Source organism: Peromyscus leucopus, chromosome 9 (assembly GCF_004664715.2).
Source record: "Peromyscus leucopus breed LL Stock chromosome 9, UCI_PerLeu_2.1, whole genome shotgun sequence".
Taxonomy (NCBI): domain Eukaryota; kingdom Metazoa; phylum Chordata; class Mammalia; order Rodentia; family Cricetidae; genus Peromyscus; species Peromyscus leucopus.
In genome coordinates, this window is record NC_051070.1 from 13,321,969 (window position 1) to 13,394,057 (window position 72,089).

Below are 72,089 nucleotides of genomic sequence, written 5' to 3' on the forward strand. Positions count from 1 at the left end.
AAATGATACTGTGAATTTTAACTGCAAAATGTAGCAAACAGAGGTTCGAAATTGTTTTAAATAATATAACATTTTATTAAGAAAAATATGTTATAGAAATTTAAAATTCACCACATTTTCCTATAAAGAAGTAATATTCATCCATGTTTACACATTCATAGCAAAATCAGAAAGTAAAGAAGACAATTAAAGCCATGCTCAAAGAGTATTATTGCATGGCAGAATAAAATGTGACTTTCAGTTTCAGGAGTTACTGCATGTAAGACAGTATAAAGATGAAGGAGTGGTGTGTTATTCTATCGTACATTGAATGATAAGTGTGTGGTGTTTTATCTTCTTCAGGCTATACAAGATAGATTAGTGATCATCTGAGGAGACCCTGAACTGTCAGGGGAAACACAGTGTATGAAGTACTTTCTTCTATTTTTTTAAACATTCAAAGGCACACAAATCTTTCAGTAAGGAGTACTATGTGACAATCAAATACAGAAAGAATCCTCAAGGAAACCAATTTATAAAAGGAATTCATAAAAGTCATCTAAAGTATGGTGAAATTTAAACTCTGACAATAAATTACAGTTACATATTGTTGTGCCATAAGTCAAGTGATATCAGGTAGATATCATATAACACTTAATCATTTGCTTTCCTAGAAGCATTGATGTTTAACTTTAGAGAGAGAAGCGAACATTATTTAACTTCCTGGGATAATCACTGGTCAATCAATTCAGAATATGAGTGTTAGTCTATCATCCATCTTTAGTAAATACATTCACTGGAGAAGAATATATTTTGTATCTAATATCATTTACATAACAGATAAATATTTACAGTATCAGGCTAAACTTTTAATTTTAGAAGACACAATTATAATTATGCTAATGGAATAATAGCCAGTATATTTTCAGAGCAGATGCAATATTAATAAAAATCTTATTTTTAGGCAAAGATACATATTTCATAAATAGTAAATTGATTCTTGATGGGAAAGAGGAAGGCAAAGGGAAATGAGGAATGTATACAGGAAGGGACAGCTAAAATGAAGGGCCATTTGAGGGCTCACAAGAAAACCTTAACCAGTAGAAGCTTCTTAAACATATTCTGTGCTGGATAGTTTCAAGTCCACTTGCCATAAGCTCATGCTGATTGAGAAGAAGAAACATCAATTAAGAAATGCCCCCATATGATCAGGCTGTAAGGAAGCCTGTAGTATGTTTTCTAAGTTAGTGATAAATGCTTCCAAGCCCAGCTCATTGTGGATGGTGTCCTCCCTGGGCTGATGGTCCTGACTTCTATAAGAAAACTGGCAAACTAAGCCCTAGAAGTAAGATGCTAAGCAGCATACTTCCATGGCCTTTGTATCAACTCCTGCCACCGGGTATTTTTAATGTTTGAGTTCCTGTCTTGATTTCATTCAATGATGGACTACAGTGTAGAACTATAAGCTAAATAAACCCTTTCCTCCCTAAGTTAAATTTTGGTCATGGTGTTCAAATGAAGCACTAGAAACCCTAACTAAGTCATATGTTTAGATTGGAGATTGTAAATGTGAAGAAACAAAGTCCCAATTAGACATCTCTCACCACCAAATGAAACCTCCAGTACCAGGAATCTATTTCATATAATCAAGGTGTTGGACAAGGGACCCCATTGAAATTCATAGACCTTCCCAGGTCTCCCACAAATTGATGATGAGGCCCTTCTGCTGAAGACAATGTCTACTCTCTGAACACAGAGAATTTGAGGTTGTGCCTATCTATGCTTTCACTGATAATGACTAGTGTTCATGGTGCTGTAAGGTACTCTGCATGCAATCAAAACAGTGACTGTTTGTAAGGTAAGCTGGTACAATAGTGGTGCACCAGTTGTGGGAGAAACCAACCACTATCTTATTAGAATTATGGCCCATACCATGAGATTGAAACTGTATCTGACATTTTCCAAGTGGCCAAAGTCATGAGACTAAAAAGGTCATAAGCGTAGAGAGAAGAATACTACTGTTCTGTTAAGGGGTACTCAACGTTTGTGTCATGACCCCTTTGTTGTTTGAATGACCCTTTCACAGTGATCATATATCATATAGCCTGCATATCAGATGTTTACATTACAATTCAAAACAGTAGCAAAATTACATTTATGAAGTATACACCAAAATAATGTTATAGTTGGGGGTCACAATAACATGTAGGACCGTATTAAAGCCTGTAGCATTAGGAAGGTTGATGATATTATGCTGTACTCATAGACAAGTGTCTTGCTCAGTCATCACCAGAGAAGCTTCCTCATTTAGTATATGGAAGCAAAAATAGGAACTCACAACTGGAAAATTTGCAGAGAATAAGAGATCTTGGAATACTCAGTTCTAAATTAAATGTCTTTATCAAATCCCACCTACATGTCAGGGTTCAGGTAACTCTGCAGAAGTTGAGGCAGAAAAAATATAAGACTGGGGATGGAAGACAACCAGGAAACAAGGTCTTCTAGACACAACAGGATTCCACACATATGATCTTACAGAGACTGTGGCAGCATGTATGGGACCTGCACCAATCTTAGACAGATAGGATCCCAAGTCTGGGAGGGAAAGGAAGTACAGACTCCAAATCTAACCTAGAAGCTGTCTCCAACTAATAACTACTGACAAAGTAAAAACAAGTTTTCTCCAATGAAGTCTCTCACTGGGTATAGTGATTTGAATGAATACAGTCTTCATAGGTTCCTAGGAAGTGGCATTATTGAAAAGGATTAGGACCTGTGGCCCTGTTGGTGTATGGCCTTGTTGGAGGAAATATGTCACTTGGGGTGGAATTTGAGATTTCAGAAGCTCAAGTCAGGTCCAGTGTCACTTTCTCTTCTTGTTTCCTGTTGATGTAGAACACTCAGCTCCTTCTCCAGCACCACGTGTGCCTGATCACCACCATGTTGCCTGACGTGGCAATAATGGACTAAACCTCTGTATATGCCAGCTCCAGTGAAATGTTTTCATTTACGAGAGTTGCCATCGTCATGGTGTCTCTTCATGGCAATAGATCACTGACTAAGACACTGGGTATATATATCTAGTATGAGCTCACTAACAAAAAGCAAAGTCAATTATATTTTTGGAGGGTTTTCATCTCATAAAACTTTATCTGGCCATTTCCTAAAAAATCATATACACCTTTTGCTTATATATTATGTTTTTCAGTTTTGTTTTTAATTATTTTTTTGTTTTATTTTGTTTACATAAATATGTGTGTCTCAGAATCTTTATGCGTTTCTTTTGTCTTTGTTTGGCTACTTTTTTAATTTTTGTTTTATTCATTTATATTTTAACTTATTTTACTGTTATTATTATTAAATTTTATAGAATAATCTTCTGCATTCTAATAATAGAAAGAAAAGGTATGGCTGGGTGGTGGTGGTGGTGGTGGTGGTACAGTACTTTAATCCCAACACTCTGGAGGGAGAGTGGATCTCTGTGAGTTCCAGGCCAGCCTGTGCTACAGAGTGAGTTCCAGGACAGGCGCAAAGCTACAAAGAGAAATACTGTCTCAAAAAAAAAAAAAAAAAAAAAAAAAAAAAAAAAAAAAAAAAAAAAAAAAAAAAAAAACTAAAAGGAAGAAATAAAAAGTGTGGATTAGGTTGGTTGGGAAGTTGGGAGAAGTTGGGGCAGGGTAAACCATGATAAGAACATGTTTCATGAAACATTTTTTTTTTCAATAAAAATGAAAAAAAAAAATCCTAGGGAATATACAGAATTTTAACATTAAGGATCTTTGCAATATTCTCAAAACTACAAATATTGTGAGATAGAGTATATAAAAGATAGATGTAGTCTGAGAGAATTTTGTTCTTACTGATCATTGTTTCTTATGGTAATTTTTGTTTGTTTGTTTTTTGTTTTTTGGGTTTTGTTTTTGTTGTTGTGCTGTGGGATGGTCTGTATGTCAAATTGCTCTGATTGGTCAATAAATAAAACACTGATTGGCCAATGGCCAGGCAGGAAGTATAGGTGGGACTAACAGAGAAGAGAATTCTGGGAAGCAGAAGGCTGAGGAAGGGAGACACTGCCAGCCGCCGCCATGACAAGAAGCATATGAAGACGCAGGTAAGCCATGAGACACATGGCAAGGTATAGATTTATGGAAATGGATTAATTTAAGATATAAGAACAGTTAGCAAGAAGCCTGCCATGACCATACAGTTTGTAAGCAATATAAGTCTCTGTGTTTACTTGGTCGGTCTGAGTGGCTGTGGGACTGGCGGGTGATAGAGATTTATCCTGACTGTGGACAAGGCAGGAAAATTACATTTAGTAATGTACATCTAGTTACATTTTTGTTTTTGTTTTTTTCGAGACAGGGTTTCTCTGTGTAGCTTTGCGCCTTTCCTGGAACTCACTCTGTAGCCCAAGCTGGCCTACAAACTCACAGAGATGTACCTGCCTCTGCCTCCTGAGTACTGAGACTAAAGGCGTGTGCAGCCACCACCGCCCGGCTCCCATGGTATTTTTGAGGAGGATGACTAGTTTCATTGACACAACCATTGGATAAGGGCTAGACCATCACAGAGTGTACGGGCCTTGTGAGAAGTGCAGGGCAGGGAAGCGACAGGCTGAACGTGTGTTCACAGAACTTGCTTTCCTCTCCTCCTCTTCCCACATGCTCGTCACTGCTTCTCCTCTTCCCTAATTTCAGCCACTTTCTGTAGGAGGAAAAGTGTGGGTTTGCGGAGGTTCTCTGTGGCCAAGGACAACAATGTATTCTATGTCTTATTAATTTATATTTTAAAATATTCTTTGCTGAATATTCATCTATTCCTTTTAGAAATATTAATATATTTCACCCCTCTTTAGGTCTACAATATTCTAATAATAGATTTGATCTAATACATTTGAAATTGTAATCATTTATAGAATTAACACTGCTTCCCACATAGGCAGTGGGAATGAAAACTTTGTTTTCAATATTTCTCTGGTTATTTTTGTTCATTCCTTAAGACATTATATTTTTCATAGCACATTTTAAAACATGCATAAAGGGACATATTGGCAATGCACTGATTGTTGTCAGCATGTAACCAGTGCATAATATCTAATATGCATATTTCAAAATCTATCTGTTGATTCAAAACCCAACAAAATTAATGCAGCTCTTATGTATTCTGTTAAGTAAAATAACTCTACTGTTTTAATCATTCTAAACTTGATTTAGAATATTAAGTTACTATTTTATTTATGTTTTTTATTATTTATTGGAAAATTTAAAAAATTTATTTATTCATTTACCTATTGTGTATTAGTATTTTGTCTGCATGGATGTCTACACCTCATGAGTGCTTACTTAGTGCATTATTGGCCAGAACACAGCACTGAATGCCCTGGATCTGGAGTACAGATGATGCTCAGCTTCCATACGGGTGCAGAGAATGAACCACCATTGCTCTGGAAAAGGATCCAGTACTCTTTCCGTCTCAGTCATGGCTCCATCACCAGTGTGCAATAAGAGACAGCAAAGCAGTATTTATGTAAAACGGCTTCAGTATTACAGGATCAGGGTGTGATACCTGGATAGTTGTTGTACATGATCAGAAAATATTTTAAAAATATGAATATAAACTTTAAGTATAGCATCTAAATCTCAAAATTGTAACTTTTTTCTCTTTATCTCACCGAACTCCACAATAAAGAAAAATTGTAATTCAAGCAATTTTCATTAAGAACAGTCCAGAAAGTATAAATATAATGACTTATATCAATTGGAAAAATATTCAAGGAAATATATAATAGTGACTTAAATTGAAAAAAAATCTAGAAACATGTATTCATGAAATCTTTTTTGCTGTACAATAAGCCATTAGCATTAATTCCTTAATAAATTTAGATTACTTAATGAGGTGAAAAGGAAATACAGTGATAAGTACTTACATAAGTAAACTATTTTTGATAATGTCTAATGACTATGTCATTTTCCTATATTTTCTAAATGGCAAAACAAACAAATTTAATAGATACTATGCTCATAAAATTTTTCTTAAAACAGAATATAAATTATATTTTATATGCTATATTTATTCCATTATGTGTTTCTGGCATCTTGCTTATAGAGATGTAAAGTTTCATTAATAACCATTTTCAAGCTTAAGCTATGCATGCATGAGGTAATGGCAATATTCTTCAAAGTTCTGTCAGATGAGGTGCACAATGATAATGATTATGATGTTCCCTTGACAAGGAAATGTCATACCATAAATGTGTCATTTCAAATTCAACATTGAATCAGGTCATCATGGAGGGAGCAGTTTTGTTTCCATTTTTAGAAAATGACCTCAAAAATGTCTTCAAGTTTCTATGTTCTGACATAAGTGACACTTCTTTTTGAAACGTGAACTTTTAGTAGGTCATGCATGCATAGTCTTACACTCGCAGGACTATAGACAGCACAGCTGTAGAGTACACTGCCATCCCACGAGAAAACAATTGTAACAAGGGAAAAATAACTTTCAAGAAAGGCCAACAGAGTGTCATATATCATAAAACTGACTTTTATTCTAAAACTACTTATAGAGTCCTACTCTGTTCAAAGCAACATTTTTGCAGAAAAGTCATATTTTAAACCAATCCAAAAAAAAAAATAAGAGTATTTGTAAGGAGAAAATGATATGCAAGAAAAGAGATGTGTTTTGTTTCCCCAGAGCTCACTGTCGAAAAAATGTGGTAAAGTTGTCAGGGAAACCATCCACTGGAAATCGTGAATTTAAATTCTGAATAATGAACATAAAATTGTGACACTAGAGCTGAGAATGAAGTAATAACACAGGTAAAAATCATGAAAAACAACAAAAGAGGAAGAGGGAGAAAAAGATTTGTGGGAGCAAGAGGGTCGAAGACACCAGGACAGCTGAGCCTGCATGGGTCTGTGCAAGGTTCTGTTCAAACATGTGATGATTGTTGGCTCAGTGTTTAGGGGGGAATCCTGACAGTGGAAATGAGGGGTGTCTCTGTGCCATTTGTCTGCTCTTAGGACTCTTTCCCTCCTGTTGGGTTACTACCCAACCTCGATGTGAACTTTTATGCCTGGTCTTACTGTATCTTCTTCTGACCTATTCAGCTGATATACCTAGGAGGCCTGCTTTCTTTTGGGGTATGCAGGAATGGAGATGGGCCAGGGGTAATGTAGAGACTGGGAAGAATGAAGGGAAGGGAAACTGTATTTGGGATGTATTATATGAGAGAAAAATAATAAAAAAATTAAAAAGTAATGAAAACAAATTACAGATTACAGAGGTCTTAGACTTTCAAGAAACACTAGATTTAAATTCATATCACAACCTATTAGACATTCCCTACTTTGAGGATTCCCTATGAACCATCTTGAAAATAATTTATCAATACTGTGTAAATTTGACAGAGCAACACTTAAATTCTGCTTGTATGAGTATTACTTATAAAACTACCTAAGATTATTTTAATGCATTTCTTAAGATCACCCATGTTTTGCATTTGTTTTGCTTCATTACATATAAATAATTATCTTGTAAAAAAATAAATTAATATTTGGAGAAGGATGTGGAAATAGGTAATAGAAAATTTTCAAGGTCAGTGTTTAGACAGTGTAGATATGGAATTTCAAAAGCCTTGTCCCTATATTAATAGCTATTGGCAATCAATAATTATCAAGAAAGGAAGAATCCATTTTCTTCAGTTTCAAGTCCCCTAATAAATTATCCAAACCCAAAGCTTAAGCCCTAAACACATATACAAAGGAGCAACACAAAAATGTAGCCAGTAGGCATATATGTATACATATATATATGAACACACATATTTACACATATAGATAGACATATTAAACAAATTATTATTATTATAGAAGAAGTAATAGTGAATTTGATACATTATGGGGACATGGACTCATGTATAAAATCTTTGAAAATACGTTTAAACACAGTTCTGTATTCATTTAAGCAATAAACTTTTTCTTAATTTATTTTATGTCTATTAAGATAATTAGAGGGTGGCTGCTAAAGAGCAGAAAAACATGCTCTCAACAGCAGTGGAAATGGTTATGTTAATTGTACTTAGAACTGAAATTTTTATTGGTTCATTTTGTGGTCAATGTCCAGCCTTCTTTTAGCATATGGTGCTGAGAGATAAATTAAGTAGGAAGAGAAGAAGCTCACAATGTAGTCTCAGAAAAATGTTAAAGGCTATAATTCTAGATGATTGGTTTGTAAAGTATGAAACATGCATAGAAAATTCCCAAATAAGAACTATCTCAGTGTGACTCATCAGCAAGCCTTCTAAAATGAACTCAAAATTTGCAGGTGAAAGGATGGAAATAGGAAAAAAATCCCGACTGGGGTATCTCTGAATCAGAAAAACAATTATAGTATGTATTCACTTATAAGTGAATATTAGCTTTTAAGTCAATAATAATCAACATAATTCAGAGAGAGTTAGTTATAGAGTTAGGGACTAGAGGAATATACATGTCAATGTGTTTGGTAATATTGAAACCAAATATAGCAAAAGCTTCCTAAGGGATATAATTGTATGAAGGCAATCTAAGTGAAACTGCCAAATAATGGGGCAAAGAGTCCTAAGTTGTCAACTCTTATCACCAATTGAAGTTTCTAGTCATGGGACTGGGTTACATCTCATTGATTTGTTAATCAAAAACATCCTGCTGGAATGTTCAGGTAACCCAAAATGTTGTCAAGTCTGTAGGATGCTCTCCACAAGCTGATGGCGGGGACTCATTTCTGGAGGAAACACTTAAACTAGTCAATGAATATTTCAAAGTTGAGCTGATGCCTACATAAATCCTTCACCACTACATTCTATTATCTTTGGTACAGGAAGGTACTCTGAACACTATCAAAAGAGAAACATAGCCAACAACCCAGCCACAACCTCTAACCTACAAAGGTGTCCAGCCTGCAAAATATGCTGGGACAATGGTGGCACAAGTCTTGTGCAAGTAACCAACTAATATCTGATTTAACTTAAGGCACACTCTATGATATGGTTCCCATATGGCTTAGGTGACCAAAAACCTGAAGCTAGAAAGCCCAGAATCCTAGAATACAACCAAATATTGTTGTTAAAATAAATAAATTAATAGATTAACGTAGCTACAATATGTTTCCTAAGGAAATTATGCTATACTCATAGATCAATGCCTTGATGATCCACCATCAGTGCAACTTCCTCCTTTAGCAGATGGAAACAAACACAGATATTCACAGCCAGACTTTGTGTAGAGAGTCTAAGACCTTGAAAGACTCAGCCCTAACAGGGATGTCTCCTTCAAATCCTTCACATCATGGCTTAGAAAAGCCTGTGGAAGAGGAGGTGGAAATACTGAAAGGCTAGAGGTGGTGGAGGACTTAAGAAAACCAGGCAGAGTAAATCAACAAGATCGACACCCATATGATATCACAGAGTCTGAGGCAGTATTCACTGGGACTACGTGGATTCCATATATATATATATATATATATATATATATATATATATATATATATGGAGAGAGAGGAGAGAGAGAGAGAGAGAGAGAGAGAGAGAGACTATTCTCAAAAAAAGGAAAAAGAAAACAATCCCCAAAGGCATACACATTAATATACAACAGAAAATTTATTTGGTTTATCCACATCAAAAGTAAAATCATGTTCACAGTTAGGTTGTTGGTTTATGGGTGCTTATTCAGAAGGTCATGTGACTTCCTGTGGCTGTGGCTGACTTAATACTTATCACTAAAAGAAAAACAAAAAAATGCAGTTTGATCAATGTCCCAGGAAAAGGTTAAATTTCAAAACTTAAAGACTTTTTTCTATTGAATGTCTGTGTATGCATGGTCATGACATTGTGAAGTGTAACTCTCTTAATGAAACTGACATAAAAACATGGCTATTTGTGGAGCTAGGCATTACTAAAGTATATAAATTTGTGTTCAATTTTCTTGCCAATCCTTTTTCTCCTTCCCTAATTTCAGCCACTCTAAGAATGAGCATAACTGTAAATACAGTCTAGATTCCCTGCATCTATGAAAATTGAAGATCATACACATCGGCCATGTACGTGGAGTAAATTCAAAAAGTATCAGACTGTAGCAAAAACCTACATTACATTGTATGTGAACACTCAAATCAGAATCATAAAGAGAAGAGATAGCTAACAAGCTCAAATACTTTGTGAAGACTTCATGACGTGTTTTGAATTTCAAGAACCTTTGAGATACAGACACTGGGTCAATTCTGTGACCCAATTTTAGCTATCAGCTTCTTAATATGTAGTAGTATTTGAAGTGAGAACTTCTCAATGTTGTTTTATAAAATTGAAATGTCTTAATTTGTAAAGATACACGTAGACAAGTGCTAATAAATCACAATTGTACCCCAACTCTCTTCCTGTCCTCATTCTGGTGGTTCCATAAAAGTATCATAGAAATGATGAAGCATAAATAATCCATAGCTATATCTAAGATTTTAGTACAAGGAGCTTCATAGAGAATTCTGTCTGGTTATAAAAGCTACTAGAACCCTGGGTCTCAGAAATTATCTTCTGCTTAAACACTGTGTTTTCTGTTCCTGATCACCAGAGCAAGCATAAGAGGAAAAGAGTTAGACTGGCTGAAGGAACTTCAATTTTTGGTCAAGGAGTTCAAACAGAAGATGAAGAGCATTTTGTATTTACATGACAAAACTTATAACCTTAGCATCTATTAGTATCTGGTTTAGATTTTGCCATAAGTGACTCTCAAAGCAATGTCGAACTGTCTTTAAATCAATGTTAGTCTTCACATTTGAGAAAGGAGAGTAATATGGAGTGTAGAGGAGATTCTCTTAAGTAATTGAATAGATTTTTTCCTCTGGCCCTTCTACTCTGATTGTGTCCTGGAAGTGGTGTTGTTCTTAAATGCACACTTATTCATACTTTGTGACTGGAGATGGATCAAAAAGAAGAAGTCTCGGTATATTATCAAATATTACACCATTATATTATTCTGCCCTATATTTTTCCATTAGCCTCAAAGTGTTGTTTTTGATCTAAGTTATTTATCTTACTTTTCTCACATTTTAGAAGGAAAAAGAAAATTAGATGTCCATAAAAAACTCATTTATCACCCAGAGACAGTGATATTGATAGCTTAATTTTTACATACCTTGAAATTAATTCCATTTGTTAACTTAGAGTTATAAAAAACAAATTTCAACATACTTATCCAACCTAGTTGTCAGTTTCTCTGAAATATTTTTAAACACTAAGATTATAAAAGCAATAAAATTTATTTTCAAAGCATTTTTTTCACCTCATATCTTCTTTTATCTGAGGATCTAAGATCCTTTCACAAATTGTCATGACTTCCCAGAGGTAGATGAGTTCAAAGCTGTACTCACATCTATGACACAAGCTGCCCTTACTCTAATGAATATATACAGCTTTAATACTATGGAACAAAACTCTTGACCTGTTATTCTAAACATAAATAATTAACTTGGAGGAGTTACTGTATAACATATTTTTCCATCCCAGCTGGTTAGGAACATATCAAAAGGTGAAAAAAAGTAATAACATATAAACCACAACTTCCTAATCCTTCCAACAATCACACACAGTTAAATATAATCCTGTGATTTGATGAAGCTATTTTAATAGAATACTTCTATTATATTCTATTGACCCTTTCTCATTATATATATACATACATATATATCATATGCTCATCAAATGACTTTAGTCATTTGGTTGCATTTTTTTCCCTGAGATTTAAGAAGATTTTTTCATAGTTTCTTCATAAAAATGGTATGCACCTTGAAAGAAAAAGTAATTTCTTATAAGTCTTTCTTTGAAATTCTCTGACACTGACTAAGTCCTTGGCAGCCATTATGTGTGATTGTAGATGATATGATAAAGGAATGGCATACTGTAGAATACACATACATGAAGACTCACTTTATATTCAAACTTTTGATAGTATGAGGTAGAAAGGAAGTGTTTGCAATCTCCATAGACATATACAATTATTATATCCAAGAAAAGGTTTAGCATTTTAGAAGAATAACAAAAATAATATCTGCCATGGTGGTAAATACATAACAATAGCCATAAACATTTTTTTTTTGTTTCAGGAAGCAGACCAATACTTATCATTTATTTGCTTACTCATTCTGTCTATGATTAACTAATTCAAATAGAATTTAGAACACTATATTCCTTTCAGTTAATTACTTGAAAACTTGCAAAACAGAAATGTCCTAGTTGAAAACTGCTAATTATGTAAGATCAGATTTGATATTTCCTACTTTAACAAAGTTGTATGGTGTTTCTTAGAAATGGAGTATATATATAATATATACCAAATGATTCACTAATAAGCTATGAATCATTATTTTAGAAATATGAAGAAAGATGTAACCCAAGCATAGATTACATATGAACATGTTAAAAACCTGGGAAATACAATAAAAAGTTTAGGAAAATTGAAGTCTAATACATGCTTGTGCTAAATTCTACATAGAAAAACTTTTCTGTCTTACTATGGTCACATGATGAAATAGACAAGAGAAAGACCTGAGCGGAAAAGAGTCTTTCTTGAGAACTATGAGTAGAAACAACAGCCTCAACTAAGATAGCTAAAAATGTGTGATATACATAGGTTCACACACACAGCTGAGAGCCCAGGTTCTCTAAGAAAGCTGTCCAGAAGCAAAATGAGTACTTGGGAGAGTAGCAAGTATTGGGCAGAGATCAACTGTGACCTACCAATTGTCATGAAAAACTATTAATTAGGGTATATGTTGGAAAATAGGAAAATGATAGTTAAGATTAAAATGCTTAGGTTCCCTTTTGAAATAATGTATAAGCAATATGTGTGTATGTCTGTACAAAGGCTCATCTCTTCTATTTCTTTTTTTAATTTTTTTATTGTTAAGAAATTTTCTATTCATTTTACATACCAACCACAGATGCCGCTCTCCTCCCGCCTCCTGCTCCCATCCTTTTTCCCAATACCCCCATTCCCAACTCCTCCAAGTCAAGGCCTCCCATGGAGGTCAGAATAGCCTGGTACATTCAGTTGAGGCAGGTCCAAACCCCTCCCCCCTGCACCAAGGCTGTGTAAGGTGTCCCATCACAGTCACTGGACCCAAAAAGCCTGATAATGCACCAGGGATGGATCCTGATCCCATTGCCAGGAAGTTCCTTAAACAGTTCAAGCTAAACAACTGTCTTGGCTATGCAGAGGGCCTAGTCCAGTACCTTTGGGATTCCACAGGTATTGGTCTACAGTTCATGAGTTCCCACTAGTTTGATTTGGTTGTCTCTGTATGTTTCCCCATCATAATCTTGATGTCCCTTGCTCACAGGATCCCTATTTTCTCTCATAGAATGGACTCCTGGAGCTTGACCTGGTGCATGGCTGTGGATCTCTGCATCTGCTTCCATCAGTTACTAGATGAAAGCTTCTGAGTTTGCTCACGGAGATCTCATATATTTTTCCTTCTCATGATAATCCATTTGTCCCACAAAGAATCCTCATTGTTAGCTAGCTTATCTGGAGTTGTGGGTTGTAGTCTGGTTATCCTTTGCTTTATATCAAATTTCCACTTGCTAGTGGCGACATACCGTGCTTGTCCTTCTGAGTCTGGGTTACCTCACTCAGGATGATTTTTAGTTCTATCCCTTTGGATGAAAAATCTCATGATGTCAGTGTTTTTTACTGCTGAGCAATACTCAATTGTGTATATGGGCCACATTTTCTTTATCTATTCTTTGGTTGAGGGGCATTTAGGTTGTTTCCAGGTTCTGGCTACTACAAATAATGTTGCTATGAACATAGTTGAGCATGTGTCCTTGTGGTATGATTGAGTATTCCTTGGGTATATGCCCAAGAGTGGTATAACTGGGTCTTGAGGTAGATTGATTCTCAATTTTCTGAGAAACCACCATTCTGATTTCCAAAAGGGTTGTACAACTTTGCACTCCCACCAGCAGTGGAAGAGTTTTCCACTTGCTCCACATCCTCTCCAACATAAGTTGTAATCAGTGTTTAGATCTAAGCCATTCTGACAGGTGTCAGATGGTATCTCAGAGTTGTTTTGATTTGGGTTTCCCTGATGACTAAGGATGTTGAGCAATTCCTTAAATGTCTTTCAGCCATTTCTGTTTCTTCCATTGAGATATCTTTTTAGCACTACAACCCAATTTTTAATTGAATTGTTCATTATTTTGATGTCTAGTTTCTTGAGTTCTTTATATATTTTGGAGACCAACCCTCGGTCAGATGTGGGGTTGGTGAAGATCCTTTCCTATTTTGTAGGCTGACCTTTTCTCTTCTTTCCCATGTCCTTTGGTTTACAGAACCTTCTCAGTTTCAGGAGGTCCCATTTGTTAATTGTTGCTCTCTGTGTCTTTGCTACTGGTGTAATATTTAGGAAGTGATCTCCTATGCCAATGTGTTCAAGACTACTTCTTATTTTCTCCTCTCTCAAGTTCAGTGTTGCTGGATTTATGTTGGGGTCTTTGATCCACTTGGACATGAGTTTTGTGCATGGCAACAGATATGGATCTATTTGCAATCTTCTGAATGTTGACATCCAGTTTTGCCAGCATCATTTGTTGAAGATGCTTTCTTTTTTTCCATGGTACAGTTTTGGCTTTTTTGTTGAAAATCATATGTTCATAGGTGTGTGGATTAATGTCAGGGTCTTCAATTCGATTCCATTGGTCCACATGTCGGTTTTTATGTCAGTACCAAGCTGTTTTTATTACTGTAGCTCTATATTAGAGCTTGAGGTCAGGGATCATGATGCCTCCAGAGGCTGATTTACTATACAGAATTCTTTTAGCTATCCTGGGTTTTTTGTTTTTCCATATAAAGTTAAGTTTGTTCTTTCCAAGTCTGTGAAGAATTGTGTTGGGATTTTGATGGTGATTGCAATGAATCTTTAAATTGCTTTTGGTAACATTGCCATTTTTAATATGTTAATCCTACCTATCCATGAGCATGTGAGGTCTTTCCATTTTCTGATATCTTCTTCAATTTCTTTCTTCAGAGACTTAAAGTTCTTGTCACACAGGTCCTTCACTTGCTTAGTTAGAGTTACTCCAAGGTATTTTATAATATTTGTGGCTGTTATAAAGGGTGGTGTTTCTCTGATTTGTCAGCCCATTTATCATTTGTATATAGGAGGGCTACTGATTTTTTTTTTGAGTTAATCTCATATTGTGTGACAATTTAAGGAGTTTGCCAGCTGTAGGAGTTCCCTGGTAGAATTTTTGGGATCACTTATGTATATTACCATATCATCTACAAATAGTGAAAGTTTGACTTCTTCCTTTCTAATCTGAATCCACTTGATCTCCTTTTGTTGTCTTATTGTTCTAGCTATAATTTCAAGTACTATATTGAATAAATATGGGGAGAGTGGAAAGCCTTGTTTTGTTCCTGATTTTTTTTAGTGGAATCACATTGAGTTTCTCTCCATTTAATTTGATGTTGGCTGTCAGCTTGCTGTAAATTGCCTTTATTATGTTTATGTATGTTCCTTGTACCTGATCTCTCCAGGACCTTTACCATGAAAGAGTGTTGGATTTTGTCAAAGGCTTTTTCAGCATCTAATGAGATCATCATGTGTGTTTTTTTTTCTTTCAGCTTGTTTATATGGTATATTACATTGACAGATTTTCATATGTCGAACAATCCTTGCATCCCTTGGATGAAGCCTACTTGGTCATGATTGGTAATTTTTTTTATGTGTTCTTAGTTTCAGTTTGCCAATATTTTATTGAGTATTTTTGAATCAATGTTCATGAGGCAGATTGCTCCATAAGTCTCTTTCTTTGTTTCATCTTTGTGTGGTTTAGGTATCAAGGTAACTGTAGCCTCAGAAAAAGAGTTTAGTAATGTTCCTTCTATTTCTATTGTGTGGAACAATTTGAAGAATATTAGTATTAGCTCCTCTTTGAAAATATGGTAGAATTCTGGAATTCTGCACTGAATCTATCTGGTCCTGGGCTTTTTTTGTTGTTGTTTGGGGTTGGGAGTCTTTTAATGACTGTTTTTATTTCCTTAGGGGTTATATGTCTATTTAAGTTGTTTACCTGGTCTTGATTTGACTTTGGTATGTGGTACCATCCAGAAAATTATCCAATTCTTTTAGATTTTCCAATTTTGTGGAGTACATGTTTTTGAAGCATGGCCTAGTAATTCTCTGGATTTCCTTGTTGTCTGTTGTTATGTCTCCTTTTTCAATTCTGATTTTGTTAATTTTGATGTTCTGCCTTCTGGTTAGTTTGGATAAGGGCTTGTCTATCTTGTTGATTTTCTCAAAGAATCAATTCATTGTTTCATTGATTCTTTGTATTATTCTCTTCATCAGTCCTCAATATGATTATTTCCTAGTGTCTAATCCTCCTGGGTGAGTTTGCTTCTTTTCATTCTAGAGTTTTCAGACGTGCTGTTAAGTCACTAATGTGATATTTCTCCATCTTCTTTCCATGGGCATTTAGTGCTATGAATTTTTCTCTTAGCACTGCTTGCATAGTGTCCCATAAGTTTGGTTATGCTGTGCATTCATTTTCATTGAATTATAGGAAATCTTTATTTCTTTATTTCTTCCTTGACCCATTAATGATTCAGTTGGGCCTTGTTCAGTTTCCATGAAATTGTAGGCTTTCTGTAATTTGGGTTGTTGTTGAAATATGACTTTAAGCCATCGTGGTCTGATAAAATAAAAGAGGTTATTCCAATTTTTTTTGTATCTGTTGAGATTTGCTTTGTGACCGAGCATGTGGTCAATTTTAGAGAAGGTTCCATGGAGCACTGGGAAGAAGGCATATTATTTTGTGTTAGGGTGGAATGTTCTATAGATATCTATTAAGTCCATTTGAGTCATAGTATCTGTTACTTCCCTTATTTCTCTGTTATGTTTCTGTCTGACAGACTTGTTCATTGTTGAGAGTGGGGTATTGAAATCTCCCACTACTAGAGTGTGGGGTTTGATGTGCAATTTAAGCTTTAGTAATGTTTCTTTTACAAATATATTTACCCTTGTATTTGAGGCATAAATGTTCAGAATTGAGACTTCATCTTGGTGGACTTTCCCTGTGATAAATATGTAATGTCATTCCTGATCTCTTTCAATTGATTTTAGTTTTAAGTCTATTTTATTAGAAATTAGGATAGCCATGCCAGGTTGCTTCTTAAGTCCATTTGATTGGACAGTCTTTCCCCAGCCTTTTACTCTGAGGTAGTATCTGTCTTTGAAGTTGAAGTTTGTTTCTTGTATGTAGCAGAAAGATGGATCCTGTTTTTTATCCATTCTGTTAGCCCGTGTCATTTATAGGTGAATTGTGTCCATTGATATTAAGGGATATTAATGATCAGTGATTGTTAATTCCTGTTATTTTTGGGTGGTAGTGTTGAATGTTTCCTTTCTTTGGTATTTGTTGCTGTTGGATTGTATTTTCTTTCCTTTTTTTTTTTTTTTTTTTTGAAACAGGTTTTCACTGTGTAGTTTTGATGCCTGTCCTGGATCTTTCTCTGTAGACTTACAGAGATCCTCCTGGCTCTCTCCTGATTGCTGGGATTAAAAGTGTGCACCACCACTGTCTGACTATTGCCTGTGTTTTTATGAGTGTATCTAACTTCCTTAGGTTTGATTTTTTTTCTTCTAGTGCTTTATGTAGGGCTGGATTTGTGGATATGTATTGTTTAAATTTGTGTTTATCATGGAATATTTTGTTTACTCCGTCTATGGTGACTGAGAGTTTTGGTGGATATAATAGCATGACCACAACTCTTATAAAATAAAATATTTAATTAGGGCTAGATTACAGTTCAGAGGTTTAGTCCATATCATCATGGTGGACAACATGCAGTTAGACATGGTGTTGGGGAAAGAGCTGAGAGTTCTACATCTTGACCTCAGGCGACAATAGGTGAACTGTCTTCCACACTGGGCATAGCTTTTGGGCTGATGATCAGAAAGAAGGAAACAAACAAAATATAAGAACTTATGAAAACATGAAAGAAAATATAGTACAGGAAAACAAATTAAACATTGAATGGAGTACAAACAAATAAATACACTGTCCAATTAATATATCACACCTAATTAGACTTTAGAATATTGTTTTGATAAAATGGAATACTGTGTTGGCAATCTGAGCTCATAATCAAGTAAATGCTACATCTTTGCGTTAACTAATTATTCTCATTTAAAATTAAATATTATAAAAATAGATATGATAGTCTATTTTTAATGTAGCATATAGCCCAAATAAAGTATCCAAGCAAATTCTAAAGCAGAAAACTGTGAAGTGATACATTTTGATTAATAACATTGCAAATGATGAAATTTTCTTGTCACTTCTACTATGAGAAGATATCACACACACACTTGCCCTTTTTGTAGCAAACTTTAATGTATCTGTGTAACCTAACAGGGTTAATTTAATCTCATAGAGTATTTTCTACCAAAAGGATTCATGTATGTTAAGATAACACAATCAAACTTGTTTTATGGCTCCCTTGTATATGGCTTTGCTGCCTCCTTGAACCATCATTTCTCTGTCTAATGTTTGGCCTTGCTGTTCTACATCTTATTGTGAAACCTAACATAGCTCGTTCCTTCCTCTCTCTTCATGCCACTGATTGCTTTTTTTTTCCCTAAAAACAACCATATCCATCCAAACAATCTTTAAGTATGAATTTCAGTAACTTGAAAGTAGAATTTTCACAAAGTTAGTGTTTAAACAACTTTAAACTTTGAATATTCCCATAGAATTTCTATCAGGATAATAACAATAATAAATAGAAATAGAGAAAGACAGGATTAAAAGAATAAAAACCCAGAGGAATACAAATACTTGTTTTTTCTTGCTTTGCCATTTTTCTTTGAGCAAAAGAGGATCTAGGAAAGATATACAGTAAATGTGGCATGGCAACATGAGGTTTCAAATCTCTATGGTATCTTATTTCAAGTTATTCTGAAAATGAGATGTTTAAAATGAAAAAAAAAGAATAACTTATAACACGATTCTCCAATTACATTCTTTTCATTAGTTCTTTGATAATATCATATAATATTTTAAACTTATTCACTGCCTGCCCCCACACCATTTTAGATCAAATGCTACTTTCAGAAACATTCAAGTTTTGTGTCTTTTATGTTTTTTTTAAAAAATACATGAAGCAGGCTGGAGAGATGGCTCAGCGGTTAAGAGCACTGGCTATTCTTCCAGAGGTCATGAGTTCAATTCCCAGCAACCACATGGTGACTCCCAACCATCTGTAATGAGATCTGGCACCCTCTTCTGGCCACGTAGACACAGCACTGTATATATAATAAATAAATCCTTAAAAAAATACATGAAGCAAAATTGGTGCTACCCATGTATGCTTGGATATATGGGCTTCCTCTGGAACATGATTATCTTAACCTGAGCTATATTCTTAGAGGTATCTGCCTTTCTGTCTCCCTGAAGGTAGCAATTACCATCAGCCACTTTGTTAGGGAAGGAACTGCTGGCCACCCTCTACCTTCCATGCTGTGATTTTGTCTAGATTGGTCTTGTCTATATGTTTTGTGTAAGCTGTCACAATTCCTGTGATAATTGTTTCTGTGTTACTTGCCATCTACTGCAAAAAGATGCTTCTCCGATGAGGCTTGAGATATACACTAAGCTCTTGGTGCCGGGATTAAAGGCATGCGCCACCATCGCCTGGCTAGCTCAGTTGGCAGAGCATGAGACTCTTAATCTCAGGGTCGTGGGTTCGTGCCCCACGTTGGGCGCCAGATATTGGGGAAATTATTTTGGCCATTCCACGTAGTTAAAAGGATATTTATTTAATGGCGTAACTCACAAATTAAGTAATGGGTAGGTCGCAGGGTCTGGGGAAGGTGTAACGCAGTCCAGCAGTGTTCTCCGGAGCTCTGCACAGTCAATCTCCACCGGTCAGCGTCCCGGCACCAAGAGAGCGCCCAGAGAGAGCGCTGGCCCATCCAGCTCTCGGGTCCCCAGGCGCCTCCCCTCACCCCGCCTCGTAGGTGTGACAGTTGCCAGAGTCTCAATGGGGGTTGGAACTTCCAGAACCAAGCTGGAATGGCTACCCACTACACTATGGTGTATGAACAACTCAATAATATCCACATTTAGCCAATAAATAGTATTGATTCCTCCCTGTACCCTATGACCTGTGTAGTCATGCGTTCTTGGCCCGGAAAATGGTGGGAGTATATAATACTGCAGATATTACAGAAATTCATGTGAGTATTATTCAGAAGGATACACCTTTATCCAGCTATACTATTCTCAAATATATATATATATTCCAATGACTCAGTATCCTACCATAGAAATATCTGTTCATCCATGTTTATTTGTGATCCCTCATCAAACTCCAAGAAATGGATACAACCTAGGTTATCATTAGAAAATGAATTGATAATGAAAATCATGTTCATTAATGCAATGGAGAGTCATTTGTATGCTAAGAACAATAAAATTTTGAATATTACATGGGAATGGTCAATCTTTCTAAGCTAGATAACCCAGACCCATTAAGACAAGCATTGAGTGTTTTTTTTTTTTTTTTTTTGTAATTTCTCAGTGTAAATCCTCAGACATACGTTTCCTTTAACATATAGAGAGAGTATAGTAAGTTAGTAAGGAGCTATCAGAAAGTTTTCAAGAGAGGGGAGATAGAGCACAGTGGTATAATGAATTATGTATAAATGATGAAATGTGAAATTTTAAATGGGGTAGATGAGAAGTAGAGTGTAGGGCAGAATATAAATAGAAATAAGTAATACTAAAACAAACTTTAAGAAAGTCACATGTAGACTTAATATTGTAGAAGATTCCTAAGACCAGTACATATATACATATTAAAAGAGTGAAAATTCATTTAGTGCTGTTTCACAGGAAGATAGCATAGAATGTTTTTTGTTCTTACACAAAATTTGACAAGACTTTATTCCTGAAGACACCACATATTTGAGTCATAGAACATAGAGAGAACAAGCTGGTGCTGACTTTGCAGCTTCACTTATTCCATCAAGTTTCATACTGAAATAAAGTACTATTTCAGCTACCAGAGGAGCAAGGAAATCATCAGTCTTACTCAGTTGTGAATGCATACATTATAACAACGACTAGGTTGATAAGATATGCCCTCCGGTGTGATAGTAGCATGAACAATATCGACGTAACTAATCACTCTCTGATTGGATATAAGACCTAATTCAAATTGTTAAAGTCATCCCTGTAAAACTGGATTTTGCCAGATAGTCATAGTTTGTTTAGTCTCACTGGGAAGTAGATCTATAAACAGTCAGTCTCTTTCATTGACGCAAAAAGAAATATAAAGCAACAACAACAATAAGAAAAATAAAGCTCTATTTGCAATGTCTTTAAGATGGCCTTGTATTTTAATTGGTATATTAGAAAAATATTCGTATTATGCTATAAAATGAAACAAAATACCATCTTAATAGAACCAATAATATTTATATAAGATTATATATAATAAATTTACTACTATGTCAATTATACTTAATAATCACAATCACTTAATATCTAAGAAAACAATGTGAGGGTTATTTTTTCCTGAGTTATCATAGGCTTCAGTCTATCATAATGAGGGTTTGAGAGTGAATTGTCATTATATGTGTGTTCACACATTAGTTGACATCAATATTCTAGTGCCCTATCACCTGAGAGTCTAAAAAACAACAAGATATAAGAGGTCAACAAAAAATGAAAGTAGGTAGTAACAAAATCTTCTCTCTTTATAGTATTCATCAATTATTAGAAAAATTAAGAGAAAAATAACTACATTAGGTCTTGTGATTTAATATCACTCTTCATTAAATTAAATGCATGAATTTCCAAAAGTCAAACATGGAAGAATTCTTCATCAAACTCCTACCCTCAAGGTTCAGTGATCTATGGGGAAGAGGTGATAAAATCCATAGACGATTGATTGATGACTCTAAGGAGGCAGTGTCTTCCAGACACAATAGGATTGGTGAACATATCAACTCACAGAGAATATGGTAGCAAATACAAGGCCAGCATTCATTCAAGCCAGACAGACTTGTCCCAGAACTAAGAGAAAGAAGAAGACAGGTCCCACCTCTAACCATGGAACTACTTTACATTAACACTTGCTGGAAAGGGGAAAATCAGTTTTCCCAGTAGCGTATCATTGGGCATATCTACCACATTCCAGAGTAGGGCAAATGCCTGAAATAATTTAGCAATATAAGATGAGCTTAAATGTGGAGAGCATAGTGAGAAGGTCATTGTTCCCACAGATCTCCAGACACACCAGGAATGTTAAGTATACAGGATTGTCTTTCCACTGGGAAAGTTGAAAAATCTGTCCTTCCATCCAGAAAGCTGAAAATTGGAAGAGATTAACAGTCTGGCTATCTTCATTATCCATTGGGCCAGAACATATCAAGCTCCTACAACCAGGAAAGGAGGTGGCTAGTAATTTAAAAAAACCTAATAAAGACTCCCCTAAGCTCCCACAACCAGTACCAGAGGTGACTAATAGCCTAACTGACCTCTACACTGTCTGTTTGACTGAGACCAGGCCAGACCCTTAGATCCTTAAACTGGTACAGGCAACCGTCTCTAGAGTCCATCTTCTTGGAAGGAATGGCTTGCACCTTGAGTTGAGTTACAATGTCACTATACTTCCTTGTGCAATTGGGATTGTATTACACCAGGAAACTTTTTTTTTTTTTTTTTTTTTTTTTTTTTTTTTTTTTTTTGGTATTTTGAGACAGGGTTTCTCTGTAGCTTTGGAGCCTGTCCTGGCCTAGCTCTATAGACCAGGCTGGCCTCGAACTCACAGAGATCCACCTCCCTCTGCCTCCTGAGTGCTGGGATTATAGGCGTGCACCACCACCGCCCAGCAATTTATTCTTCTTTATTTAGATGTATACAGTGTTCTGCCTGCACGCATGCCTGCACGCCAGAAGAGGGCACCAGATCTCATTACAGATGGTTGTGAGCCACCATGTGGTTGCTGGGAATTGAACTCAGGACCTCTGGAAGAGCAGTCAGTGCTCTTAACCGCTGAGCCAACTCTCCAGCTCCGAAACTTTTTTTTTAAATTGAACTCGACTTAAATACATTGGGGAAAAAAATCACCTGTTATTGGAATCCCTGCAGTCTGATTCAGGTTGATTAAGTCAATCTGCACCTGGTTTTCATTCTTATCTCTCGGCAAAGGCTCACTTCCCTGTATCACATTTTCAGGGACACCCTCACTTAATGATATTTTTGTGCACTTTTTGTTACATTTTGTTTTATTTTGGTATATTTTATATTATTCGTCTTATACCTATTTGTTTTGATTTTGATTTTTGTGTTTTTTATTGCTTTTTTGTCTGTATTTCTCCTTTGCTTTGTTGTTTCTTTGTTTCTTCCTCTTTTTCTCTCTCTTTTAAAGGTAGGGAAAGAGAGAAAAAATAAGATGTTGGGTGGGGTGGTGAGGAGGATTTTGGAGGAGCTGTGGTAGCAGAAACCACAGTCAAATTACATTGTATAAAAATTAGTAAAGCAAAATCAAAATACTAAAGTACTGGAATATATCCCAAAGTATGCAATAATAGCAATCATATCATGGATACTAAATTTCACATTGTGCTATATTTAAATAGTTACATTTTTCTTTATTTCAGGTAATTGTGTTTTGGGTTAAACAAACAAAATTTTATATCATTAAAATCAACACTGACTGCATATGTGAATAAGACTATCAAGAATGGAAAAGAAAAAGAGCTTGCCAAAACAGACTCACATTTTCTGAGTAATGCAGAAGATATCTTTAAAATGTTCTCAATAAGTTTATGAAGTAAAATTTATTCTAGCCATTTCCTTCATATTATGTAGAGTGCACCTGTTGGAGTACAGGCCTCAAAAACCTCATGTTATATTTATTGTTAAGAAAATATGGTCCTGTTGTCATAAGCAGAGTGATATATGTGAAATAGAATTATTACAACAGAATTTTTGCTGCACAACTAGACATAGAGGGTATAATACAGGCAAATTTCTACTTCAACACAATTCTTTACTTTAAAATGTCTTTAATCTTCAATATAACATCTATTTAAATGCAGTTTTGTCTCAAAAATGGAATGCTTATGCAGAAGAATTAAAACGTTGAAGAGGGAAGGCAGTCACAATATATTATTTTTGAAGAATAGGGAAAATTGGTTTTTAGCCAAGCTCTTTATTGCTCTATTTCTATTCAAGAACAACAAATATATCATACAAAAATTGTAAGAAATTTTGAAAATATATAACATTTGAGGTTCAGACAACAGAATGTGACAAGGAGAATAAATTGTTTTCATGTCTGGGATTCAATGTCTCATGTAGTGTCAAAGATTTACACAGAATAAAAAAACACTATGCAACCAAAATGATATCTATAAATATTTCAGAGGATAGAAACTCTTTTAACACAGACTATATCTCAATTCTCAATTCCAACAGAGTAAAAGTCTTATTTCTCTTGGAATATGTAGTAAGTTAGATAGTGTTCAATTTTGAACTTACATTTATCTTTTCCAAGTTCAAATATAACAATAAAAGCAACTGAGTATGGTGAAATCAGACTAGAGAAAGAGAAACCATTCCAGGTTCAGTTTATACATTTTTTTTTTACTTTCACAAAAATATATTTTTAACATCTCATTAAAGTTGGTGCAAACTTACATTTCAAAACAAAGTAAATATGCAATAATATTTGAAGTTTTTTTGATGTTGGGTTTAAAAATTTGGTTCATTGTGGTTTTATTAATAGATTGCCATGTATTTTATTTCAGTTGTAGGTAAATAATAATATATTCAAACTTATAAAGCAGTCTTCAACTCAATAATGTAAGGCTCATTATAAAATTATCAGAAAAATTTAAATAAATTTGCTTTACTTCCCTGCTTTTATACTTTAATAGCCTATTATTTTAAACATATGCATATCCTTGTTATGTTAAATAAAAAAAACAAGATCAATTTATATAACATGCAAAACACAAAGTATCCTAGTTTACTCTTTTTTTTTTTTTTTTTTTTTCTGTGATAAAACACTGACCAAAACCAGCCTGTGCTTGAAAGAGTTTATTTAATTTCCAGGTTACAGCCCATCATGAACTGAAGTCATCCCAAGGTAAGTAAACCAAGGTAAGCCATGAGAGAAGGAGCTGAAGAAGAGAGAAGGAGGAATTCTCCTGAATGTACTGCTTCCCCATGCTTCCTCAGCTTCTGTCATTCAGTGAGGTGTGACATGGACCATGGTGTTTGTGTGGCTTCCAATATTAATCACTATTCAACAGATGCTTCACAGACATGACCACAGGCTACATTGATGAAGACAGTCTTCATTTGAAATTTCCTCTTCCTAGATGATTGCACATAGTGTAGAGTTAAAACCACCAATACATCTGTGCAGACAAATAGGAGGACTTTTTAACATGTGTATTTATATTGTAGGGAATTTTCAAGGTATTGTGGGAGAAAAGCAATAAGAAAGAATGTTTAGCATCTCTCTGTGAGTCTCTCTCTCCCTCTTCCCCCTCTGCCCTTCTCTCTCATTTTATATCCTCTCTGTAGAAGTATATACAAAGAAGAGAAATATTTGCATTAATTGTTTGGATGTTCAGATATGGTTCCTGTGTGAGCTCACTTTGCTATTAGATAATACAGGAAAGTTAAGAAATCATAGAATATTAAATAAAACTAGTATTAAGGAATTACATAATTCATTAAAACCAGTATTTTCCCAAACAAACAGAGGTGTATCAAGGGTAATATATTTCTTTAATGGAAACTATGAAGAAATGAATGCTAAAAGACAGTAAAACTCTATTAGACACATTCTGATTCATACATTTTATTTTAAAAGAAAAACAAAAATGCCTTGATATTTTATCTATAACAACAAAATTTGCTGAGTTTTTTTTTTTGAAATTCAAATCCTTAGTTGATAATTTCCCCTAAATTATTTTTTGAAAAATATGTCATATTGTGTTTTTGTTAATGCAATGAACTTACAGGAATAAATATTTGTGAAAGATAGGAAGGTTCATGTACACTTTATTTGAAATTACAAAGGAAAATTAATGCCATGACTCTATTGAGATTACTTGTATTAGCTGCAAAGGTTACATCAACATAAGGTTAAGGGTAAAAAATAATTCAGTAGTAAGTTAAGGAAATAATAAGGGTGATAATGCCAAAGAATAGTAAAACTAGGTAACTGGAAAGTGTATACTTCCATAAACTCTTTTATTAGCATGCATTGATTATACAAAATACTGAGTATTGCATTATCATATATATCTATATATGTTAATATATTTTCATAATAAGTCCTCACTTTTGATACTTTTCTGTAGCTGTGACAGCACAGCATGACCTCAGAAACTTACATCATTGAGTCATGGTGTTAGAGGCTGAGAAGCCATGGAGGCAGAGAAAACCATGGCCACAGTAACATCTGACAGCTCACATCTTGATCCACTTGCAGGAGGCAGGGAAAACACTGGAAATGCCCTGAGTCTTGAATGACCAAAGCCTACCCTCAGTAACAAACCTACAATAAGGTCAGATCTCTTAAGCCTTTCCAAAGAGTTACACAAATTGTGCACAATTGCATGCCTAAGAGTCTATGAGGCCATTCTCATTCTATTGAGTTCTACATTAATCTGTCCTGTCCCCTACCCCCTTATGCTGATTTCTTTCTATTCTAATCTCTTCCACATGTTATTCATTTATTTTTTCACTCACTCATTTTGATGAACAAATGAATTTCATTATAAATGCTTACTGCAACATGCATATGAGTATTTTCAGAAGCAAAGATTCATTACCTACCCTGATGAAGAAATACTTCTTTTCTCCCTAGGCAGCTATTGAGTGCCTATGTGTATCCAGGAAGGTATGAGATTATGTGTTCCCCTCCCCCAGCTATGATCTTTGCACATGTCCTCCTGTGAGGTACGGCTCAAAGATTCTTTCACATTGGCCTATGATAGGATATTGACAGTTCCTATACTTCCTTTAACATCTCATTAAAGTTGGTGCAAACTTACATTTCAAAACAAAGTAAATATGCAATAATATTTGATATTGTGTGCCTGTAATCTCTATTGGTGACCCTGAAATCCAGAAGGAAATAAAAATCTCTATTATTGATCATGTTTGTTCAACTAGTTTTTCAAACTTAGGAGAGTAATAGCAACATACTGTTCTGCAAACAAACAAATCTATTTTTAGATAAGCTATAACCTCAAAGATGAAAAATAAAACACTTGCATGACTGTGTTATGGCTGGAGAAATGATCCACAGCTGAGAACACTTTCTGTTCTTGAGTAGGACCTGAGTTTGCATCTCAGAATCAATACCAGGTGTTTCAACATCATCTGTAACTACTGAAATCTGACAACCTCTCCTGACCATTTTAAGGAGCTTAACTCCTATTACACAAACACAGGAAAATCAAATAAGATTTTAAAAAAAATTATATCACCATTATTTCAGCACTTCTATTTCCTAAATAGATAATTTTACAAAGCAATGATTTTAAACTATTAACAAGCTTCCTGCTCATAGACAGAAAGGAACATATAATGTGTAATGTGGTTAAAGATATTTCCAATATATGTAGATGGATGCTTAGAATAAAGGGAGAAAAAAAGTTACTGTAAACCAAAGTCTGAGGGGCCCCCAACTGGATCAGGCCCTCTGAATAGGTGAGAGAGTCGATTGGCTTGATCTGTTTGGGAGGCATCTAGGCAGTGGTACTGGGTCCTGTGCTCATTGCATGAGCTGGCTGTTTGAAGTCTGGAGCTTATGCAGGGACGCTTGGCTCAGTCTGGGAGGAGGGGACTGGACCTGCCTGGACTGAGTCTACCAGGTTGATCTCAGTCCTTGGGGGAGGCTTTTCCCTGGAGGAGGTGAGAATGGGGGGTGAGCTGGGGGGAAAAGGAAGAGGGCAGGAGGGGGGAGAACAAGGGAATCCATAGCCGATATGTAGAACTGAATGGTATTGTAAAATAAAATAAAAGGAAAAAAATAGAACCCCTAATAAATTTTTTTCTTTTTTCAAAAAAAAAATTATCAAGCAGAAAGGAATGAAGCACCAAAAAAATATTCACAATTTATGTCTTTAATGATATAAAATTAGGTATGTCCCTGATCTCTCCACGATTTCTTCTTGAAGAGGTATTGTATTTTTTCAAGGCTTCTTCAGCATCTAATGAGATGATCATGTGTTTTGTTTTTTTTTGTTTGTTTGTTTTTTTGTTTTTCTTTCAGTTTGTTTTAATCATGCTAGAGAGAATGTGGAGCAAGGGGAGCACTCCTTCATTCCTGATGGAGTGCAAATTTGTCCAGCCACTTTGGAAGTCAGTGTGGTGGTTTCTCAAAAAACTGAAATATCTTTAAAGACTCTTCCCAATGACCATATTCTTACACTTTCATAGGGTTTGTTTTATCCTTATATGGAAAGTTGTGTTGCTTTGAGGATGACAAAAATCCACTTTAAATGATAATATTAAATGTAAATATGTAATAATTGTGTATAAATATGCACTCACAGTTGTGCTATGATGTACATACATTAGTCTCCCAGAATTGACCATTAAGAGCTAATTTAGTAGTTTGTTATGAATTTTTCTTAACAATTCTCTTCTGAAATTAATAATTTTAACATAATTTTTGTTTCTTAGTTTTCTTTGCACACAATTTTTTTTTTATTTTTTTTATTGAGTTAGGTATGTGCTGAGGAGGAGGGAGGAGGGAAATAAGGGAGGAGGAAGGAAAGAAGGTGGGAGGAGGGAGGAGGAGGGGAAGAGAGAGGAGGGAGAGGAAGGAGAGGAGGAAGGGGAAGAGGGAGAGGAGGTAGAGGATGAAGAGGAGGGAGGAGGAGGCGGAAGAGAGAGAGGAGAGAGAGTGGTGAGAGGACCACTCTTTTTATTATAGACTTTATTGAAACTTAGAATATGTAATTTCTAAATAAACTATTACAAGTATTTTTGGTTGTCTCTGTACATTTCCCCATCATGATCATTATCCTCCTGGCTCATGGAATTCCTCTTCCCGCTCTTAGATTGGACTCCTGGAGCTCAGCCTGGTGCTTGGCTGTGGATCTCTGCATCTGCTTCTATCAGTTACTGGATGAAGGCAGGGGAGGAGTTTGGTATGGTTCAACTGAATGTACCAGGCTCTGCTGACTCCACATGGGAGGCCTTACCTTTTTGGAGGAGGGAATGGGGGTTGGACTGGGGGCAAAAGCTGGGGGGAGCAAGAGGAAGGATGAGAGGATTCTCTGTGGTTGGTATGTAAAATGAATAAAACATTTCTTAATAAAGAAAAAAAGAATTAAGAAAAAGTACTAGCATCATAACATTGAGTACTGAGTCATTGTGTCTCCATGCTGGCTGTATCCTTGAACACATAGAGATCTGCCCGTTATGTGATCGGGATTAAGGGCATGTGCTACCATTGCCAGAATTCTGCTAAATGGCTTGCTATTAGCTTTGACTCCGAGGCAACTTTATTTATTAACATACAAATAAAATCATATTTCAGCACAAATAAAGTATCACCATAGTATGTGATCCTGCAAAAATTTCTCCATCCATGTTAATTGTAGACAAATTTCTAAATAGTCTTATTAAATAAAAAATATGGAGCCAAATATAGGGGTGAAAGCCTTAAAGAAAAATCAGGGAACTTGGGAAAGCTACAGCTAACCTTACTTCAGGCAGCTTCTAAATGTGAGTTGCTTCTTGTCTATCCATGCCTTTATTGCCTGCCTGTTCTGCCCTCTCATTGGCTCCCTTAGCCCAGCTACCTCACTTCCTCTTCCTACACAACTCTGTCACTTTCTGTCTGACTGTACAGACTTCCAAGCCTCTATGGTTGGTACTGGGATTAAAGGCATGTGTCACCATGCTTGGCTCTGTTTCCTAATGTGGCCTTGAACACACAGAGATCCGGCCTGTTAAGTTATAGGATTAAGGGTGTGTGCAGCCTTACTTAAAATGGCTTGTTATTTCCTCTGATCTTCAGGTAAACTTTATTTATTAAAGCACTAATAAAATATCACCACAGGGGGGAAAAAGTATTTTGGGGGCAACATACTTTGTTAAAGACAAAATTATGATTTGAATATGATGAATATCCTTAAAATTTATAACTAAGAAAGAGGATGTCTGCTTCCAACATAGGTCTTTTATATGTGACAGGGAAACAGCACATACAAATGTGTAACAGTATGGTTGTCTGTATAATACCTGAAAGATGGCCTTACTAGAGGACCTGGCAACATGGGTGGGACAATCTCACAAGTCCCCATCACTAGGTGAGGAGCTACAGGCCATTAGTGATTGCCAAGAGGTTGAGAGTCAGACTTCCCTAGAATGAGACCTCTGACTGATCATCTAATAACAACTTTTCAGCCCTGAAATATATATATAATTTGAAAGAAAATGCAAACACACACACATATGCAAACAACTTTAGACAGAAATTTATCTATAGCTACATAATAATAACAAAAAAGAGGCTATTACAATGAGGGAGAGTATGGGTGGCCAACAGTGGTTAGAGTGAGAAAAGTAAAGGGTAAATGATGTAAACACAGTATATCTACAGGAAGTTAAAAAATATTTAAAAATTTAAAAAGAAAAAACTTTCAGATATTAAACAAACTAATATAAATGTATTTATGAAAAGAAAATTGCAAGGAAGAGAATTCAAAACATAAGACTTCTATCAAGAACATGTGGTGGCTTTAATAAACTGGTTATAAATTCTGCCTGTGTATTATCAGTCCCCACACAAATGCAAATCCGAACCACAGGGAAACACTGAGCCGTTCCAGTAACTACTACTGAGAAAGCAAAAGTAACAAATGCTGGGGATGATGACTTGAAAGCAGAACTCTTTTTTTTTTTTTTCATTTTTTTTTATTAAAAAATTTCTACTCATTCCACATGCTATCCACAGACCCCCCCTTCCCTCCTTCCACCCCCAGTCCTCTTTCCCAAGCCACCCCACATCCCCACATCCCCACATCCCCACATCCCCCAAATCGAGGTCTCCCATGGGGAGTCAGCAAAGCCCAGCACACTGAGCCTAGGCAGGTCCAAGCCCCTTCCCACTGCACCAAGGCTGTGTAAATCATCACAACACAGGCACTGGATTCCAGAAGCCTGCCCATAGACCAGGGACAGATTCCGATCTCCCTGCCTGGGTGCCCCCCCAAAAAACAGTTTGAGCCAAACAATCATCTTCCGTATCAAGACGGCCTAGTCCAGTCCCATAGGGGCTCCACAGCCATCAGTCCACAGTTCATGGGCTTCCACTAGTGTGACCGGTCATCTCTGCACGTCCTCCCATCATGATTTCGAGGTCCCTCTCCTGCAGTATCTCTCTCTCATCAGTTGGATTCCCGGAGCTCAGTCTAGTGCCTGGCTGTGGATCTCTGTATCTGCCTCCGTTTGTCATTGGACAAAGGCTCTATGATGACAGCTAGGTTATTTGCTAGGCCGGTCACCAGAGCACCAGAGTAGACCGGTCCAGGCACCCTCTGGACCATGGAAGCAGAACTCTTATATAACACTGACAGGAATACACATTTAAATCAATAAATCCATTTTAGAGAAGAAGATGAGATTACTTAAGTTAAAATATAATACTGTATGCCTCAGTGTGGTGATCTGAATATGAATATCTGCCATAGGCTCATATATTTAAATGCTTAGAAAGTAGCAACGTTTGAAAGAATTAGGAAGGTGTGGCCTTGTTGAGGGATGTGTGCCACCAGGAGTGGGCTTTGTGGTTACGAATGCTCAAGACAGGCACGGTGGCTGTCCTTCTTTCTGCTGCCTCTGATCCAGATGTAGAACTCTCAGCTCCTTCTCCTGTACTGTAGGCTTTTGTACCACCATGCTTCCCAGTGAGCTAATAAGATACTAACATCTAACACTGCCAGCAAGCCCCAATCAAATGCTTTTTATTTTTAAGAGTTTCCATGGTCCTGGTGTCTCTTTGCATCAATACAAAACTGACTAAGACACTCAGCTATCCAAATTCTGGGTATATGTGTATGTCAAAGGAAAGAAATCAGCATGTCAAAAAGATGCCTCTACTCTCTTCTTTATTGTGTTACTAATCACAATAGCCAAGCCAGAGGGTAATCTAGGTGTTCATTTTCAGATGCACACCTGAAGAAATATGACAGAAATATAGAGAGGAATTTTTTTTTCAGCCATATAAAGGCAAAAGATCTCGACATGTTCAGTGAAATAAGGTAAACATTTCATCTTCTCTTTTGTAAGTGGACACTGAAAGCACAGTTCTCAGAACAGAAAACAAAATAATGACTATTTTTTGCTAGAAAAAATTGAAAGTAAAAAAAAAGAGGCTAAATGAAGGACAAAAGAACAACTAGGGTCAATTTGCAGTGTTCTGCAGAATTCAAGGTGACGGTGGATCATGGTGAACTATTATTTATTTTATGAATGACTATAAATGAACAACAGAAGCTTAAACATAAATAATAAAGAGATTGAAAGTTGTGTTTGGAGACCCTACGAATGTAATTACTAAATGTTTTCACTTTTACTAGAACAAAACAGAAAATTGGAAAACAAAGGATGTATTCATATGTTAGATGTTGAGATGAACAACCTAAAATGTGAGCTCCTGTCTCATTGTGTCTGGTTTTTACACTGATGTTTTGATTGGGCACTTTTACTGGTAAATCTTTGTTGTTGTTTGTTTTTTTGAGACAGGGTTTCTCCGTGTAGTTTTGGTGCCTGTCCTGAATCTCGCTCTGTAGACCTGGCTGGCCTTGAACTCATAGAGATCTGCCTGGTTCTGCCTCCCAAGTGCTGGAATTAAATGCGTGTGCCACCACCCACCCAGCTTACTAGTAAATCTTATAGATACTCATTAAAGAGAGGAAAGGACAACATTTGGGAAGTTATACAGAGGAAAACTCCCCTAGATGTGTCCGAATCCTGAAAATCAGAATTGAATACGATAAACTGGGCTGCGTGGAGAGAAGGGCAAAATTGAGCCTAACTGGTTGGGGTCTATGTCATTTACCATATTTTGTACTTCATTTCAGGATACCTCATTTCTGCCTTGAAAAATATGTACTAGTAAAAATTCTGTGAGATGGAGAGCCTCCTCAGTCAGATATTTCTCAACTACAGTGAAAAATACTTTATGTTTGCATCTTGTGGACACCTTATGAAAGAGGGATAGAGTCATGGGACCTTCAGAACAGCATTTCTCTAGGGTAACAGTCACATATACAGAACAGTAGCCTGAACTTTACGGATATCACATGATAAGCGTAGTAATGCCAGTGAGGAGCACTGGCTCCACTTTGTGGTGGTAATCTAATTGTACTGAAATATTATTTTGATTGTATGTTAATAAATAAAGTTGTCCGGGGGTCAGAGCTATTAGAGCCATAGCAAGAGTGTGGCGGTGGTGGCACACGCCTTTAATCCCATAAGATCTCTGTGTGTTCAGAGTCAGAGCTATTAGAGCCATAGCAAGAGTGTGGCGGTGGTGGCACACGCCTTTAATCCCATAAGATCTCTGTGTGTTCAGGGTCAGAGCTATTAGAGCCATAGCAAGAGTGTGGCGGTGGTGGCACACGCCTTTAATCCCATAAGATCTCTGTGTGTTCAGGGTCAGAGCTATTAGAGCCATAGCAAGAGTGTGGCGGTGGTGGCACACGCCTTTAATCCCATAAGATCTCTGTGTGTTCAGGGATACAGTCAGCATTGGAGACATATACCTTTAAGACCTAGGGGGCTGTACATTCAGACAGTGACGAGGCAGTCATGTGTTTGGGTTTACAACCAATGAGAAGGCAGAACGACATACTATAAAAAAACAAACCGACAGGAAGTAGGTCTCTTTTCGCGAAGCTGGGACAGCAGAAGGAAGGGTGAGATTTAGCTCTGAGCTCTGACCTCTCGACTTTCTCTTTTACATTGTTTCTGTGTTTCTTATTTAATAAGACGGTTGGTTACATCTACATCTGGCGCCCAACGTGACAAGAATCCATTAAAAACTGCTTGGCTTGGCGGCAGGTCCACTTTCCCGCAAGGGCGGCAGGCGGCCCGCGGCGGCGGCGGTGGCCCGTGGCGGCCAGCGGCGATCGGCTTCTTAGCAGGCTGGACTATTGGTGAGCTGCTTGCTTAAATCCTGCTTGCTTAAAGCCGGTGCTACAAACAACTCAGACCTGCCCTGCCGAACAGGGCCCTGCCTGTAAAGCCAACGCACGTGGTCGGAGCTTAAGGAAGCCAGACCCAAGCTTTGACTCGGCACAAGAGGGAACACGTGGCTGCATTTAAACTTTAGCCAGCTACGCTTTCTTGCTCTCTCTTTCTCTCTCTCTCTCTCTTTCTCTTTGGATTTACACCTGGGACACTAGGTGGCTGTTTTGAAAATCCCCTCGGATTTCTACTGTTCTACGCAGATTTGGTAAGTCATAATATATCAGATATTTTAAAGGAAACTATCTAAAAGAGAATTTTTTTCCACGTTTAAAAAAAAAATGGGTTTTATGTGTACATTGGAAGAAAATTGGTTTTTGTTCGAAATTTTAGGCAGTCTGGCAATGGAACAACTATATAATATTAGTATTGGTGGAATTATGCACCTTATCACTATAATAATCCACATTTTAATATTTAAAAAGATAGTCAATTTAAGTGCCAGGATAACAGCTTTAGAAGAACTTGCTAAACCTGTAAAAACTCAGACAGAAGAAATTAACGGTGAAGTTGTTTCAAGTCGGGATCATAAGGTTGCAGAAAGAAAGCCTGTTTTCACACAGTCACCCTTAATTTATCCTGTAACCGTACAGCAGATGCCTGATCAAATGGCTACACAAAATAATTGGGCTCCAATTGAAATGTTGGATTTAAAAAGGTTTAAGGAGGCAATAGTATCTTATGGCATGCATTCCCCATATGTAAAGCAAATGTTAAACTCTTGGTCAACATATAATAGGATAGTACCACAGGACTGGCGGGACCTCGCACAAGGTGTTCTGGAACCCAGCCAGAGACTTCAATTTCTGACTTGGTTTAAGGAGGAGGCTAAAAACATAGAAAAACAATGGAGGGATAAAGGAATACAAGTTTGCCAGGATCAGCTTATGGGCGAAGGCCAATATGCTTCAGCACAAACACAATGTTTATATGATGTCCAAACCCTAATTTTATGTCGAACGGCAGCCTTGAATGCATGGGACAAAGTTGAGGAACCAGGAAAAAAATCTGAGTCATTTACAAAGGTGAAGCAAGGCCCAAAAGAGTCTTTTACAGATTTTTTACAAAGACTGGCTTCAGCAGTAAAGAGAATGGTCTCGGATTCAGAAGCTAGTAAGGCAATAATTGAATCTTTGGCCTTTGAGAATGCGAATGCAGCATGCAAAACAATAATCAGGCCATTAAGGGCAAGATCTGCACCTATGGAAGATTGGATTAGAGAAACAATTAATGTTGAAGCTGATGAGCATGATGATACATGGGTAGGAGAAGTAATTTCAAAAGGTTTGAGGAGTGTTAGATGTTTTGGATGTGGAAAGCAAGGACATTTGAAAAGGGACTGTAGACAGGTCATTCCCAGAAACAATGTTTCTTCAAGGAACAATGGCAACAGAAGGCCCCTTCCTTCTGGAGTATGCAGAAGGTGTGGTAAGGGAAAACACTGGACCAACGAATGTAGATCAACAAAGGACAGACAGGGTAATCCTTTGCCTCAGTCTTCGGGAAACTCCCAGAGGGGCCTCGCGCAGGCCCCCAGTGCAAATCCAGTTCAAACCTTTCCTGCAGCCATAGAGGAAATGCCTGCTCTGGAGAGCGATTAAATAACCAAATGCCTATTGGAATAAATCATGCTGGTCAGGATGATGAAACAGAGAGAATAAAAAATTCAGGAGAAAACATAAAGAAAATTTTTTGGCAAACTTCTATTAATGAACAAAGACCAAAATTAACAATAAAAATAAATGGTGTTTTGTTGTCTGGTCTGGTAGACACAGGTGCGGACGTTACCATAATTGCACCAGAATTTTGGCATCCAACTTGGCCTCTTCAGGAGGTAAACGTTCAACTGTTAGGAATTGGGACATTATCTCAGGTGAAACAGAGTGCAAGATGGCTCGAATGTATAGGTCCAGAAGGACAGAGAGGAAAATTAAAACCATATGTGGCTAACATAACTATGAACCTGTGGGGTCGAGACTTGTTGCAACAATGGAATACTCAGATTAACATCCCTCCAATCTCAGAAACAAATCATAAATTAGCACATGTTACTGAGAGAAATATTAGAAGATATTGTTCTAATGAGTGGTCACCAGCCATCCATATTATACAAGAACAGGGCACAATAACTGATGATCTTCCAAAGACACCAACAGCTCTACCTTTAAAATGGTTAACAGACAAGCCTGTATGGGTCCAGCAATGGCCTTTAACAACAGAGAAACTCCAGGCTTTAGAAGAGCTGGTAGAAGAACAGTTAAATGCTCAGCATATTGAAGAATCAACCAGCCCTTGGAATTCTCCTGTATTTGTTATTAAAAAGAAATCTGGTAAATGGAGAATGGTAACAGACCTTAGAGCAATTAACAAAGTAATTCAGCCAATGGGCTCTCTACAATCTGGGATGCCTTTGCCTACTCTGTTACCAAAAGGATGGCCTCTCATAGTTATTGATTTAAAAGGCTGTTTCTTTTCAATACCCTTACAAGAAAAAGACAAAGAAAGATTTGCTTTTACAGTGCCTACTTATAATAATTCTCAACCGGTTAAAAGATTTCAATGGAGGGTCCTCCCACAGGGAATGTTGAATAGCCCAACTCTGTGCCAATATTTTGTACAACAGCCATTGGAAGTGATACGTAAAAATTTTCCTAAATCTATAATTTATCATTATATGGACGATATTTTACTAGCTGACTCAAATGCAGATACTTTAGAAATAATATTTGAAGAAGTAAAGAAAATTTTGCCTTGCTGGGGATTACAAATTGCTCCTGAAAAGATACAAAGAGGAGATTCTATTAATTATTTAGGATATAAAATAGAGCTACAAAAAATTAGACCCCAAAAGGTGCAAATTAGGAGAGATAGACTACAGACTCTTAATGACTTTCAAAGATTATTTGGAGATATTTCTCATCTACGAACTATTGTTGGGGTAAAAAATGATGAACTGACTAATTTGTTCAGAACCTTAGAAGGTGACAAGGACTTAAATAGTCCAAGAGAATTATCACCTGAAGCTGAGAAAGAATTGGCCTTGGTAGAAAAGAAAGTGCATGAAGGACACGTGGATCGTATTGATCCAAAGCTGGATTGCATTTTGGTTATTTTACCTTCTAGGCGTTCTCCTACTGGAATATTAATGCAGAGGGAAGATATTATATTGGAATGGATATTTTTACCAAATAAACCAAATAAAAAATTAAAAACTTATGTGGAAAAAATCTCTGACTTGATTTACAAAGGAAAACTGAGACTTCGTCAATTAGCAGGCATAGACCCAGCAGAAATTGTCGTACCATTAACTAAGGAGGACATTGAAAAATTATGGACAGAAAGTGAACCTTGGCAAAGAGCTTGCAGTAATTTTTTGGGAGAAATTAACAGCAAATATCCCAAAAGCAATAGAATTGATCTTATAAAGAGAGCTGAATGGATCTTGCCTCGAATTGTACGGCAAAAACCCATATCTGGAGTTCGTACATTTTATACAGATGCCAACAAAGAAGGAAAGGCAGGTTACAAATCAGAAAATGTAAGTAAAGTGGTTCAAAGTCCGTATAATTCAGTTCAAAAATCAGAATTGTATGCTATTCTGTTGGTATTAATGGATTTTTCAGAACCTCTCAACATAGTAACTGACTCTCAGTATGCTGAAAGAGTGGTGTTACATATTGAGACTGCAGAATTTATCCCTGATGCTTCAGAATTAACTTCACTATTTATTCAATTACAAGATACAATCAGGAAAAGGAATCATCCTTTATATATAACTCACATTCGATCCCATACTGGTCTGCCAGGCCCTCTAGCACAAGGCAATGATGAGATTGATAAATTATTGATAGGAAATGTGCTGGAGGCCTCAGAATTTCATAAAAAACATCACGTCAATAGTAAAGGTTTAAAAAAGGATTTTTCCATAACCTGGCAACAAGCCAAAGAAATAGTAAAGAAATGTCCTACTTGTTCCTTCTACAATCAGATGCCATTACCAGCAGGATGTAACCCAAAGGGTACTCAGAGAAATGAGATCTGGCAGATGGACGTGTTTCACTTTGCAGAATTTGGAAAATTGAAATATGTACACCACACTATCGATACTTATTCAGGATTTCAATGGGCAACTGCTTTGAGTTCTGAAAAAGCTGATTCTGTAATCACTCATTTGCTAGAAGTTATGGCCATCATGGGTATACCTGCACAAATCAAAACTGACAATGCTCCATCATATGTCTCTGTTAAAATGAAACAGTTTTTTGCTTATTACAATATAAAGCATATTACAGGCATACCACATAATCCTACAGGTCAAGCAGTTATAGAAAGATCAAACAGAACTCTAAAGGATATGCTAAATAAACAGAAATGGGTAACAAAAACCCCAGAAATAGACTGCATAATGCTCTTCTAACTTTGAATTTTCTGAATGCCAATGAGAAAGGAACAACAGCTGCAGAGAGACATTGGATAATAGAAAAAACTACAGAATTAAATCAGCCTATATACTTTAAGGATGTGCTGACCTCAGAATGGAAACCAGGGTATGTATTACATTGGGGACGTGGTTTTGCTTTTGTTTCTACAGGAGAAGATAAGCTCTGGGTACCATCAAAATTGATAAAGGTTCGATTTGAACAAGAGAGACCTCTTAATTGAGGAGGTGATAGTTCATCAACCAGCATGAACATCCAATTTAAACTAACTTGTATCAATAAAACATGCCTTTTCATTTAATCAGATAATAACTTGCCAAAAAGGAACATCCCCAAAATTAGTCTTGGGAAAGGTTTTTGTTTTTGTCTTTTAGGAAAATGAAGGTTAAGGAATCTGAAGAACACTGGACAAATGAGACAACTGAAGAAAAGGGACAAATCATCTATCCCAAGAAACAGAATGAAACGGTGTATGGGTATATATTATCTAAAAAATTTTATGTCTTCCTAAATGTTTGTTTCTGCTTTTCTCTAAAGATTTAACACTATTGGTTTTCTAATAGTCCCAGTTCAATTAAAATTTAAAGCTGACTTTGGAGTTGGAGAATGGCTCTCTCCTTCTTTAAACTCAAGCATGTTGTTAAAAGGAAAATGCAAACTCCCTGTATCATGCCAGAATAAGAGCCATCTTCTGCTATGGTACAGGACAAAAGCAAAATTAATTAAGGGACTATTCTATTACTAATCTCAACTCTTTTGATTCTATTCTGATTCTTTAAACTTTTCTTAAAGTATAAATTTTATATCAAAATTTACAAGATTAATATATATATATATACATTTTAAACTTTGTTAAGATATGAATGGTCACATAGAGTACTAACTAATTCTAGAAAAAAGGCTAGACGCATATATATGTTTTTGTGTTCGAGTCTCTTATCAGTTTTCTGCAGGAAATCACGGCCAGGCCTAACATCAACTGAAGTCTCCAGAAAGAAGATGGGGCCCCACAACAACAACAATTCCACGTGGACAATAATAATATCATTAAGCTGACAAACATCATCCACAGATCAGCTTTGAACTACAAGGTGCTCAGAGCAATTTTGAGATGACTAGCTGAGATGATCCATTCTCAAAGACTACTTGAATAAAGACTTGAGATAAACCCTGAACTTTGGCATTATACACAGACTGGATAATGAAGGATATAGTTACCTCTCCTAGAATTTGACAATTAACCTAAAATTTTTCTTTCAGGATAAAGAAAACTTCGCCCATACCCAGCAGGAAGCAATTTTAAGAATACGACGCCCACATTCCCAAAGAGGTGGTGTGGGGCGGGTGGTTTTTTGGTCTTTTTAATGGGTTTTTGGGTCTGGGATAATTTTCAGTATTTAGGGGGGTTGGTTACAAGTTATTGTCAAGGGTTAGGAAAAAGGCTAAGCAAAGGAGATTAGATTTAAGGTTCTTGTTTTAAAAAAAAAAAAAAAGAAAGAAAGAAAAGAAAAAGACAATTACTAATTTTAAATACTTTACATTGGATTGGATTGTTTTATATTGTATACAAATTTGAAACTGATATTGTTAGAAAATGCTATATGTATATTTCTAATTGTATTTATTCCATCCATTTAACAATGTAATGCAAATTTCTGATCCTTGAATGTTATTATTATCAACTATTAGGATATAAAGAAATGAAAGCTAGTAGTTAGACATTATCATAGAACTTGTAGTCAGATTAGATATGTTTTAAAAAATTAAGCAGAGATGTTTTAGACAGGTCATCTTCAAACCCTTCAGAGATCTACAGAATATGGCATTTAAAATGTTTTAATAACTTAGAAAATTTTTCTTTTTTGAGACATGTCAGCTCCTGGCAGTACTAATCTACTTCAGAGAAAATATGGGCATTGAAGAAACTGCATAAGGAGTCAACTTTCCTTGTGGCAAAAGTTAGCCACTGGACAACAAAGTATCCTCAAATCAACAGGACAAAATGGACAGACAGAACACGAAACAAGGGACTACTGATTCTTGCCAAAACAAGTGTGGTTATGGCTTTATCAAAAGGCATCTTCTGAGGCCAGGACAATATGGCCCCATCCCTGAAGTGGCCTTCGCATCTGGAAAAGGTACGGTGCCCTTTTCTTCGAAGGCAGCTTAACAGGCAGAGGGCCGATGGATTCTGTTGTACAATGGAACAGCAGCTGAAAGCTCATGCCTCTCAAAAGTAGACTGGCATTCGATAGAGGGATGTGGAGAAGAAGGGGATGCTGAGATGAAGCCATATATACACAGCCAAGAAGAATGGACAGCTGAATTAAAAAACTGTCAACAATTTCTAGAATTTAAAATCCTGAATTATGACAGGACACTAGTGGAATTCAGGTGTTTCTGGTACGTGGACTGCTCTCACCCAATGTGAGGTTGAACTGTTGACCTTGTATACATCCTACATCACAAATGAGTCTGTCAGATACACTAAGCCTATAGGCTGAAGATGATGCCCCAACACTGCGGAGAAACCTCAGGTGACTGCCCAGGCAGCTGGCTGTTTCTGTCAACTCACAAATTTTTTGGAAGTTGCTTGCATGCACTTCCTGTTTTTATTTATTTATTTTTTTTGTTAGCTAATATTATTCCCTTCTTGGGTCTCTGAGGGAGTTGAAGATTAGTTAGTTATGGTTGAAGATTAGTTAGGATAGAAAGTGCATTAGATACATCTTGGATTTACCAAAATAGGATAGATAATGGAATTATTTTCTCTGATTTGTCAAATACCTGTTTAGGTATTTATTACTTGTATATATTGTATATAGTTATTGTACTTTTGTATATAGTTTTTCTTTTGTTAGTTATAACCTTTTGCTTTCTTTTTCTTTTTATTAAAATAGAAAAGGGGAAATGTGGTGGTAATCTAATTGTACTGAAATATTATTTTGATTGTATGTTAATAAATAAAGTTGTCCGGGGGTCAGAGCTATTAGAGCCATAGCAAGAGTGTGGCGGTGGTGGCACACGCCTTTAATCCCATAAGATCTCTGTGTGTTCAGAGTCAGAGCTATTAGAGCCATAGCAAGAGTGTGGCGGTGGTGGCACACGCCTTTAATCCCATAAGATCTCTGTGTGTTCAGGGTCAGAGCTATTAGAGCCATAGCAAGAGTGTGGCGGTGGTGGCACACGCCTTTAATCCCATAAGATCTCTGTGTGTTCAGGGATACAGTCGGCATTGGAGACATATACCTTTAAGACCTAGGGGGCTGTACATTCAGACAGTGACGAGGCAGTCATGTGTTTGGGTTTACAACCAATTAGAAGGCAGAACGACATACTATAAAAAAACAAACCGACAGGAAGTAGGTCTCTTTTCGCGAAGCTGGGACAGCAGAAGGAAGGGTGAGATTTAGCTCTGAGCTCTGACCTCTCGACTTTCTCTTTTACATTGTTTCTGTGTTTCTTATTTAATAAGACGGTTGGTTACATCTACACCACTTAGTATTGTCCAAGTGTTCTCCATCTTTAAGTTGGCTTATAATTTATGTTGAGTATTTTAAACAATTTTGATCCAGAAAATTGTGTGCTCTTATTTCCTACATTTACTCCCATTGTGGCCCTACCTTACATCACCTTATTGGGTGTCGTTCCCTATTTTATCGAAAGCAATTCAAGGCATCTCTGAAGATTGCTACACACAAAGTACAGATTTCAGTAGAAATAGATGCATCTCATTAGTTTGGGATCAAGAAGAATCACTTGAAAGTTAACAAAGAGAATGTTTAAGAGACTTCTACAGAAGATGTCAAGAACAATGATTGGCAGTACCTTTGATAACTCATAGGTCCACTACAGATCAGATCAGCTGATACTACATTTCAAGCAAATATCTTTCCATATTGGAGCTAGTTCAGAGAATGGCCATTGTGGCAGAGTGCTGTCAATTTCTTATTAAAAAGCAGTCCAATCTGCATTTGTATGTATGAAATCTAACATTGAATTACAAATGTGCATCCTTTAATCAAAACATTTCAAAATGACAAGACAACATTATAATCTAAACCCTGTTTTAATTAACATAAAATACTTAGAACACATTTAGAAACTGATTTTTTATCTCTACTAATATTGGTGGTTATGATTTCTCTTATACACTATTATTCTTTATTTCAGTATTCACATAAACTCATTATATACAACATCAAATCCAAAATATATCAGCGTTTGTGAAACAATTATTATATTTCAAAAAAATATTTTGCAGACATTTAGCTCTTTATTATTGACAATCATGTGCCTCATAAAGGCTACTGGTAATAATGTAGATAGAATGAGTTCTATAATTTTAGTACAAAATGGTTTTGAAATATGGTGGTGAGAATTGCTTTTAATCATTTCTCGCTACTGATGTTTATAGAGTTTTTAATCTCTCTTATTGTCCTTTCCCGATAATAGAAGCCATATACTGAATTATTTTCCAAGTGGCTTATCCAGATTGCTAACACAGTACAATATTTTACAGTGCTATTATAATGTAACGCATATCGGGCACTTTATAAAATATAAAAGCATAATGATTTTCTTCCTTTCCAAACATCCAGTGGAATGATCTGGTTTTCTATTCAGAATAAACATCTGAAATATACAAAATTATCTGTAAATGACATTTACTTAATGGTATTTTATGAAAATATAGTTTTCTTTGTCATTTGGGTTTCTTGTTTGTTTACTTCTTGATCCTTAATTTACTATTATAGATGCATATTACTTGTGAGAATAGAATATCCCCTGTAGGAGAAATAGTTGACGGTGTCAGTATGAGTAATAACCTCTAAGACAAGAATTCAAATTATTTTATGCAATTACTCACTCTGATATGAGAACCCACAGTTGTTTATATATATAATCAGTTTATTAAGGGGTGCTATGGGGAAACAGACTCACTAATGCAAAGCAAGGTAGATGTGCTGTGGATCCGGTGCTGATCCAGCTGCTGTTCTTCTTAAGGACAATGAGGACCAACTGCAAGTCACTGACACTGACCCAGTCTCCTCACCCCAAGAGGAAACTTGACTCCTCCCACCACCCACTTATGCAGATAAGAAGTCACACTCTAAAGCTTGTACTCCAAAGCTGTTGGTGGAACGAATTTCCACATCATTCTATCATTTATTTCCCATTATTCTATCAAGAATGGTGATCAAATAAAAAGACAATACACAAAACTCCCTTGTTTTTCTCAACTTACACTGTAATAAACAAATAAATAGATAGATAGATAACTAAATAAATAAATAAATAAAATATAACCATAGCAATCTAGGCAACTTTAAAGAATGTTAATCATTCAATGGTAGTAAAACTGCTGAAACACAGGCTGAAATTTAATGGTGCTGATTACATTTAGGGTAGGTTTTTAACCTTAGTTAACCCAATCTAGTAAACGACTAACATATTCCTAGAGGTTAGTTTTCATGGTTATTTTAAGTCCCATAAAGTCGACAATATTGAGCAGAATACATGTCATATATATATATATATATATATACATATACATATATATATATATATATATATATATATATATATATATATATATATATATAACCACAATCTGTTTTCTAGATTAACACCAGCAACCTAGTAAAGGTTTAATAAGTATCAGTTTAATTGAGCAGAGCTTTAGTTCAAATTGGAAATACAAGTGAACACTATATTGTAATAGAAAACCATGTTTTCTAATTTTTTGTTCCCTCTTAATTCAGCTAAGATAGTTATAATGACCATTTGTATCACATATTGTTTTTATTTTAAAGATGATAGTTTATGATATAATCTACATACATCTCAGCAATTTTATAAATATTAACAAATTTTGAAGTATTTTGAAACTATCTTAGAGAAATTTGTCATTTTTGAACTTATTTAACACAGAATTTTCATGTGCTCTGTTCTCAACAACCCATCTCTACAACGAAACAAAACAAATTAAAATGCAAACGCATCATCTTTGTTCTTTGACAGTCTCATACATGTATAGCCTGTTTTCTTTGTGTTATCTTTTCCCATCTAACTTCCCCCGACCTGTTTCTCTACACTACAGATACTTTTCCAAAATTTGTGAATTGTTGCTGTTGTCTGACACCCAATGATTTAACCAAAGCCATCTGTGGATGATGACTTTTCCCTGTCCACTGGATCCCAGTGAGACACCTGACGAGCACAGAGCTTATGACTATGACAGCCGCCAGGCCCAAGACATCAGTAGTCAATAATAGTTCAGCAAGGCAGGTTTATAGGGAAAGGAGTAGAAAGCAATATGATTTTGATATTCACATTAATCATGCTTATTATAGAAAATATAATCAATTGCATATTCATTAGCTTGAATTAGCAGCACAATTCCAAAAATATTTGAATAAATGCTGGAATAGATGTATTTATATCAGCAAATTTTTAATTTATGTACTGATAATTGATTTACATTTTATTTTACCTCTAGAAATTATTTTTTCAATTTTAACTTACTCAGACATAAGAAACATTGAATAACATAAGCCAATGTAATGGTTTAACAGTAGCAAATATTTAGTCATTTGAATTTTTTTTGCTACAAATCAAAAAGTTATCCCATGGTTGATGACCACAGAAAAAATATTAGGGCAGAATATCTTATTTATAAAAATTCATATATATATAAAGTTTAAAGCATAATTTTTTTTATAACTTCCTTTTGGAAATTAATACTATCAGTATGTAGGTATTCAATGAAATTTATTTTTATATTGTAGTTTTGGATATAGAATTTGTTCCTTAAAAATTATTTATGATAATTTTCAATAAATGTTATTTTTCCATTACTGACATTATTAGATGATTATAATAGTGATAATATATTTCTGAGGCATATAAATTTCTAATTTCTTCATTTTAATATAACTTCTCAGCTTTCTGGGTGAACATTCTTAGAGTTTGAGATTTTGTTTAATGTAGAAACTACAATGCAACCAAATGAAAAAACATAACCCGATAATTGAACATCTTAATAAAAATATTGTTGAGGTCTATATTACCATAAAAAGTAAGCATATATATATATATATATATATATATATATATATATATATATATCAAATGGCTTTTTTCAGTTATACATAAGATTTTTTTCTGTTTAATTAAAATGTATATCTATTTTAATTAATTTTAATGGGAAGCCCACAGATTCTGCTTAATGATGGTTGTATGTGTACGATATTAAGGCTGACCACTTGATACTGTGTTACCATTGAAGAGGTTCATTCTTGAGAAAGTCTAATTTACTGGTTCTCAAGACTCCATAGTTTCTCATCATTCTTTGATAAGACATAAGAGTTTTAGTATACCCATAGATTTTAAGTTGCACTAAAGTGACATCAAATGTATTTAGGTAAGAAAAGAGAATACAAGATCAGAAAAGAATTACTAATATGAATTTGCTCATAAAATTATGTGACTGAAAAATACCAGTGTTTCAAGGAATATTTTTGCAAAGCTTGGATACTCTAAATTTGGTTGTCAGTAAACAACATACAACACATTTTTTTTTTTATTTTTTCAAGGGCATCTCAGAATATTATGTCCAAATCTTATCTAGCTGTTTCAAATGTTTCCACCATTATTTATGAAATTATAAGTATGTAGCCAGAAGTCAGTCACTAACTGTACTACAGTTTATATAGAAAATTTTCATGTCTGGTGCAAGTTCACAGCAACGCATGCTCTGGCCTTCTCAGTTCATATCCAAGCCTAATAATAGTGTCTTTCAAGGTCTCATTTCTGGGAATGGGCTGGGCCTCTAGACACTGTGACAGGAAGTGAAGTGAATGGAAACATTGTGCCCTTCAGAAACATAAACCATATCCAAAAGATAATACTATTGCTTATTAACATAGAGTAAAGATGCCTACAGTGGGAAAGAAAAGATTGGAATTCAGCCATGGAAAGTTGAGTCAAGGAGAACGATCTCAATTGAAGAATTGTATCAATTTCTCAAATGGACACACCTGTGTGTTGTGAGTGTCTGATATGATGATGTTATTTCTATCTTTTGAAATGTGTTCTTTTACTTGGAAGTCTGCTTTGCCTAGAACTCTTTATTATCAATGACTGTCAGCTGCCTCAGTGAGGCTTCTTCTGTAAGTTCTTGATACACGCTTTGAGCATTTGACTTGATGATATATTGTTATTTGTATACCTAACATCTCTATCATATATATCTGTCTAATCTATCTATCTATCTATCTATCTATCTATCTATCTGTCTGTCTGTCTGTCTGTCTGTCTGTCTGTCTGTCTGTCTGTCTATCTATCTGTCTATCATGTATCTATCTACCTATCATCTGTATCTATCTATCTATCTATCTATCTATCTACCTACCTACCTACCTGATATTAGATACTTTTTCTTTTACTTTGCTTGTTATATAGTTCATAAACTCACTCATCCCAAACTTCAAATATGGCTTTCATTGTTAGTTATCAGACCACACAGGATAACAATAATTCAAGAATAACATACTAGGATAAACATTCTGTTCTTGCCTGGATATGGAAAGGAATATTCCAGAAATAAACAAAAAGGAAAAACTATACCAAAATAACGGCAAAAGATAATGTAACAACCAACTGTTGTTGAGAAAGAACTCTAAACAATATTTTGCTTGCATTTTTTCACTAATTAGACCTGGAAAATAAAAAAAAAAGTAAGTTGATGAGAAAATATAATTATCATGTGCATTATGCAAAAATCCATTTAGTCATGTATTTGAGGCACAATTGCATTATGAAGAATAGATAAACTGTGGACATCTGTTTTAGAGCAACTGTTTCAATTATCAGAGAACTATATTTTCAAATCACCTCACCATTACCAAAGGGGATTTGCACCCTGGGAGAGTTAAAAACTCTCTATCTAGCCTGCTGGTTAACCTTTTGTTTGAAGCAGAAGGAGGGAGTCTGTTGAGCCTGAATTGAATGCTTTGAGAAATGTTATTGAATTAATTGAAGTATGAGGGAGGTAGAGACAGCATAAAACTGTTTTCTCTTTTCTAATTGTCCTATAATTACACTCTCAATTTCCTTTACTAATTCAGTAGGGGAAAATGGGCTTTCTAGTCCACAATAATCTCTTGTTCTATTAACAAAACGAAACATAGATATTGTTGAATTTTTGTAGAATTCAAAGCTATCTTTAGCCATAAATAATACAATAGAGATGAGGAATGCCATGGCCTTTTGGTTTTCTTCTCATTTGCATTGTTTCTAGGAATGCTGGGTAGGTCTTGGCACATTTAGGTGGGGATGACAGACTGAATGGATTCACAATGGCATGCTATATTGTTGTCTACTAGCATAAATTTACAGTCATTTAAGGTCAACTCTGTTGCCTTTGTGGAGCAGCTCTTGAAGGATGGTCACTAGTGTGACCTCTGGCAGCTAGTGAGATGCAATATGAACCTCAAGAAAATATAATGAATCTCTTTAATATGATACTGTTTTAGTTTCAATTATTCCACTTACTGTAATCAACAAAATCATCATTAATAAATGAAGTGGCAACTGCCATTCCACTCCCCATGTAACTGCCTGTTCTTTTTGACTCATTTTATCTGAATGCTGCTTTAACTGAGTCTTCCAAAGGGCAGTATCTGTGTTAGCTGCCGTAAAATGAAATGAATGTAGCAAGGTAATGCATTCCTCTAGATGAACCCACTATTTGGCTTTTTTGTTTCTTCTTGTTCTGTTTTCCATTTTTAAAATTATTCTTTTCAAACACCTAACCAGCAAATGAAACTATTAATTGCAGTCCATGATTCACTATAAACTGAATCAGTGTAAATCTGGCTATTTCCTTTTTCAAAGAGATTGTACAACCAAATGTACTATTTAAAGTTTTGTCCACTGGGAGTTCCTTTCTCATTGTCTTTTGAAGGTGTTTCCAATAATGGACTATGTTGCATGCATCTGTCTATTTGAAGTCTAACGTAATTAATTAGAGCCACTGTTTTGAAAGTCAAAAAACTGGGCAGGCATTGCTTGGAAATTGAAAGAATGTTCACATCCTCCAAGCTGAAAGCATATGAAATAAACACTTTGAAGTGAAGATTATTCATTTATTTAAGATAGGTAACTATATTTGTATCAGTCAAAATAGATGATAGTCCTTAATTACATTTTAAAATATGATTTTATGAGCATTATTCCTCCTCCCATCCTGAACTCAAAAGCAAGTGTTTACGGTACCTACCAATTTCAGCTCGCCCTTGCTGTCTTGTTGTAATTTAATGTTACATAGATTTGTAACATTGCCCTTGCATTCAGGAAATGCATATAATCACAACTTCCAACAAAATCTTTCCAAACTGTAAAATATATGTGTGGTGGTATTCTAATTGTACTGAAATGTGATTTTGATTGTATGTTAATAAATAAAGTTGCCCGAGGGTCAGAGCTATTAGAGCCATAGCAAGAGTGTAGCGGTGGTGGCACACGCCTTTAGTCCGAGCACTTGGTAGAAGAGCTAGGTAGGTCTCTGTGTGTTCAGGGATACAGCCAGCATTGGAGACATACGCCTTTAAGACCTGGGGGGCTGTACATACAGGCAGTGATGAGGCAGTCATGTGTTTGGGATTACAACCAATGAGAAGGCAGAACAAAAAGACTATGAAAAGACATACACACAGGAAGTAGCTCTCTTTCAGGAAGCTAGGAGCACACAGGAGGAAGGGTAAGATTTTAGGTCTGAGCTCTGACCTCTCGGCTTTCTCTTTTACATTGGTTCTGTGTTTCTTATTTAATAAGATGGTTGGTTACATCTACATATATGTAAAATATTTCTCTTACATTTGAAAATATCCTAGGAAATGCAGACTGATTACTCTCTTGACACAATGGTCCACTGGTGTTTACTTTTCTCCGTTGGCAAGATTTTCATGGCAAACAACCTACATTTTCTGTACTAAAGGATAACTAATGATCCATCTACCCTGGAAATAAGAGACAGTATTTTTCTCTTGAGAGGCAGGAGGATTTATCTATATAGAGACATTTATTTCACTTTGGGTGTGGAGAATAGCCAAAGATTCTGTGCTCTCATCAGAATATAAATTTACATTCTAGAGTAAATTTAAGCTGTCTTCAAACTGTGGAAGAGATGATATGAAAGTTGTCCCTAACAAGTTCTGAGTTTCATTGTTCTCTGATTTTTTTCCTCTATAGTATAAAAAGTGCTATATGTACATGTGACAACTGGCTTTCCTCAGATTATGCAGTAAGGCATTAAGATACAGGAAGTTGGCCAAAGATGGTGTTAATCTGATAACCCTCAAAGGTTCCCTGTGTTTATGCATTCGTATACCACTAAATAACTCTGTATTTTTGTTTCATCTATCATCTCGGTATATCTACCTATCTCTATGTATCTATGTATCTGCCTGCCTATTTATCTACCAACCTATATATCCATCCTTCCATCCATCTATCTATCTAAGGAGGTATGGACAGATATACCGAGATGATAGATGAAAAAAAAATACATAGTTTTTCAGTGATATAAAAATACAAAACATCAGGAACCTTTGAGGGTTATAAGATGGTTGTATTAGCTTAATACCATCTTTGTGCCAACTTCCTGTATCTTAATTCCTTAACGCATAAAGTGGGGAAAGTCAGTTGCTGTGGGATAGTCTGTATGTCAAATTGCTCTGATTGGTCAATAAATAAAACCTGATTGGCCAGTGGCCAGGCAGGAAGTATAGGCAGGACTAACAGAGAGGAGAACTGGGAGAACAGGAAGGTGGAAGGAGACACTGCCAGCCGCCACCATGACAAGGAGTATATGAAGAAGACAGTAATCCATGAGCCATGTGGCAAGGTATAGATTTATGGAAATGGACTAATTTAAGATATAAGAACAGTTAGCAATGAGCCTGCCATGGCCATACAGTTTGTAAGCAATATAAGTCTCTGTGTTTATTTGGTTGGGTCTGAGTGGCTGTGGGACTGGCGGGTGACAGATTTGTCCTGACTGTGGGCCAGGCAGGAAAACTCTAGCTACAGTCAGTTGTCAAATGCACACATAGCACTTTTTATACTACAAAAGAAAAAATAGAGAGCAATGAAACTCAGGTCTTATTAGAGACAACTTGCTTATATCTCTTCCACGGTTTAAAAAGAGATTATGTTTACTCTGGAATGAAAATTAACTCTCTGGTGAGAGCATAGAATCTCTTGGAGGCTTAACTCTTTTCAGATAGGAAATACAAGGGGAGTAGTTCCCAGGAGAGAGAGGAGGTGATGGGGAGCTGGGAGGACTGGAGGGAGGAGAAACTATGGTCAGGATGAATTGAATGAAAAAGAATTTATTTTCAATAAAAACAAGAAGAGAAAAAAAAGAAAATTCACATAAAAAAGATTCAATAAAATAATGAAACTAAAATTAAATAAATAAACGATTCAATTCAACACACACACAAAAAGTATGTAGGCCTCCAAGAGACAACAACAAAAGAAGACATAAAAAAATACAATGATACAAGGTAAAAGTCCTTACACCAAAGCTAGCCAAGGTAATCTAACATAAGCCAAAGAGTTCTAAGAGGAGGCAAAAGAGTCACAGAAACCCCTGCTTCCACTCCTAACTGCTCCCCTCCCCCAAAAAAACAAGCTAATAGTCATAACATATACACAGAGGACATGTTTAAGATCCATGCAGACCCCTGCCTGCTGCTTCAGTCTTGATGAACCCATATGAGCCCTGAGGTCTCCCGTCCCTCAGTTTCTCACAGAATGGATAATAGAAATATGGTACATTTAAAAAATGTAATTTGATTTTTAAGTTTTATTTTCAATTTTTATAAGTAACACATGGTAAGAACATTTCATTTTTGAAAACCATCCATCCATAATTCATGAAATATACTATTAGAACACCAATTCATAAGAATAATTTAAAAATCAAAAATCAATGTCTTATTGGAAATGTGCTGATTGACAAAATACCATGCTGTCTATTCCTTATCATTATATTCTCTAAGATATTAGGGATTATGTGGTTTATGTGCATTACATGTGCCAAGACTGGCAGGTATTTCTCATATCTTGTATCATCCTAGCTCTAAAATTTGCTACTAAACTAGATACTTGGTTTGGAAATGTCACAATGTTAAACTAAACTGCAACTGAAATCTCACAGATTGTATTTTGGCAAGATCTAAGTGAAAGATTGCAAATTAGATAATAATTTTGTGGTACATATTATACAAGAAAGGGAAATATAAAATGAAATAAGTTGCTTTCATAACTTTAAATTCAAGAAATTATAGGAACATCTCTTTCAAATAGCTTTTTTTTCTAAAGGATAAAATCCATTACTACAATAACTTTAAAAGCATTTTAGTACTTATCTTGATTAAAAAGTGAATACATTTATTATGAAATGATTTATATTACCTTGGTGCCAACTTTAATGAGAAAATTTTCTTGAAAATTAAGTGGTGTCAATTTGTAGGCACAATACAATTTCATTTTAAAGTAAAAAAAAAAAAACTAAAATACCTTGTTATTAGTTAGTCTTAATTTTCCACTTGACACAATACAGAAAAAAACTGGGAATGGATATTCAATGGAAAACTGACTATATTATGTTGACTTGTGTTATGGTTGAGAGGAATTTTCTTAATGGAAATAACCAAAGTAGAAATGTCCCCAAGGAGTTTGGGCCTATCCAGTCACCTGAATGAATAAAGGCAGGGAGGTAAGAGATCTCTAGTGTGCACATAGAAATTCTCTGCTGTTGACTGTGAATGTAATTTGCCTAGCTGCTTCAAATTCATGGAGCCTTGATTTGCCAGCAAAATAATGACAATAACCAAAAATAATGACCCAAATAAACTTGACTAGTTTAAATTGATTTTGTCAAGGAATTTATCATAGAAATAAGAGAAGAACGTGAGACACAGGTCTTCTACTCAAGCTTTACGTTTAAAAATAAATGTGGACGCTATTGGCAGCAGTACATAGACTTCATTCAACAATGCATTACAAAATGAATGATCTTAGAAAATATTTAAAATATTTAATTGTATGATATTAATAACAGACTGGCCCGGCGGTGGTGGTGTATGCCTTTAATCCCAGCACTCGGGAGGCAGAGGCAGGCGGATCTCTGTGAGTTCAAGGCCAGCCTGGGCTACCAAGAGAGTTCCAGGAAAGGTGCAAAGCTTCACAAGAGAAACCCTGTCTCGAAAAACCAAAAATAAATAAATAAATAAATAAATAAATAAATAAATAAATAAATAAATAAAAATGAACAGACTGATATATAGAATTAAATATTCAGATCTTATATATAACTAGCTATGTTTTTAAGGAATAAATAATAATTTGACTGGGGATAGGGAATAGCAGAATACTATTAGATGGGTACAAAATGAGGTTTAGTAAATTGAAGAATTTTTGCAAATCTACATATAATATACGTAATTAGTGTGTATAGAAGTCCAAAGCTCTTTACTAAGATTTGTAAATTTAATCAATTTATCTGAAACATATTTTCAGCATTGATACATTTTTTAAACATTATAAAATCTGGTGACATTTATAAAATATTAAAATCAAGATCAAAAATACAGTTCTACCTCCACATTCAAACCAGCAGCCAAAAATGCAAGCAAAAACTGAGTCCAGAATGATGAGAAATAATATGCAAAAGCAGTACATGTGTTACCTCAGAAAGGATGGCAATTCCAACACATATAATAGCAATAGTTAGCTATGATCACATTACAATAAATGAAATAAACCAACCACAAAAAGACAAAAACAGTGGTTCCTGTTACCCTGACTGCTCTAAAAGAAACACTTTCATAGAATTGATGATTGCTATTTAAGTGGATACAGCTTCAGTTTAGTAAAATGAAAATTGTACATTGGACATTAATTATATGGTAATGTGAATTTTCATAATAGAATTGAATTGAGGAGTTAAACACAATTATAATAGAAAAATTTCACCACAGTCTAGTTTATTTTGAAAAAAAAGTATTCTGATTATATTCCCCATTATTTTCAAATTTAAAAAAATTATCACATGAAAATTATATTATCTTTAATACTGTATAAAATTTTATTAAATAAATCTGAGTCACATTTATACTTAAATCAATGATGACATGACAGAGAAGCCAAGTGTATTGTAGGGATATTGACACATAACAATGTATGGAAAAACAGCGGAATTTCCCTCAAAATTTTGAATCATAAAGAGAAAACAATCAGGTGTTAGCTGCTATACAAAAAAAAAAAAAAATATATACAACCTAATATCACAAACGTAGACAGTTACCTTTACAACTGACTTCTATTTGACAACCAGTTAATTACAGTGAGAAAATTAATGAGTATATTGTACATTTTTATATGTCAGTATATAATCTCCTCACTTTAGCTTATCATGTCACCTAAAAATATATCTGAATCTTCAATCAGTGAACATGTAGTGGAATGTATTCAGCTTTGTAGTATAATTTACATATGGCTCCTAATCTCTTTAAACAACTATAATTGTTCATGATTTTACTCCTGAAATTTGTCATGAATATAATACTGGTTTACTTTAATATGTTTCAACTTTAATTATTAGAAGATTTAAAATTAACATTTCTATCTTATGCTTTCAATTGTTTTTTCTATTTGAAACTACTTAACACTAAGTTATATGCTGTTGTAAACAGCGGCATCTCATTCTTCTTCAACTTCAACAATCATTTAATTGCTATGACAAAAAAATTGACTTACAATGTTATTTCACCTATTGTATAAATATTAAACATGTCCTCTTATCACCTTAACTGTGATACTTCTACTTAAATGTGATAGAGTCTATAATTAATTTCTTGGGGTAAACTGACATTTTATTCAAATAATTAAGAATGTAATATGTTTTTTATGAATCTTTCTTTTTATTTCTTACTTATTAGAAATTTTTATACATGTTTTGGTCATACTCATTCCCAGTCAACTTTTTCCAGATAAACTCCCCTTCCTACATTTTGTTCTTTATTAATTAACTCATCAAGACCATTTTATTCTGCATAAATATTTTTTTCTTATTATTTATTTATTTATTTGTCATTTTCTTTCTTTTTATTATTAAGAAATTTCCTATTCATTTTACATATCAACCACAGATTCCCCTTTTCCTTCCTCCTCCTGCCCTTTAACCCATCCCCCATTCCCACCTTCTCCAAGGCAAGGTCTCCCATGGGGAGTCAGCATACCCTGGTACATTCAGTTGAGGCAGGTCCAGACCCCTCATCCCCCTGCATGAAGACTGTATATGGTATCCCACCATAGGCACTGGGCTCCAAAAAGCCAGATCATGCATGGGAGATGGATCCCAATCCCACTTCCTGAAGGCCCATTAATCAGGTCAAGCTACACAACTGTCTTGCCCGTGCAGGAGGCCTAGTCCACTCCATGGAGGCTCCACAGCTATTGGTTCACAGTTCATGAGTTCCCACTAGTTTTGGTTGTCACTGTACATTTTCCTATCATGATCTTGATGTCCCTTACTCATAAAATCCCTCTCTCTTCAACTGGACTCCTGGAGCTTGGCCTGGTGTTTGGGTGTGGATCTCTGCATGCATCTGCTTCCATCACTTACTGAATGAAGGCTCTGTAATGACAGTTAGGATATTCACCAATCTGATTACCAGTGTAGGCCAATTCAGGTACCCTCTCCACTATTGCTAGTAGTCTAAGATGGAGTCATCCTTGTGGATTCCTGAGAACATCCCTGGTACCCTGTCCCCATGATGTCTCCCTCTATCGTGGTATTTCTTTGCTTGCTCTCCCACTTTGTCATGTTCAAGGATCATTTCTAGGCCTTCTGACTAAGATCAGGTGTGTAAATATTCTTGAGTGTGTGGTCTTTCAATGGAATGTGGTCACCTTCCAGAGACCACACACTTAGAGAAAACTCACTGTCTTCCCAGGAGGTAACAATTGCCAATAGTGCCATTGTTCTGGGTGGGATTGCATGCACAACTACCATCTCTCTGCTGTGAAATAATTTGCCTTGGTTGCAACATCAACAATTTCCAGAATTTATGATCCTGAATCATGACATGACACTAGTGGAATTCAGGTGCTTCTGATACATGGACTGCTCTCACCAAATGTGAGGTCAAACTGCTGACCTTGTGTACATCCTAGTTCACAAATGAGACTGTCAGATACACCAAGACTATAGGCTGAAAATGATGCCCCAACACTGTGGAGAAACCTCAGATGACTGTCCAGGCAACTGGCTATTTCTGTCAAATCACATTTTTTTTTTTTTTTTTTTTTTTTTGGAAGCTACTTGCATGCACTTCCTGTTTTTGTTTTTGTTAGGTAATACTATTTTCTTCTTGGGTCTCTGAGGGAGTTGAAGATTAGTTATAGTTGAAGATTAGTTAGTTATAGTTGAAGATTAGTTAGGATAGAAAGTGAATTAGATACATTTTTGGACTTACCAAAATAGGATAGATAATGGAATTATTTTCTCTGAATTTGTCAAATACAAATGGACTAGACATTGTTTAGGTATTTATTGTTTGTATATATGGTATATAGTTATTGTACTTTTGTATATAGTTTTTCTTATATTAGCTATAACTTTTTTCCTTTTTTCTTTTTATTAAAATAGAAAACGGGAAATATGATGATAATTTATTTGTACTGAAATTTGATTTTATTTGTATGTTAATAAATAAAGTTGCCTGGGGGCCAGAGCTAATAGCAAGCCATAGCAGAAGCTGGGCGGTGGTGGTGCACGCCTTTAATCCCAGCACTCGGGAGGCAGAGCTAGGCAAATCTCCGTGTGTTCAAGGATACAGCCAGCATGGAGACACATGCCTTTAATCTCAATACCAACCATAGAAGACCTGGAGGTCTGTATAGATGGGCAGTGACTAGGAGGTCATGTGGTTGGGTTTACAACCAATGAGAAGGCAGAATAGAAAGTCAATAAAAAGGACACACACACAGGAAGTAGGTCTCTTGCTGAGGAGGACAGCAGCGGCAGTGAAAGGTAAGGTTTTTAGCTCTTAGCTATTGCTCTGACCTCTTGGGCTTTCATCTTTGCATTGGCTTTGTGTTTCTTATTTAACAAAACAGTTACATCTACACAAAGATAAAGAAAGTACTGTCAAAATCACTGTGAGCTTATATGTATAGCTGTCCTATGTGTCCAAAAGACTTTACTTCCCTGTATTCATGTAGAGCCTCTGACTCTTACATTATTTCCAACCCCTTTCTGCAATTATTTGTAAGCCTCTAGAGAAAGGATGTTCAACCTTAAATACTTAGAAGTTTTCTTATGAGCTGACTTGTTACAAAGACTAGTTCTGTGAGGAGTTTAGGATATGACATTTTATTGCTCCCAGAATGCTGTTCAAGGATCTTGTTGGAATTGTCCTGGTACCTATGTATTTTGGATAAAATGTGAAACACCATGAGGGAATCATTCTAAACTTGTGTTTCTGTGAATTTGAAATCAGGCCTCAGTGTTCTTAATTCTTTGTCTTCTATGTAACCTTCTGTCATTCTCTTGCTTCTTTCACATCTCTTTCTTGTTTTAAATTTATTTTCCAAAAAATTTCATACAAGACTATGACATCATTTCCTCCTTCTTTCCCCTACAACTTTGCCCATGTATTCTCAAACTTCTTACTATATCTTTAATTATTAGTGTACACATTAAAAACACATATAAAACATAATTTTATTTGTGTGTGTGTGTGTACAAGAGTGATAACCAATCAGGGAGCTCATCTCTGGAGAAAGCTGGTTATTCATCTCTCAGAAGCTTTTGACTGCCTGTAGTTCCTCATCTAGGAGTGAGGCCTTGTGATTTTTTCCCAGTTCATATTGATAAGTCAAGGATTCTTGGCATTCTGCATGTCTTCTTTAGAGCACAACATTGTTGACATTTCATGAGAGTGCTTTTTATCCATTCAAATACATAATATCAATAAGAGTTTTCTGGTTTTATACAAAATTGACTCCCATTTCACCCTGTTTCCTCAGTTTATTTTTCTATGCAAAGAACTGTTTACATAGAGAATGGAGTTAAAAGGAGAAGTTGAGTCTATTATTTATATATCATTATCAAATTATTGAGAGTATGTAGTGACTCAATCATATAAAAATTCCAAATATTTATGCTGTAATCACACTCTTCATGTCTAATATCTATTTCAGTCTTATATTATTTCTTATAGAACTGCTCATTTAATTTCCTGATAAAGTCATCACTAAAGAGAATATACCTATAGCCATACTAAAATATCTTGGGCAAGATATACAGAGATTCATAAAATAGGTACAATTAAGGCTTATTCAATCAATCCTGGTCTGGGACCTGAAGACAATATTAGTTACTCTGTAGTCTTTCTCTACTTGGCCATTCAAGGTTGTCCTTGTATTATGCACAAAATATCAAAAATGGAACATTTCCTAGACACATAGTTATACAAAATGACATTGGGTTATACATGACTGAGTTGCTGGCTAAATGAGTTCATGGGAACCCACAATCACTCTAGTCAATGTCCAAGACCATAGATTACTGTGGTGATATTGTATTCTTCAAAATATTGTGAACAGAACAGTCACAATATTAAACATAGAAGTTAGGCAGTGCCAGCACACGCCTTTAATCCTAGCATTCCAGAGACAGAAATCCATCTAGATTTCTGTGAGTTCAAAGCCACACTGGACACATCCAGGCATTGTGACACACGCCTTTAATCCCAGGAAGTGATGGCAGAAAGCAGAAAGGTATTTAAGGTGTGAAGACCAGGAACTGGGCTGGTTAAACTTTTAGGCTTTTGAGTAGCAGTTCAGCTGAGATTCATTCTGGATGAAGACTAAGAGGCTTCCAGTCTGAGGAAACAGGATTGGCTGAGGAATTGGCAAGGTCAGGCTGTGGCTTGTTCTGCTTCTCTGATCTTCCATTATTCACCCCAATAACTGTCCTTGGGTTTGTTTTTATCAATAAGACCTTTTAAAATTTTTGCTATAGATTACTATTCACAAACTGAAGGCAAAGTCACAACCATATTGCTTAAGACTATATATGCACAACACATTGAACATCAAGATGTGAAACTGGTGCATACACGGAGCATTATCTCCTATGTGCTGGCATTATTGGTATAGGAAGGTACACTGCATGCTACCAAATTAGAAATATAAACACCATGTCAACCACAATCCTCTTGATATACAATGGTGTCCTGCCTGCAAAATATTCTATGGTAATGATGCCATAAACTTATGGGAGTAACCAACCAGTATCTGATTTGACTTAAGGCCCACACCACAGGATGGAACCCACACCCAATACTGCTTTAGTAGCAGAGAACCTGAGCCTAGATAGCCCAGGGACCTAGCACAAAACCAAATAAAAATGTTGTTTTTTAAGTAGCAGTAAAATGACACTAAATATATCTGTTACACTCATGAATCAGTCTCTGTTTCAGCCATTTGCAGAGCAGCAGCATCCTATAGTAGATGAGAACAAATCCTGAGAGCCAGATCCAGATTAACATTATTCATCTGATATCAAAGTGAGAGACTTTGGAACACGCAGTTTTAAAAGGAAGTCTCTTATATTTTTGGTTGTGAGCCTAGCCTTTTATGGCCGAGCCATCTCTCCAGCCCTCTGCATTGCGAGACAGTTGTATAGCTTGATCTGCTTAAGGGGCCCCCTGGCAGTAGGATCAGAATCCATCTCTGGTGCATGAGCAGGCTTTTTGGAGCCCATTTCTATGATGGAACACCTCACGCAGCCTTGAGGCAGGGGGAGGGGCTTGAACCTGCCTCTACTGAATGTACCTCCCCATGGGAGGCCTTGCTTTGTCACAGGAGGAAATAGGGGTTGGGTTGGGAGGGGAAGACTGGAGGGGCAGAAGGCGGCAAGGGGGGGGACTTTTGGTATGTAAAATGAATAATTTTTTTTCTTAATTAAAAAAAATAAAAAGTTCAACAAGGGAATCCGTGTCTGATATGTAGAACTGAATGGTATTGTAAAATAAAATAAAAGGGGAAAAAAAAAAGTTCAGTGCGCGCGCGTGCGCGCGCACACACACACACACACACACACGAAGTCTCCATCAAATCCCTCCTTTGGGGGCTCAGGGAATGCTTCAGAAGAGGAGGTAGAAAGAGGGTCAGAGACTCTCTTGGTAATGGAGGATACCAAGAAAACAAGATCCTTTATAGCAATAGGATTGATTCACATATGCTCTCACAGAAACTGAGGCAGCATACAATGGTCCTTTAGGGGTTTACACCAAATGAGATCCTAAAGCCAAAAGGAGAAGTAGACAGTAATCCCGAAGCTATTGCTAATTGAAAACCACTTGAAAATGAAAGCTTAGTTGTCTCCAGAGGTCTATCCCTGGTAAATAAACTACTATTGTGGGTAGGCTGCATGCCCAGCAGTAGATGGCAAAGAAAAATTGAACTCAATGGTATCTTTGGAGGCTCCTTGTCTCTAAATTATGTCAGTGATTTCCTTTTTGAATATTTTTTAAAATCTTATTATTTATTTATTTTTTATTTCTTTATTTTATATAATATATGTTATATATGCTATATAATATAATACTGCAGTTCCTTTGTGTGTGTATTATGACTTCTCGTGTTTTTATGGGGTTCCAGAATCTGTGAACAAATGGGTCTCTGCATTTACATTTGTTTCCTGCGCATTTTCTCAGGCTCTTTTCCCTTTATTTGTTCCTTTTGTCCTATTTCAATATGTTAGTTTTTGTTATATTATGTTTTATTTCACTTTATTTTATTTTAGAAGCTTATTTGTTTTTTTAAAAGAAGACAGAAAAGTATGGATTTTGTGGTGATATATTATGTCTCCCAATATATTGTGTACCCTAAAAAATTATCTGGGGTCAGAGAACAGAACAGCCATTAGGTTAGACATAGAGGCCAGACAGTGGTAGCACATGCCTTTAATCCTAGCATTCCACAGGCAGATCTCTGTGAGTTGAAAGCCACAGTAGAAACAGAGCCAGGTGTGGTGGCACACACCTTTAATTCCAGCAGGTGAGATCTCATGTCTTTGCTTGGGGAAGACACATGCCTTTAATCCCAGGACTTAAATTCTCATGTCTTGCTTGGGAAAGACATACACCTTTAGTTCCAGGAAGTAATGGCAGGAAGCAGAAAGGTATAAGGCATGAGGAGCAGGAACTAGAGGATTTTAAGCTTTTAGGCTTTTAGTTTTTAGCAGCAGTTCAGCTGAGATCCATCTGGGTGAAGACTCAGAAGCATTCAGTGTGAGGATTAGTGAAAACAGGATCAGCTGAAGAATTTGTGAGGTGAGGCTGGCTGTGGCTGGTTCTGTCTCTCTGATCTTTCAGCAATCACTCTAATAAGTGGCCCTGATTTTGTTTTTGTTTTTTTAATAAGACCATTTAGCAATTCATGTTACAGGATTTGGATGGGAGGATAGGTGGGGAGCAAGTGGGAGGGATAGAGAGAGGAACTATAATTAGTATATATTATGTCAAATATGCATATCAAATCATTTTCTGTTAACTAAGAAAAAATAGTCATATAACATAGGAAAACTAGTTAATGTCTTTATGCGATAAGATATTCTAGGTTCACAGTTTCATATATGTGTCATGGTGTGTCTAGAAATCCAATGCAGTAGGAATTATGGATATCTTTCTATAGCAATAAAAAGCAAAAAAAAAAGATTATAATTGTGAGATTAGTTTCAAAATCACTGCCAATCTGAAACAAAAATCACAAAATTTAAATCTTTAAAAAATAAGTGAATAAATAATTTCTATTAAATGAAAGTATGTAAAATTTTTGCTTTATATATGATAATGTAAACGTGAACATTCTAGAATTCTTTGTGCTTATATATATTACAGTTAAAAATGAAGGAATTTGTGAGCCTCTAAATAGTCAGTCACTACAGATAAGAAGTTTCGAGGAGGAGAGAATGGGAGAAACCAGGAGAGACGATGAGGAGAGAAGGAAGAGAAGAGGGATAAGAGGGGAGGATAGGAGAGAAGGAAGACAGAGGAGTGGAAAGGAATACTGAAAATCATAAAATGTCAGTTCAATGCATGAAATTTCTATGTTCAGATAGAATGCATGCAATGATATGAATTTGTAGCAGTCTGTCCAGTAAAAAGACTAAAAGTATAATTGTTTTCTTTTAAATAAACTCATACAGAATTTATGAGAAATATAGTGCTTGTTGTTTTAAAGTTGTGTTATATAAATTAAACTAAGATTCCTTGGTTTATTTATACTTGATTTTTATTAATTTGATGGGTTTTTAATCACTGATATTCTTGAGTGTTAGTAGCTATTGAAAATGCAAACTATTCTCAAATGTTTGCTCTTGATGAAAGGATGCTCTGTTGCTTAGGAAACAGGTTCAATTCTCAGGTCCATTTATTCAGAACATTATTCTTTTCTTAATTATACAGGTCATAACTTTTGTATTTCTCCTAAGGTTCCATTTTACCTAAGTGAATAAATAATTAGAACTGTACTCTGTAATAAATGTGAAAGCTATGAAAAAATATGACAGGGCAAGACTTGCTAAACTATTGAGGCATAGAAAATTGACTCAGTGAATTTTGAATTTCTAACTCAAGACAATTCCAGATGAATAATGTGTCAAAAAATTATGATGACTAGATCCCAGGAGTTATGTGTTTAACACATAGAAATACATAACTGACTTTCTAATGTGCAGATTTATTTTGCTTGTCTTATTAGATTGTCCAAATAGCTTTACAGTTGTAACTTCTCTATTATTTTCAATATAGTTTAATTAAAAACAAATATTCTGATAATGTCAATAGAAGATAACAATAAAATGTCTACTCAATATTTGATTGTTGGCACATGACACTGAGTTTTGGAGATATATTATTAATAAAATAAACTCATCAGAAGTTATAGTTTTGAAAGACCACTATAGATATATGTGCTTAACATATTTGTTGTATTTTTTATTTTCTTATAGTAGATTAAATATCTTTCAACAGCAAGTTTATTATATGTTTTTGTTACTGAAGAATGAATATAGCCTATGAAATTGTGATTTGCAACCTGATATTCCTTCAGTCTTTATAATATATAAGATCGTGATTCTATTTTGAATGAATTATTGTTTAGAATTTTATATCTAGTTAATTTGTGAAATATATGTCCTATATGTATTGATGTTGATCAATATTTAGAATTTCAATTTTAAAATTTTACTAGCATTAATGTATGGCTGTTTACAATCACCTTTTCCTGATCACAGGGTTTTCTTCCTTTCTTATCTTCTCCCCCTTTCTCTTGCTTTTTACTTTCTTTTCTTTACGCTTTCTCCTTTTCTCTCCTCCCTCCTTATTTCCTTTCCCTCTCTCCTTTTTATAATGATAACACTTTGTATGTACTAAGTAAGCCTGTATTATTGAGGGGCATCTCACCTCACAAGATCCATGTTTTATTTCAATAATTTTTCTCAAACATCATAATATTATCAAAGGAAAATAGTAAATTGTACTTAGCAAGATAATTAGTTAAGAAATATTTCCTGCAGGACTAACTTTTGCAATTAGTATCAAGAATGTTGCATTAGGTAGTCACAATGGACTTGACTGAAACACCAGTGGAGATTTTAAATATTGAACTGAACTCTGATGAAAATTACCAGAGTCCACCAGGGACTGTACTGCTCAATGTGGCTAAGCCTTATTTTTTGAGAACTGAATTAATTAGTTTAACCCCTAATTCTCATAAACACTAGTGAACAGGGTTGTTTTATTCTCAGGGCAATCTTTTAGGGAGAAATTACTCATTGAGACACATATTTTTGGTTTATAAAACTGGTAGGATTCTGGGAACAGATTGGTATTTCAAAGAAACAGACATAAAATTGACAGTTTGAATCCCTAAAAATAAATACTCTAAGCAAAGGGAATTATATCTGAAGAGAAACCCGCACAAACACAGTTCACATAGAGAGGATATCAAGGCTGTCACAATATTTACAAACTATGTATTAAAGTAATTCTAAAAAAACATGAGTAATTCCTAATGACTTTAATGTAAATATTAGCATATATATATATATATATATATATATATATATATATATATATGTGTGTGTGTGTGTGTGTGTGTGTGTGTATAGGCAAACCTATGCATATATATGTGTGCACACACACATACACACACAACTTATGGATATGTCAGACTAAAAACCTAGGATGGGGAAATGTAAATAAATTATATCCTCCAGGATTTTTTCTGGTCTCCAAAGCGAGTTCCAGGAAAGGCACAAAGCTACACAGAGAAACCTTGTCTCGAAAAACCAAAAAATAAAAATAAAATAAATAAAATAAATGAATAAATAAAAATAAAACTTAAATAAAAATAGCTGTCTACACATGGGGAAAAATGAGAGTATAGACAAAGAGTAGAAACAACAAAATATAAAAAAAAAAAACTGTTGAAATAGAAGAAGAAAAAACAAGTGATTACTGTAAAGGTCTCTAAGAGTTTTCTTTACCATGCCAGGCAATGGTGGCATATGTCTTTAATCCCATTAGTAGGGAAGCAGAGGCCAGTGATATCTCTGAGTTTGAAGCCATCCTGGTTTACAAAGTGAGTTCTAGGACAGCAAGTGCTACACAGAGAAAGCCCGTTTAGAAAAACAAACAAACAAAAATGTAAGAAACAGATAAAAAGAACTTTATCATTTTAACTACGAAAATAACGTAATGCATCTTTGATTAAAAGTACTGAATGCATGGACAGTTAAGTATTCGAAAACACAGAAACATAACTAACTAATTATAACAATTTTAAAGGTTTTACTCTTTAATTTCAAGAAAATTAACCCTTGTAATAACCAGGTTACTCACTGGAAAAGGCAGTTGACTTTAAGCCCAGTGACCTGAGATTGATTCCAGGACCCATATAAGAGAGAACAGAGTCCTCTGATCTCCATGCTGCTCATTCTCCACATGCAGATAACTAGAGAAATTCAAAGAAATTAGGGAAAATTGATTCTCAATCATATTTAATGAATTTTCATTTTGAGAATTTACTAATTTTCTTTTTTACTTAGAGTTAAAATTTTAGGATCAAAAATTTTGATCTTGAATATTATACTAAGGATATAACTGTGGATTGTAAAATTATTACGAACATTTTGAAAAAGTCTGTTTCAGCAGACAATATAGAATTTTCTAAATTCTCTGGAAAGAAGCCTTTTCTGCCTGTTAGACTGTCAGTCATAGAGTTGAATAACTCTAGAGAGAAAGACAAATAGTAGGTCCATCAGATGGTATTCTCAGGCTCTGTCAATAGTACAGACGGTCATGTTTCTTCTATGACTAGAGACTAAATTCAAATGCCAAACTTTTGACAGTAACTCATTTTATTCACCAAGATACATGTTATGAAATAAAGAGAAAATACATAATTTGTTAAAAAAAAAAAGCAATGCTTTAACAGGACCAAATCATGTCCCCAAATGATCCTTCATAAAACCACTGATCCACCTCTCTCCCTTTCAATTTTTATTAGTGTTATTTATATATTGATTTATTTATTTTCTGTATTTGATATATGTGGATCCCAATTTCACCTCCCCCAACTCTTCCTCAATTCCCCCTACTTCCCTACCTATCCAAATCAGCATCCTTTCTTTCTGTTTCCCATTAGAAAAGAAAGAGACATGAAATAAAATAAGTTTAAATAAACCAAGTAGAAAAAAGGGGTCAAAGAGAAACACAAGAAACCCATGCTGAGGTGGAGATACACACAAACAGAAATCCCACAAAACACAAAACTGGATACCATAATATTCAAGCAAAGGGCTTGTAATGAAAAAAAAAAAACTGCTCAAATCACTACCAAAAGAAAACAAAAACAAAAACAAAAAACCTTGAAAAGTGGCACTGAGTTTCTTTTGTGTTGTCTGTCTGTTACTGGGCATGGGACCTGAGTGGTTACACTATGCAGTGAGTCTGCTGGAGAAAACCATTATTTCTTTCCCCAGCAGTTATCAACTGGGGATAGCTCCTGTCTGGGGGGTTTCAGTGATTGTCAAGAGACTTCCAGCTGGGGCTTTGTATCATTTTATTTGGTGATTCAATTTACGTTTCTTTCATATATGTATACATTTTTTATCAGTACCATCCTGTGTTCCTTCCTTTATTCCTTTCCTCCCTCACCCTTCCAATTTAATCCTCCCAATAAGTGACTCCCTCCCAATTTATCTATAACTATTCAATTTCCCCTTCCTTGGGTTACTTTCCTCACACAAGTCCCTTGCTCTATACCTAACCTCTGTGGTTGTATGTATTGTAGTCTGCTTATCAAAGACCTCACAGCTAAAATGTCATGTAAATCAATATATACCATGTTTGTATTTGTGAATCTGGGATACTGCACTCTGGACTATTTTTACTAGTTTCATCCACTTACAAACAAATTCCACGTTTTCACTTCTGAGATTTATTTTTTAAATTAAAATATAATTACATAACTTTCTTCATCTCATTTTTTACTTCCATCTCCTCCCCAATTCTCTCCCCCACAATTCTTTCCATATTCCTGTCCCTTACACTTATATTAGTGGGTCTTCAAATTATTATATGTATGCATAAAGTATATAAATAAAACCTACTCATATTTATGAAAAATCAAATACCAAAAGGTGAGATTAGTATAATAAAATTTTTATCCTTTTCAAAGATTCAACATAGATAACAATAACATTATTTAACAAAGATTTTATAGACATACATTTTATAGTTATATTTATAATCTGATTTATATATTATTACAAATGTTAGAAAATTTTGTTTTATTAAAACATTTTGTTGTTGGTACTATAATTACTTTCTCACCTACATCCTTTATTTTCTTCCTCCAATTCTCAGCAACCTCTCCATACTCTTCATCATGACCTTCAAGGTTCGTAGGTTTGGGGCTTGTTTTCAGAACTACTTATTTTAATCCAAGCCATCTGAGTTTCATACAATTGACAATAATAATTTTCTCTCTCCATGAATATGCAATCTTTTGCTATTAAATAGTTCAGCAGTAAAGGTGTGGAGTTCAGAGAGTCCCCTCTCTATTCATGCTATCTTCTTGATAAGACCATTCTTTTTCAAACTTAGTAGAAACATTTCCAGGAAGATATAAAAGAACTCTACTTCCAAGAATAGTACAGACATATATTTATGACTATATGATTTTGAGAAATCAATTAGAGTTTAAAAAATTAATATATACTTATTTCATATACTCAGAAAATGAATGCTATACTGGTTCCTGGGGAAACAGCCTTCACTTTTCTTGCCCATTTTTGACTTCTATGGTACATGAGAAGAGCATGCCAGGAACTTCTTCCAACCTCTACTGTAGTGTCACAACTGCAATGTTGGATGAAAATTCTTCTCTATTCTGATTTGAGACATGCTCCACAGGAAGGATAATTACTAGTTCTATCTGTCTGCTAAAATCCCAGGGTGACAGAAATCATGAGCTCTATTAGAGAGTTGACTGTTTAGTTAAATGGGTATAGGTACCCAGATCTCTTTTAAATAGTTATGATTATTATAGGAAAAAATGTCACCATAAACTTTAGTAAATAAGCTTCTTTTATTGAATGGTGGGGAATACAGAAACTTTTGGTGTATGACTTATATAAGTTGATGAAAATAACCGTCAGCTGATTGCAGTCCTATACCAAGAATCTTGCCCCATATTTTCTAGGGCAGAGGAAAATTTGCAAAAGAGGGATAAGAAGAGTATAATATCAAGAAACTATGGAGATTCATTACGAGATGTGTTCTTTTTTTTTTTTTTTTTTACAATACATAGTCACTGGAATTGTGAATTAGCATTTCATAGTTTATGATTGTGAAATTAATGTTAGTTTATTTTAAGAAGTCAAGTGCCAGAAGTTGATTTTGAGTGATCTCCTCAATAACCATCAAGTCATCTAATTTCTAACCAGATAATTCAAATAATCACTTATTTAATGGAATATTCAATACAATAATGTTTACTAATTACTCAATAAGTGTGTTGGAAGCAAGTGTTTAACAAAATTATTTTTTAATTCCTAATCAATAATATTGTGTGTAATCTGTAGTCATTTGTGCATGCCAAAGTACAAATATACAATTTGTAAGATATTCAAGGTAAATTTATAAATTTGTCCTCTGTGAGAACAAAAAATCATTACTGAATTTGTTAAAACTTTCTTTCCTGAGGACATCACATGTAGTACTCCAATTGCTTGCTTGGTCACCGAGCCCAGGAATTAAACTTCCATGATGAAAGATTGAGTTCAGAAAATTTGTTTGACAATCAACAGAAAAGATGGGTCTTTGAAATTTGTTAAATTCCTAACACATTACCAGCATAGGTAAATCTGAATTCCTGCTATTACACCATTTCCCAAGGTGGTACATTATCTTCTTAATGAGAAATTTATTTCTTCAGATTTGAGATATCCAACATCACTTACAAATAGCAGATAAAATGTTTCTTTTTCATTATCAATATATTAACTCACACAAATTATTATTTTACTTCCTATATCCAAAGCGTGGGTACAATAAATTGAGATACTCTAGAACAAATATTTCTTGCAATACTCTACAATAAATTACTGTACAGTTCAGGGAAATTAAATTTACTTACTGAATACTGGGATGAAGTAAATACAATGTGCTTGTTGTATGTACAAGGATTAATCCTGTCTATTAACACTGTTTTAATTGAACAAAAGTAGAAAAGCATGCAACTGCATCTCCCCAAAATTTTCCAAATATGGAAGAAAAGTACATTAGAGTTAACATTGTGTCATCAAAAATTGTTGCTGCAAACAAGATATTCACATGTACAAGAGTGAAACTAGGTAGGTTCTTATTTCTCATCCTACACAAAAGTCATCTCAAAATGAAATCAAGTCTTCAACGTAAGGTCTAGCATCCTTAAGCTTTAAGATCAAAAACCAAGGAGCACACTTCATTATGAAGGCATTGATAAGAATGTGTGCGCTTTGGAGTGCCTGTAGAGATAATGAAAACAGAAATAGAACATTAGGGGCCTCAATCTTAAAAAAAAAATGAAGCCTTAAAAATGTCAAAAACAGAACCCTCAACATTGAAAAGACATGCCTTGATGGAGAAAGTTATATTAGAACACACATAATATGATAGTAAAGATGGGGAGACTCAGGAGAAATATTTTAAGTTGATATGTGATGTAAAGACAGCAAAGACAAGTGACTAGAGGAGAGAAGTGAATACCATGGATGTAGAAAACAAAAAGAAAACCTACTATTTTTAGGTTTATAAAATGAATTCAAAAAATAGTTTGAATTGTAGTGTCATACAGTAGTGGATAACAATCCCTCCACTATCCATTTATTTTTACATTAAAATTCTAGTCCCAAGAGAGATATAATGTCCATATAATATTTTCCCCTACAGAGAAGTTCCAAAGGCCTCTAAAAGTATAAAAATACCATTACTCTTAATTACCTCTTATAAAATGTGCATGCTCTGAACAATACCCCCTGTATATGTCCAGCTGGAATAGGAGGGGATGTCTTGGAAGAAAAGAAGGGTTTCAACATAAGGTCAGTCACAAAATTGGAACATGGGGTAAAAAAATTACAAATGTTCATTTTGTATATGTGAGAAAATGTTTAAATTAATTAATGTATAAATAAATATATACAATGAGCAGGGGAACTTCATATGGATATTCTATTTCATGTTTTCTTTTCATTTCTACAATGATTCTATGAATAAGAGGAATTTACACTATGTTAACAAGAGGAAATTAGTATCATGTCCTCAAGTTTTTTCTAATAAATGGCTCATTTTCACATTTGTAAACTTACATTGGATATATAATAAGTGATAGAGAATATCAATAATAACTAGAAACAGACATGACAACATAGAGGTTGGGGGATTCAGCATCTATTTTTAATATTACAAAATAATTTTACTTTTTGCCTTCACTACACAATCTGTATTTTGCAACCCCATTTGTGGAGCACAGCTAAAAAATAGTATGTGAGGCTCTTCATTGAAGGAAAAAATTATTACTATCTTTCTGATAATTTAGGAGACAGATAATCATGCATTTTGAATGGTATATGTTTGTGTACATGTTCACGTGTGTGTACATATGTGGTGGCTTTATGTGGGAAGGAATAAAGGAAGACCACTGGATAATAAAGGGTTTCTTCCTCAATATCACTTTGATTTTTAAGTAAGGTTCTTTCCCGAACGTGGAGGTCAATGACTCACTTAGATGGGCTGGCCAGTGAGACTAAGGGTTTGTCTCAAATGTGCTGGGATGTTGGAAATACATGAGACTCTCACACCTGTATTTAAACATGGTTGCTAATGAATGATGCTGTACTTCAAGGACTTTACGGAATAAACTGCCTCACTCTTTCCATCATGATGATACATTCTTTGTGAATTCTCTTTATTAAATCCACATTTTCTTCACTAAAGAAATGGTGCACAAAAAGGAAAAAGAGAGGCTTGAGTCATGGGTTTTCTATCTTAATTTCCATATAAACCCTTTCATTCCCTTCCTTGTGATTTCTTTTTTAAAGTATTATATCTTTTTTTATTACATCACTCTCTCACAGTGAGATCAGAGTGAAAGTTTGCACGGAGGAATGTGAAAATTAAGGTAAGAAAGGAATCAGAATGCCCATTTCCAGGGATTACTGAGATGTTATTATATATATAGATTGCTGTGGTGTATTATACTACATTATTAAATATGTACACATAGATTATGGGAGTGAAATTGTACTCATTAGAAATTCTAAAGCTATTTCCATATTTTTGTTAAAAATTACTTTATAATTACAGAGAAAATTAAATCTATTATCTCATGAGTAAATAATAAACTCTTTTCCTGTTTAATGTTATCATATATCATCTATCACACAGAGGTAATCTTATTAAGAAAAAAGAGTATCCTTTTATAATAATTTGTATTTGGAAGGATGTGGTCAGGGGTTCCAGAAATAAGTCTCATAAAGTCAGTAACAGTCAAATCCTTCTCAATATTTGTATTCATTACATAATATGCAAAAACCCTTAAATAGTCTGTAATCTCTTTGCTTCAGAAGAGAAATTTTTTGGCATTATTTACACTGACCTTTATGTTATTGCTTTAATATTTTTCCATTTTTTGCTTGAAAAAGAAATAACTTCAAAAAGTAATAAGTAACAGTTCATAGAAAAGTGCTTAAGCAAATGATAAACTATATTGTAAGATTTAAGATAATTGTATATACTTTGCAAAAAAACCTTATTTCTCAGTTCCACTTTTCTTTGAACATACCTCTAAGTATAGCCATAGTAGGGTTGAGAGGAAAAAGGCGTATCTACTTCTGTGACAGTCGACTTCTGACATCTATTAGTGTAGGAAGCTATTCACGGATCCCGGTTGTCTCTGTAGGAGCAGTACTTGGCTGGCTTCCCTAAGACACTTGGTTCAATCTCCATTTCTCCTCTGAGAAATAGAAAGCTACTGTTAGAGCACATGAGTAGGGAGCCAGGAAATGACTGGAAAGCTGGAAAGGAGAGGAATTGTCTATAATAGGATAAATGGTTCTGGCTTCTGAAAAATAGGGAGAGGGAAGGATAGAGTTTACACTCAACATTCTACAAACAAGATGAATAAATTTGTCTAGCATATATGCTTTCCCAAACAAAGTTTTTTAAATCAAGGACAATTTTTAACTGCATACAAAATATATCTAAATACAATGGAGTTTTAGAAATGTGGATATGTTAAATTACTCAAACCATATATCCAAGAGTTTAGGAAGCAAATATTATTGGCAGGGTTGTTAGGGTTTTTTGTTTTGTTTTGTTTTGTTTTTAATATAATGCATCCATTGTAAACTTACTTGCCAAAGCTCAATTCCCTAGAAACCTGATGTTAATATTCTGACCCACCCTTTGACATCCCATTCCTTGGGGCCTCCCTGCACCCAGATGTAAAAACCTCATTTTAAAGAAAATCTCCTCCCCTTCCTCTCTCTCTTCTGTTCTTTTTCTGTGCACACCTCTTCTTTCTTTCCTTTCTGTTTCTTCCTCATCCTCCTATTTACTATCTTTCTATTCTTCTCTCACTTATAATAAACTGTCCACATGGATGCAGCACCTGGGTATGAATGA